This window comes from Lactuca serriola, chromosome 7 (assembly GCF_051521515.1).
Source record: "Lactuca serriola cultivar US96UC23 chromosome 7, Lser_US96UC23_V15, whole genome shotgun sequence".
In the NCBI taxonomy this organism is placed as follows: Eukaryota; Viridiplantae; Streptophyta; class Magnoliopsida; order Asterales; family Asteraceae; genus Lactuca; species Lactuca serriola.
The window spans coordinates 94,140,591-94,212,679 of NC_136414.1; the positions used below are offsets into that span (position 1 = coordinate 94,140,591).

Sequence of the window (72,089 nt, forward strand, 5' to 3'; positions counted from 1 at the left end):
GCACTTGTATATATATAAAAAAATTACACTACTACAAAAAAATTCAAGGCGTGCACATAGTACTTGCTCTAAGCCATTTCCACCACTGAGTGGGCATGAAGTTGATTTGGAAGATGATTTTGCAAGATTTAAGGAAAAACTGGGCAAGGGTTTAATAATCAGAGGTTGAGGTTTATTTGTTGGATGGAATAGGAAAAAAGGGTGGAAGATTTTTTTCAAATTTTAAGTTGGTGGAAACTTAATTCCATAAAGTTTATTGTACTTTCTTATGTGATGATGTATGTTTTAAGAATGTCAGTCTCTACCGTTGTATCAGATTCAACATTTAGTGTCGACAGAGGGTGATTGATGCTACTAGAAGCTCCCTTACAGATGCAACCGCGAAAGCTTTGATTTGTACCCATGATTTGATACATTCCACCTTGATTGATATTTAATTAAAAAGTCAGGCTGTATATGTGGAAGAATTGCAAGGAGCCCATGAATTTGCAGTTAAACGGTTGCGTACCATGTCCAAACAAGGAGCCCATGAATTTGAGGCCGAAGTTAAGGTCCTTTCCAAGCTGCGGCATGCCAATCTTGTATCCCTGGTTGGTTATTGTATTGAAGGGAAAGAGATGGCCCTTGTTTACGAGTTCATGCCCAATGGTACACTTAAAGATCATCTTTGCAAAGCTGATTGTGCCTTATCTTGGTCACAACGACTCAAGATATGCATAGGTGCAGCTCGGGGATTACACTACCTTCACACAGGTACATCAACTCAACATGGAGTTATCCACCGGGATGTAAAGACCTCGAATATTTTGTTGGATGCAAAATTTGCTGCTAAAATTTCTGACTTTGGATTGGCCAAGGTTGCCGCAACAGATCAGAGTATCAGACACGAACTTATGTGATCACCAATATCAAAGGGACATTTGGCTATTTTGACCCGTGCTACTACGAAACTGGAAAATTGAATAGAAAATCTGATGTTTACGCTTTTGGAGTTGTATTGTTTGAGGTGTTGTCCGGAAAGCAGGCAGTAGATTCAACGCTTGATGAAGAGCAATGGGGTTTAGCACCTTGTGCTCAAAGCCAAATCAAAGAGGGAAAACTCGATCAAATTATTGACCCAAAACTGATGGGACAAATCTCTAGAAAATGCTTGAAGAAGTTTGTAAAAATAGCATGCCATTGCTTACGTGACAAACAAAAAGAACGCCCCAACCATGGCTGAGGTTATCTTTAGGCTCGAGTGTATTCTGTCAAAAGAAAGGGAAAACAAAGATTCTATCGTTAATGAAGAAAGATTCCTTTACAAGTTAAGAGCTTGTTTTACAGGCAAAGTTGACATTATGTTGGATCGGGAGGTAGGAAACAAATCTGTGATTCCCGGTGTTGCAGTAGGAAGCAACTCTATAATGTCTGGTGTTGCACCAGGAAACGAATCTGTGATGTCTGGTGTTGTGGTAGGAAGAAATTCTGTGATGCTTGGTGGTGCAGTCAGAAGCAAATCTATGATGTCGGGTGTTGTAGTAGGAAGCAAATCTGTGATGCCCGGTGTTGCAGTAGGAAGCAACTCTGTAATGTCTGGAGTTTCAGTAGGAAGCGAATCTGTGATGTCTGGTGTTGCAGTAGGAAGAAAATGTAAGGCGCTTGGTATTGCAGTCAGAAGAAGCAAATCTGTGATGCCCGATGTTGCAGTAGGAAGCAACTCTGTAATGTCTGGTGTTGCAATAGGAAGCGAATCTGTGATGTCGGGTGTTGCAATAGGAAGCAAATCTGTGATGCCCAGTGTTGCAATAGGAAGCAACTCTGTAATGTCTAGTGTTGCAGAAGGAAGCAAATCTGTAATGTCTGGTGTTGCGGTAGGAAGAAAATCTACGATGCTTGGTGCTGCAATCAGAAGAAGCAAATTTGTGAAGCAGGATGGTAAAGTTGTTAGCAAATCTGAGTTTAGTGCTCACCATATTCAAAATTTTACAACTGGAACTATCAGAACATTTACATACAATGAGTTGGTAAGTGCAACAAATGATTTCAAAGACATGGAGCGTTCTCCAACTTCTTACAAATCCGTTTACAAAGGTTGGATTGATGAAAACTCATATGCACCAACAGAATGTGGTGTTGGCTTGGCGATATATGTTAGGAAGGAGGAGATTCTAACCTGGAAGGTACTTTCAATTTGTGATCGTTTCTAGCTTATATATTAAGGCACTGAACTACATTGACAATTTGGCTATGCAGTTGGACTTGAATCTATTAGAATTCAGTCATCCCAATATTACTAGACTTTTGGGATATTGCTTGTCTAATGTAACGATGTTTTGGGTATACGAGCTCTTTCCAGGGATATCTTTAGATGATCTTCTATTCAAAGGTAAGCATATCTGCTATTTTTACTTGTGTAGTACTCTTCATTTGTTAATCAATTCAACTTGTTAATATATCCAAACAACAAACATGTATGATCCTGCTTTTTAAGTGTCCAGGCATAAACTGGCTTTGAGTGATGGTGGTGTAAAATATATGTTATGGTATATGCAGAGCCAGATACAACTATACTTTCTTGGGCTGCACGATTGAAAATAGCACAAAGAGCAGCTCAAGGCATGTCTTTCTTCCATCAGAGGAATCGTCCCGCTTATAATAGTTTTGATGGCAAGCATATATTGGTGGACAGGGTAATGTACACTGCCTTTGACTTGCTTGCATTTTGCATGGCACAAGTAACATCAATTTTAGTTTATCTTTTCTTGCTTTTTTTCAGGATTTTAACGCTCGTCTTTCGGATTATGAAATAGACAATTTACTTGCCCCACCTGGCCGCTCTACTTTTGAAAGAAACAAATCGAATGGTATTTTTGGACCTGTGCCCGGAGATGGTATGTTCTTTTGTAAAAATGAAGTTTTCTGTACATTTTCAATATATATGTTTTCCTATTTTTAATACGATTGAGGTGGGCTATTATTCTGACAGTTATACATAGGATATTTAGTGTTATTGTTAAGGTAGTTATTTCCATTCACCAAATGAAAAGGTATAATGCTTAGGTGCAAGGGTTGCAATGGTTGAAGTTATGTGCTTGCTTGCTTACTTTCAACTTTTCATTTTAAATTAAATTTATAACATTTTTCTAAAACAAACATTCATTTAGTGTTCCATATAGTTTGTTAAGTCCTTTTATAGAACAATGATCTTAACTAATCCCCTTATAAGTGTTTTAGACTTATAACACCATTTTATATGCATATATACACATTCATTTTCTGATAACAAGGGGCAGCTTTTTTTTTTCTTCCAAAAACAGTACCTTTATAAGTAGTTCTGAAAACAAGGGCGTTACGATATACACATACACACATGCATTAAAACTTGAAGACATCGACATGTCTAAGAATTCATTTATGCCCAACAACTAAAATTCTGAGTTAAAGATTATCAACTGATCAATCAAACACCTCTTTGGCAGAAACCGGAGTGCACAGTGAGATCTATGATTTTGGAGTGGTACTGCTTAAAATGCTAACAGGGATGAAGAAGTATGATGAAAGGATACCTCTCGACCACAAAATTTTGATGGAATGGGCTACTCCATTGCTAACGAATAAGGTAAATTTGGGAATGATTATGGACCCACAACTTCAGCATAATAATCATCTTCCAGAGGGAGCATTTGAGTTGGCTCAACTTGTTACAAAGTGTCTTCAACCAACTCGATACAAAAATCTCTCAATTGAAGAAATCTCCCAAGTCTTGTATCAGTGTTATCAAAATGCAATCACATCGGGTGGACTCTGAAATATCAAATACAATTGTTCTTACGTAAATAAAAAACATACAATTATTCTTATGTAAATAAATATAAGAAAGTAAAGTGTACAATGCTGCAAATATTAAAAAGTGTGAAGACTTGACCTCTCACTCGTCTACTATCTGCTGTCATGGGCCAGAGTGCTGTCTTCTGTTCTATTTTATATTAACCTTCTAATGTGTGACACTATTTTGTAGGGATACAGTATTATTAATATCCGGACACTGTTTCTTACCAATTTAAAGCTGAAGCTTCATCTAATGAACGCATGCTCTAATGAGTTGCCCATTATCTTTATATTAACTTAATTCATGATTCACCAAAATAAACCATATGTATAAATTACTTATGCTTCCATCTCTTGAAGTTGATTTTAATCCACATTTGTTACAACCATTGGCATTGGGCAGAAAACGTAGGAGTCGAACACTAAAAATCATGCACATGCTTGTTAGATCTTCATTAGTCGTTTATCATTTCTAGATCGACCCTAATTTCATAAAGCTGGAGATATGAAGTAGATAAGAAATTTCTTAATTGTATTTGATCATCGTTTTCAAAATACAAACGTTGATGTGTGGGCTAATGTTCTAGGAGAGATTTTTGTCGTGTCGATTTCCAAGAGATAATGTTTGAGCCAAGATAAAGTATGTAAGCAATAGTTGAACGACCTCCATTCGAGACCCCTCCCCAATATGAGTCCAAAAATGATTTGAGATTAACAGAGTTCCTCTTTTTGAGAAATAATCCATGATGAATTGTACCCTTTAAGTAGCAAAGAACTCATTTCAATGCTTGCCAATGAATCTGAAGTGGGAGCATGCATAACCTGGGAAAAACGATTAATGGCAAACGATACGTTTGGCCGTGTGAAGGCCAAATACTATAATGAGCCCACCAGTTTCCGATCAAGTGTAGGATCAACACTAGGTGACCCGTCCATGGAGTTGAGAACGATATAAGAGTTTAGTGGAGTCGCCACATCTTTTGCACCATCCATATGAAAATTGGTTAAGAGATCTTGAATATGGCGATGTTGGGACAGAAATAGGCCATGAGATGTGGGAATAACTTCAATTCCAAAAAAGTGGTGGAGAGAACCGAAATCTTTAATAGAAAAGGGATTTGATGAGGCATGAATGAAGTTTGTAAGAAAGGCATTAGTGTTTTTTGTGAGTACAACATCATCCACATAGACCATAAAGAAGCAAATGATGTTGTTCTGATTATAAATGATTAGAGAGGCATATGCTTGGGATTTACGAAAACCACAAGTGTGGAGGAAGTACGTGAGTTCGATGTACCTGGCCCGTGGTGCCTACTTTAGACCATATAGAGACTTTATGAGCTTACAAACGTGATTTGGGAACTGAGCATGAAGAAAGCTTGGTGGTTAGGTCATGTAGAGCACCATGAAGGAAAGCATAATTAAAATCAAGTTGGCCTAGTGGCCAATTTTGTGAAAAGGAAATAGATAGAATGATAAGTATGGTTATCGGTTTGGTGAATGGACTGAAGGTATCAAAGTAATCTTGTCCATATTCTTGAAGGAATCCTTTAGCAACCAAACGAGCTTTGTATTTATAGATGGTTCCATTCGGATTTCGTTTGATCCAGAAGACCCATTTACAACCAATGGGGTTGTGGGAAGCTTTAGGAACTAGTTCCCATGTTCCGTTTTACATATGAGCATTAAATTCCTGGTTCATGGCTTGTCTCTAGTTTTGGTCTCTAAGAGCTTGGTTATAGGTATTGGATTTAAGGGTGGGGGAATAGGATGAACTATGGTGGAGTTTATGAATGAGGGATCGAAATATTTTTGACTTTGTTTTCTGATTCTTTATGGAAGTGGTGAGGGTGGATATAGAGGTGGTAGATACAGTAAGAGAGGTGGTAGGAGTGGGTGTAGTAAGAGTAGAAGGAGAGGTTGGTATGAGGTCCTCTAGTTGGATAGGAGGAGGTTGATATTTTTGAATGGTGACAGGTGGGTCAGTAGTGGACTCAGTAGTTTGAGTGGGGTGAGTGGGAGACGTTGGGGAAGGATGGGCAAGGGGAGTAGTGGATAAATGTTGATTAGATACATGAGAAGGTAAAGAAGTAGGATGCATATGAGGTGTTTATGACTATAAGGTGGATGAAGTAGGAATTGGGAAAGAAGTGGTGGGTGAATATGGGACAGGAATAAAGGTATCATCAGTTGGTAGGATAGGATATTTGTGGCATGATAGGGGAAATTAGCTTCTATAAACTCAACGTGAAGGGAGTAATAGAGATGTCTGGTGATTAGATCAAAGCATTTATAGGCAGACTTGGAAGTCGAATAGCCAAGAAAAATGTGTGGGATGGACCTTGGTTGAAAGGGCTTTGCTTATTGAAAATGGGTGTGAGAAGACGATTTATGAGATAGACTGTAGTTTGGCAAGCATGAGTCCAGTAGGTAGGAGGAAGGTTGGTGTAATGGAGTAGGGCAAGACCCGTTTCAACAATATGACGGTGACGGTGTTCAACTACATCATTCAGTTCATGGGTGTGAGGTAGGGTAGTGTAGCGAGATATATCATTAGCTTGTAGAAAATGGGGTAGCACAAGGTTTTTGAAGAAAGAGACTAGGTCAGAAGCTGTGAAGTGAGAGATTGGATCGGCAGCTCTTTGGAGCTTGTATGCTATGATACCATATAAAGGTAAAGGAGACAGAATGTGTATGTATATATTTTTTACACATAAACAATTTCAAGGATTGGCTTAATATAGCCGATCATTACAATAGGAAGGAATCAATCTAAGAGAGAAATTAGGGATACATATCAACTTGGATTCTATCCTACAACAACATTTAATCACATACCACTACCCCTGGCATGTGATCTTCCCACTACTTGCCACTTGCAAATCTTACCATTATTCACAACATTTCCACACTTTGAACATGTAACCGACTTAATCCTTCTACAAACTCTATAACTATCATCTTCTCTAGAAACTCTTATTCTTTTCTTTTTTGGCCTACCAATAGGCACATGATGTTTTGATGGTAGTAATGGATCAACAGTGTACTGTAGAAGAAGGTAATTTCTGAACTTATAAAAATCAGATTTTTAGAAATAAACAACAATAGGTCGTGCTCTCCTAGTTCTATGGCCCATTTTGTGAGGCGTCCAGATGTCTCTGGTTTTAAGAGTACCTTCTTGATCGGACAGTTGGTCAATACTTCTATTTGGTGGGCCTAAAAGTATCGGCGAAGTCGCCGAGCCACGTAGATTAAGGAGAGCACCTGCTTCTCGATAATTGGGTAGTTGATTTTGTTGGATTAATGTCTAAGTCAATAACTATAATTGGTAAGACTTGACCCGACCCGGCATGGTCCATTTGGGTTGCATGACATCATGCACTTGGATAGACTAAAATGAGAGAAATAAAACTTAAGGTTTATTAATATATTATAAGTTCTAATATATTAATAAAATTATTTAATCAGTATTGATCAATAATTAATTTAGAATTAATTATGTGGTCAAAAGAAGACTAATTAAATATATGGGTTGATTGTGTAAATCATCCATACTTATATAGTGGGCTAATGCTCCATGGATTATCAAGTTGGGCTCAAACCCATTGGATGCTCCATGGTGTATTTGAACCCATGGATCCATGGAAATGGATAGCCATGACAATTAGGGTTTACCCTAATTGTAACACACTATATAATGATCTCTTTCTTGGGAAAATTGGTGACTATGATATGCATAGAGGGCAAGCCGATTCTTGAAGTGTTCTAATTTATCTCTAGGTTATTCCAAGTGCTTATGGTGTTGTGTGAACCATTTGAGGTGTCACACTTGAGGCACTAGGCACTCAAGCTTCATGAAGACTAGCACCAACAAAAGGTATGTTATTCTAACTTGTGTTATTCAAAGTTTTGTATGCTAGAATAGAACAATACCTTGGAAAGTTGATATTTGCATGTATAATAGAGAAAACATAGATCCAAGGTATTTAGGGTTGCATGTACACTTAGGAGTGTTAGATTGCTCAAAACCCAACAGTGGTATCAGAGCCTAGGCTTGTTTTCTTGTTGTACTTGCTTAAACTGCTTAAAAATCTACTTTTGGTGCTGTCTGCCCAGCAGACTCGCTGAGTCCATGAAGGGACTCAACGAGTCCAAGGCAAAATGCATCCAACTCGCCGAGTTTGTTCATGCACTCGACGAGTTGGACCCCCAGACAGCATATTTTCGAGTTTTGGTGCTGGAATTGGTCTAGAATCATTGCCTTTGACTATTTTGGGGTTATAAAACTTGTTTTGAATGTGGTAATGATTATGTTAAACCAATTTCAATGCTATAATAAAAGTTTCAAGTTTATATGTGTTCATGTTATTCTTGAAAATTGTTGATTATGAATGATCATGCTTATGAGTTTTGCTAGATCATAGGAACTGTGTGCAAATTGTTTGTTGATATAATTCATGATCTTGTTGAAAATTGTATGGAGTTCATAACTTGTCCTCAAGTTATGAATTTTCAAGAATTTTATGTTTCCTTGATTTATGAGTTAGTTTAGATTGATAATGAAAAAATTATGTTTTAGTTGTTTTCAATCCATATTAGTCTAGAAGAAGTTCATAAAATATGTTTTTGTAACTTGTCTTCAAGTTATGTGAAAATTCATATTTATGAATCTTAAAAACTCATAAAAGTTTTGTAGGTTATATAAAATGTAAGAGTTTTTTCCATTAAATAGTTTAATGACTCCATAACTTGTCCTCAAGTTATGGATGTTGAAAAGACACTTCTTTAAAGTGTTTTTAAAGAATAAGGGGTTACATTAAAATGAAGAGTCTTCATTTTAATGAACCATTAAACTCATAAGTTATGATTTAAAGAGTCTTGAAATAGTTTCAAAACTTGCCCTCAAGTTTTGGAATTTGAAAAGTTATTCCTCATGTATACTTTAATTCCAAATTGAACATTGAAATTTTAAAAGGTTTAAAATTCAACCCTTATACTATTATTATAATTTTAATTATATAGATATGTATAAGAGGAAGTCAATCTTACCGTTAGTAGGCCTCATTGACGAAGTCGGTCTATAAGGGGGGTATAAGGTTAGTGCCTATAAGATGGCAGTTTAATGGTTCTCCACTCTCACCCACCGCTTCCTTGACTGGTGGAGGGTCGTTAGCCGAACGGGTAGGAATGGACTATAATTCTCCCTTCATTAAAAGTATAATGAAAAATACTACGTAACTAAACACTTATAAATTCCCAAGCTTAGTTACTTAGGAAAATGTGAAAAGGTGCTAGCCCATAAAATTACACTTTGTACCATACCAAGTCGTTAGTGGAGCGTGTGTGGTTAACCGGCACACTAACATGGACTAGTAAGAGTGGCAAAGGGTAACTTGACTTTATTATAGATCGGTGGAGCATGTGTGGTTAACCGGCACATCGATTAGGTAATATTGTTAAGGGTACCAAGTCAATTTGTATGGTTATTCACACCTTGTTTGTGATCCTCGGCATCCCAGTCACAAATTTGAGAGGGCACAATCGAGATTCAAACATGCCATTAAAAAGTTCAATGTATCTCAAAAAGATCTAGGAGTTTCAAAACCAATAAAACCTAATAATAAAATATTTCGTTTTCATGGTGGAAATTGGTAAATCGTCATTTACCTACCTTCAAGTATTTTATAATTTGGATTACGGCATCCCTCTTCCAATTATAAATAGGTTGTTGGGTCCTAGCCTTAATATTTCATATTGGGTGTTATATTAAGGACTTTAAATCAACTAACTTGAATTTCTCCCATTATAGATGTCTAGTTTAGACAGCTATGGTCTTCCCAAATCTATAGGAACAAGCTTCCTAATGAAGATGATATCCCAAATGGCAATGAAGGTGAAAGATCAATCCCTTTGTTGGGCATTTGTGGGACTAGAAATCATAAATCTCCCTATCCCACAAGTTTTAAGACTTGATAAGTTCTAAGTCACTCAATCCCTATTGGCAAGCAAAGTGTATATGTGCTTAGATCTTGGGGATTAAGCCACATATTGACAAGTCGGGAGACTCGGGTGTCGAAGTCTCGAGGTAGCTGGCTGCTGACTTGTTTCTTCAGTCACTCCCTGATGACAGGTCGCGACAAGAACCTTAATGATCTTACCTATTTGCTAGATGATACTAAATCAGCAGTGATTTGGAGCATTTGTAAAGTAAATTGGATTGGAAGATCTACTTTCCAAACCTATTTGGACATTGACATTGGAGGTCCAGGAAAAACTTTCTCTTCCCAATGGAAAGGGATCGGCCATAGTCAACTCGGTTGACCAAATGGTAAAGAGAAAGGTTAAGTCTGTGATAGTCCCATGTACTGTTTCCAAAGAGTCCATAAGATTTTGTTGCCAAAGGAAAGACATTGGTTGCGAAGCTGCTCAATTTACCTGAAACATCTTTAAGGATGGTAAAGTCAATAGGTTTGACTCTACTTCAGGTAAAGTCCATTGTCTAACTCTATTAAGTTTCTATTCTGAGATTCTTATTGCATAATGTGATGAGGTCACATGTTGATGTTTTAAGAATCAAAGAAAAAGTGAAGACACTTAAAGGAAGTATATGCTGATTCTGATCGTGAAGATGGATTTCGATCGCGTGGTTCGGTGATCAGAATTTTGAGTTGTTACTTAAGTGTTATGATATATTGCTTAGGAATAGATAACAACAAGTTTTCCATATGGATTGTAAGGTTAAATTTTTCCGCAAAGTTTTAAAATATAAGAAAAATGGTTTTGACTTTTTTAAAGTATCCTTACAATGGCATTTGTGAAAAATTGTTGATTATATGTTTCCATTGATAAACAATATGGGTAAATGGATTTGATTCTTTCATTAGTGGAAGTGACATAATTTACCAAATAAGGAAAGATTCTCATCACCCAAGTTTCAGATGGATAGAAACTTGGAATCATGCAACTTGTATTGTATGATCATGAGAATTTTTTATATATTTGGGAAATTAAGTCTAATTCCTTGTTCACATGTATATGTGAATCAAGTGAAGGACAAAGGGATCGGATACACTTGGGTGTGCGCTGATCAAGTCCACCACAAAGTTGATAAGATTATTCATTATGATTTACTAAAGTTAAGTAAATGTGGTTATACTTACAAGTTTAAGTATAGTTCTGGATCATTGGAGAAGTTTCAATGATATACATAATGAGTAAGAAGAATCAAATAAGGCAGAAAGATAAAAGTTTTTCTAATCTGAAGAGATGGGAAAGTACTTGAGTATCTTGTTTTATGATTATCATTGTGATTATGAAACCATGTCACAATTGATCCTCTGAGGACACCTTACTTCATTTTGTTTGACTAAGGAGAGGAATCGTGAATTGTTGAAATGGTTAGATCAAAAGATAAATTATACTTTGTTCCAAAATTAAATCTTAGAGTCATACTCCAAGTTAAGCCTTGAGTGACATAATCTTAATAAAGGTTTAAAACACTTGTTAAATGTAGAGTAAAATGTGTTCTTACTCTTGTACATTTGAAATTGGTAAGTTGTGATGTTTTGGATAAAACAAAGACCAACTAAGACCAATTATGAGAAGTGTTTAACTTGATAAGAATCTGCACTAACTCTTGAATATTCGTTTTTGTCGAGGAATGGTTCTTGACAAAGAGAATCTTATATGTCAAGAGGTCAGTGGGAGTCTTAAAAGGATCTTAAGATAGATTCAAGAACTAATCAAGAGTTTTGTTAATCACTAGACCATGACTTGAGGTTTGTAACCTATCGTGTTGACATATTATGTGCCCATTCCAGTTAAAGTTGGTTTTTCATTGGAGTTCTGAGAGTTCTCAACTGGTTGCATAACAACTTGGAAGCAATGGCAGGCCCTTATGCTACCAGGTGGCAAGAAATTAAGACTGCACAAGTTCTGTCCATATGAATTTGGATTTGTCACTAACCTTGTTGTGTGATTATGGTTATTTCAAATTTACATGGATAGGAACACATACACCATCAAAATCTAAGTGTCATAAGGTTTCTCTCAGATTCATGAAAATGATAGTGAGGAAACTCTTTCACTAAGTAGATTTAAGTGGATAGCAAGTGTGAAGTTTGCATTCTCATGTCGTTAGTGGAGCGTGTGTGGTTAACCGGCACACTAACTAATGAGAATGGAAAAGGTTTTGACTCACATGTGAGCTATCTAAGGAAAGGGTTAGACTCCAGGAGTATGATTTGATAAAGTCTTATCAAGGCAATCTAGTATCTGAAATCTGACTGATTTCTACGTACATGTCAAAGCTAGTGGGAGCATAAAGTGTTATGCTAGTTAGATAATAATCATTATGCTAGTGGGAGGATGATGATTATGTTGCAAGTTAGCAATGTTAATTATAGAAAACAAAAGTTTCAACTCGCTTTGAAAAGTTGTTTTACTATAATTAAGGGAGAGAAATTTATACTTCATTCCAATTCTACAAGCTTAGATTGAGATTTTAATCAAATTTAGTCAAGAATATATATGAATGTTATGTTGGAATGGTTCAACATAAGGAATTTCTATATATGTTGCTTTCTCAAATTCGATTATGATTACGGCATCCGTCTTCATAGTTCGAATTATGAGAACATGGCAAATAAAAAATTTATAGCATGAATCGTATCCCATATGCTTCGGATATAGGATCGATTGCATGTGTTATAATATTCATCCATTCTAATTTTTCCTAATGCTTAGGGCGTTAAGAAGGGAAAAGGGATTAGAACTGGATATGACTAAGATGATTAAGCAATTGTCGAGAACAATTTGGGGTTTTCCAAAGTTTGGTTACTCATGGACAATTGGAAGTATAGAGTAAGGATCGTATTGACATATTTTGGAAAGAGGCAACTCTTGTTCAAAAGTGATGGTAAAGATGGGAATATGGAATTGTTTCCATAGGTGGAAGTTATTCTTTGAATCTGTGTAAGATTAAAGAACTTAATGCAAATAAGGATGTTCAAAGGAATGTACTTTAAATTTGAGACTTCATCTCCATGGAATTGCTTTCCATTGGAATACTTTGTAATGTTTGTTGCCAAGTCTTTGTGACTTGTGTGAATATCATTACAAGAGGATCATTGCATAGATTACGGTAAATGATAAGAACTTTGTATTCTTACATTTACAATAAGGATTGGGATTGTGAAATGAGAATCATTAAAGTCATGTTCAATTGATATACATCTCACAAAGAGATTAATGTCTAAGTCAATAACTATAATTGGTAAGACTTGACCCGACCCGGCATGGTCCATTTGGGTTGCATGGCATCATGCACTTGGATAGACTAAAATGAGAGAAATAACACTTAAGGTTTATTAATATATTATAAGTTCTAATATATTAATAAGATTATTTAATCAGTATTGATCAGTAATTAATTTAGAATTAATTATGTGATCAAAAGAAGACTAATTAAATATATGGGTTGATTGTGTAAATCATTCATACTTATATAGTGGGCTAATGCTCCATGGATTATCAAGTTGGGCTCAAACCCATTGGATGCTCCATGGTGTATTTGAACCCATGGATCCATGGAAATGGATAGCCATGACAATTAGGGTTTACCCTAATTGTAACACACTATATAATGATCTCTTTCTTGGGAAAATTGGTGAATATGATATGCATGGAGGGCAAGCCGATTCTTGAAGTGTTCTAATTTATCTATAAGTTATTCCAAGTGCTTATGGTGTTGTGTGAACCATTTGAGGTGTCACACTTGGGGCACTAGGCACTCAAGCTTCATGAAGACAAGCACCAACAAAAGGTATGTTATTCTAACTTGTGTTATTCAAAGTTTTGTATGCTAGAATAGAACAATACCTTGGAAAGTTGATATTTGCATGTATAATAGAGAAAACATAGATCCAAGGTATTTAGGGTTGCATGTACACTTAGGAGTCTTAGATTGCTCAAAACCCAACAGATTTTTGGTCCCTACAGGGCTAGGCTCACAAAGTAGACCGGAAGTTGTGTTCCTTGCCTTTCGACTACCAATACTAATGAAATAGCGTCCCTTGACGTGGATAGATAGACCTGCAACGTCACATCTGGTACTGGGCTGGCTAGCATAGGGAGCGTGTGCAGTGCGAATTCAACCTCCGACGTCCATCGAAAGTTGTTCTTCTCAATGCATCCCTCGAGCGTGTGAAATAGAGGCATGGCTTTCTCGGATGACTTACAGATAAAAGGATTGAGCACTATTAGTTTACTGTTCAACCCTTGGGCGTCCCTTAGTGTGCTTGGCTAGAGTGTGTCTTTAAGCTCATCAATTTTGACTGGGCTCAACAGGATTCCTTCCTTTGTCACATAGTAACCCAAGAACTACCCCTCTTCTACCCCAAAGGTACACTTTTCAGGGTTCAGTTTCATCTTAGACTTTTCCAAGGTTCGCAATCTCTCCTCCATGTCGTGCAACAGTCTCTGTTCATTCGGGCTTTTGATGACCATGTCATCGGCATAAACTTCGATGTTTTCTACCGATTTGATTGGAAAACAGAGAGTCGACCAGCCGCTGGTAGGTTGCTCCGGTTTGTATAGCAGAAAGCACCATGATCTGTGTAGAAGGTTGTCTTCTCTTTTGTCAACCTTGCTCATTAAGATTTGATGATATCCCTTGTATGCATCCAAAAAACACTTCCACTAGAACCCTTGTAGAGACTCCACCTTTTGGTCTATTTCCGACAATGGGTAGCAGTCTTTGGGTCATTCCTTGTTAAGGTCTGAGTAGTCAATACACATGCACCAACTACCATCATGTTTCTTGACCATTACTGGGTTGACGATCCATGTTCGGAAAATCGCTTCCCTAAGGATCCCGACACTGGTTAACTTGGCCACTTCTGCATTAATTGCCTTGTTTCGATCTCCTCCCTAGACTCGCTTCTTTTTTTACCTCTTTGGCCCCTGGCTTTATCATTATCTTGTGTTCTATAATCCCCTAGTCGACCCCCACCATGTCTGTGGGTGTCCAAGCGAACATGTGTTTGTATTTTTGTAGCACTTGGATCAGCGCTTGCCTTACTGCCGCAGGGAGGGCAGTTCCCACGTTTACTTGCTGACTTGTGTACTCTCTGTTGATTATCTCCCCCACCACTCAATGAATCCGTCTTTGGCCTTTTGGCCTCAGTTGAAATGTCCTTTGGTTGCATAATCTCATAGCATTTGAGCTCCTTTGGAGGGGTGGCTAGGATTGTCCCTAGGCCATGGCTCGTGTTGAACTTTACTATTCCATGAATCGTTGATGATATTGCCCTAAAAGTTAGTCAGGCGGTTCGTCCCAATATGACATTGTGCTAAGATGGGTGTCGTATGACCACGAAATCAACAAGAGTGGTCCGCCGCTTGGTTGTATCTTGACTAGTAAGCGTGAATGGTAAGTGGATCGTACCTAAGGGCTACAGGCTGTGCTCTGTGAATCCTGTGAACTGGCCTACTGTCGGTCTCAATCCCCCCTTCCATGCATTCGGCAGTAGCCGGAAGCAACGCTCGTAGATGATGTATGTGGAACTCCCCGTGTCGACGTATACCCGGTGGATCATGGTATCTCGAATGGACCCCTGTATAACGAGGGGGTTGTCTCCTTTCCATCCAGCTGGGCTTGGGACGGTTGTAGAGAAAGTTAACACTTGCATGGTTTCTGTAATGCTTTGCACGTTGTTTGTGCACTCCGCTCTCCCCCGCTTATGGTAGATCATGAGTATCTCTTGTAGGTAATCTACCCCCTGTATTGTCTTTAGGGTTTTCTGCGTCGAACTTAACTCGCAGACTTTTGGCGATTTCTATCACGTTTCCCTTCAACTTCTTTTCCTCCATTTCCTGCTTTAAAACCGAGCAGTTCATGGTGTCGTGCGTCCTACTCTAGTGGTATTCGCAATATCGTGTCTTAGTACCCTTCGCTGGTGGTTTTTCGGTGACGGCATAAACTTTTGCTCACCTTCCTCGCCTTTCATCCCTTGTGAAAGGTCTGAATCGTCCATGTGGTCGCCTGTCTCGTCCTGAGAACCTACCCCCTAGGAATCGTGGTGGGAGGTTGACTGGTGGTGCCGTTTCCTGGTCGACGAAGACATGGCGTTGAGGTGTGCTTGCTTTGACGCTTCACCTTCTTCTTGGCGTAGGAAACGCTCCGCTCGGTCTTTTAGTTCTGCCCTCGTCTGAGGTTGTTTGCCCATAAGTTTCTGGGATAGTGAAACCGGAAGTATCCCCCAAGTAAACGCTCCTGCAATCAATCCTTCACCGTGCCCCATGACATCTAGTGTTGCCTTGGTGCACCTAGTGAAGTAGTCTTTGACTGTTTCCCCTTCCCTTTGCTTACACCCGATAATGGAGTGACAATCGCCTTTGTATTTTCATAGTTGCATGAAGTTGGTTAAAAAGAGGTATTTCAGTTGGCTGAAGTTGCAGATGCTACCAGGGAGTAACGTTTTGAACCATGTCCTTATGTTGCCATCTAGGGTGGTAGGGAAATACGTGCACCAGAAGCGTTCGTATATCTTAAGTAGCATACTTGAGCCTTCTTGTTCCCATATTCATCCAAATGGCAATCCTTAGTCAAGTGTGGCCCACTGCATTTCTCACATCCAACTCTTATTGCAAGAATTGATTAGTCCATTTGGGTCAATCTCCGGTGCATAGTATTGAGCATCGCCATCATAGTAGCCATCTCTTCAGAATGTGCACCCCCACTGCCTTTTGCTCCATCTTGCCTTGGGTTGTGGTATTCACGAGAGTGTTTTGCGAATTCTTCAACTAACTCCTTGACCTCCCTTGGATTTTTCTTTGTCAGTGGCCCTTGAGAATCAAGCAGTTGCCTTGTCATAACATTGACCCCATCATAGAAAATAGACTTCTCTTGTTGAACATTAAGATCATGTTGAGGAAAATTCCTTAACAGCCCTTTGTAGCACTCCCAAGCTTCGTATATTGACTCCCCCGGTTGTTGCTCAAAGTTGGCTATTGCCTTCTTGAGTTTAGCTATCTTGGAAGGTGGGCAAAACTGATCTAGAAATTTCTCACGAATTTGAGCCCAAGTAGTGATTTTACCAGGTAGAAGTGCTTTCAACCAGTCTTTTGCAGCTCCCTTGAGAGTGACTGGTAGCATCCTTAGTAATAGGGGTGTTCACGGGGCGGTTCGGCTCAGATAGTAATAAAATTGTAAACCGCTATCACGGGGCGGGTATCTTATATGCACTAACCGAAACCGAACCGAATTGTGCAAAAACCCGAACCGAACCGCACCGTTTAAAGGCGGGTAACCACGGTTCGGTTCACGGTTACCCGCTTAATGTAAAAAACAAAATTAATCAAAAAATACAAGCTATAATAAGTCAATTGTAAAATATTCATTCAAAACAAAATCATCCAAAACAAAATAATTCAACAAGAGATATTTTAAAAGTGTTTAACACTAGTTTGATAACATAAAAAACATTCTATTAACCCTTCGACAAATAAAAAACAACAACTCGTCTCAAAATAAGCACCAAACCTGCAAAAAAACATATATATTTAGTACAAATAGCAAAAAACAGCACATATAAAATAGTATAAAAACAACTTAAAAAGCATCACAAACATCACAAAAAAACTGCACAAAACAGCTCAAAAAAACACAAAACAGCACATAAAAAACTGCACAAAACAGTTAAAAAAAACTGCACAAAACATCACAAAAAACTGCACAAAACAGCTTAAAAACACACAAAAACAGCACAAAAATGTATAGGAAACAGCAATAAAATTATAATAAAAAACTGCATATAAACAACATTTTAAAGCACAAAAAAATATAAAATTTTACCATCATAAAACTTCAATCATCCACAGTAAGAGTGGATATAGCTTGAGGTAAGTCCTTCACTTCTGAAACAACAAAAAATTAAACATTAGATTGAATAAAACATGAAACTATAAGAACTATAAAAACAAAGTCATACCGGCTTCAAAATTTTCAAGAGCTTCAAAACTTTCCTCAATATCAATAGGAACATTTTTGGACCTAAGCCAATTTTGAGAACTTATCAATGCTTCAACTGTTTTGGGGGTCAATGAGCTACGAAATGCATCAAGAATGCGTCCCCTGGTACTAAATGAAGATTCTGAGGCTACAGTTGAAGCTGGAATTGCCAAAACATCCCTAGCAATTGCCGCAATAACCGGAAATCTTGCTTGATTTTTCTTCCACCAACTAAGTAAATTGAACTTGTTGTCAAAAGACTCACATTGCTCACTCAAATACCAATCCAACTCGCATTTTGCAGCTACAATTATCACCAAATATTAAAGTAAACAAAAAATTAATTATGTAAGTATAACTAACAAAACTAAAAGAAACACAACTTGTAAATTACCTGTACCACTTGAGTTCTCTTCCAACAATCTTTTGTATTGGTTGTTCAAGAAAGTTGTCGGATCATCATCAACATCAATAAGAATCTCTTCTTCAAAATGTCCGGAACTAGTAGTTGGATTTTCATTAGTAACTCCAACTTCATGTAAGTAATGAGCATACAAGTCTCGCAATACTTTCTCTACTTGATCACACAAATTTTTGGCTTTTTCTTCATCAAACTTTGGCTAATAATGAAGGAAACATAACCTAACTTGTATCATGGATCAAGAATTGGAGCAATAAATAAAAACACATTAATGTTTGATGAATTGCTCCAATACTTATCATATTTCTCCTTCATTTTAGCAGCCATCTTTTTAAAACCCTCATCACTTGCTATCATCTTTTTTTTATTATTGCTCCAATGCCAAAGACTTCATGAAAATAGTTGTTGCTAGTTACATACAAAGAGCCAGAAATACGCAAAGTAGATGTATAAAAACCTTTCAAGAAAGGTAACATACACCTAACATGCTCCCAATCCTCTTCCTTAGGCAACCTCTTCAATGATAAAAGCTTAGACCTGTACTTACTATCTTGCTCCTCCAATAAATCAAAAGCATCTTGAAACTTGATGGCACTTTCTAGCATCAAGTATGTTGAATTCCACCTTGTTTCAACATCAAGACAAACAAGGCTTTTGCTCTCGATTTTCATTTTCTCAACACATCCCTTAAAGCGTTGGAGCCTAGCCGGAGAAGACCTAACATATTTCACAGCTGATCGAATACGAGCAATACTTGTGTCTATATCTTTTAAACCTTCTTTGACAACAAGACTTAAAATGTGGGCACAACATCTCATATGCAAATGTTGACTATCTAACACACTATGCTTCCATGCATTCAGTCTTCTTTTTAAGTATCGAATACAAAGGTCATTTGAACTAGCATTATCAACTGTAACTGTGAAAACCTTGTCAATTCCCCAATCAAGTAAGTTCTTCTCCACATATTTTCCAATTATCTCACCGGAATGACCAAAAACCGGACAAAAGTTGATTATCCTTTTATGAATGGTCCAATCTTTATCGATAAAATGTGTTGTCAAACACATGTAACTAAGATTTTGCCTAGAAGTCCACAGATCTGTTGTTAAAGAAACTCGTTGTCTGTTCTTAGCAAAATACTTCTTCAACTTTTCTGCTTCTGACTTGTATATCTCCAAACAATCATTAGTAATAGTGGTTCTTGAGGGGATTTTGAAATTGTGGTTGCAACATGTTCACAAGGTCACGGAATCCTTCATGTTCGACAGTCTTGAAAGGTAATTCATCAATAATGATCATTCTAGCACACAAATATCTACACTTGGTTTGGTCAAATTTCCAAGGGACAAATGTAGAAACAGTTTCTCCACTTTCTTGTACAGAAGATTGGTTTTGAAACATTAATAACTTTTGTTTTTTATCGATGTTATGAGGGTTCTTAGTGCAACGTGCAGCATGATTCCGCATAGAACTAGTTCCATTCTTACTAGGACAATGCAATCGTCTACTACAATGCTTACAAACAGAGTAATCATGATCATCAGGATCTCTATTAAAATGAGCCCATGCTTCAGAAGTTTCTGATTTTTGCTTTCTCTTTTCATTCTTTTTTGCTTCATCCAGTTTCTTAGCAGAATCTATTGTAGGTGAAGGATTAACACTTGCATTTGAACTTCCAGATTGTTGTGTTGGTAAAGTATCACCATCAACCTCCATTTCAGCCATTTGTTTCTATTATAGACAGTAGACAAAAATCAGGTTACACAGATAATTAGAGATAGACAAAACTTAGATTACAGAAACTCAGAAAGTCAAAAACATACATAAACATATCATACACTAAGTTCAGTTCATCATTCGTATGAATAACATGGTATATAAAAATCACAAATCTTAATATCATATTACATTAACAACTAAGTCATTAACAGAAAAAAAAATCATTATCAACCAAATACTCGAGTATATGTCGAACCAGAAAAAATAAAAGCATTAATCACTTTATCAGATTAACAGCTAAGGCATATGTAGTAAGGCAAATGCAGAAAGAAGAAGAAACGAAAGAAGGAAAGGGGTGTCAAACCAGAGAAATCTGAGGATGTCGACTACCGAGTGCCGATTGGAAGAAGAGTGGTTTGAACTTTGAAGGCACTGGCGAATGGCGATTTCCGTCTTCCGACTCTTGCGTTCAATTCAACTCTTGATGAAGGGCTTCGTCGATTGTAGGAGTGAAAAACAGCCAAATTCCCTAATCGAGAGCGACTAAAGAAGATGCGAGAGCCGAGAGCAGCGAGAGTAGCGACTAGCGAGAGCGACTGAGCGAGTGTAGAACTGTAGATTCGTGATTTCGTGTATTCTTATAGGGCTCTAGGCATTAGCAATGTCTGATCAGAACGTAAGACCGGATTTTGGATTTCCTGATTTAGGAATTAGGATTGTTGATGATTTGGGTCATTGGTCATTATTGGGCTGTTGAGGGAATTTAATTTATATGGGCTAGTAGGCTACTATATATTACAATATTACATAATATATATATATATATATATATATATATATATATATATATATATATATATATATATTAAATGACGGATCAGTTCGGGTACCCGCGGGTATCTAAATACCCAAACCGAAACCGAACCGTATAAATGCGGTTTTTTCGGTTTCGGTTTTTTTCGGTTTCGGATCGGCCGGATCGGTTCAGTTTTGCGGTTTTGCGGTTTTTTTGCACACCCCTACTTAGTAAGATGATATCTCTATTGACATTCGGGACATTGAAGTAGTCAGCAATGTCGTTGACCTCATCTAGATGCTTAAAGGCATCCTCATGATCCTTCCCATAAAATGGGATATCCTTAAGTGCAGTAACGATGTGTCCCTTCAGCTTGAATGTGGCAGTGGCAGGTATCGTTGGTTGTACTAAACCTGGACAAACATCATCTTGAATTCGCTTCTTGTAAGTTCCCATTGACATTTCTTCAATATTTGCCATCTTGTTTCTTGGCTAGTTCTTGGGTTCACTCGTATATAGTCCAAACTCGGTCTTGGAGTCGTACTCGGATTCGGTTGGGATAGGTATTTGATCTAAGCTTTCAACCTTGCTCTTGTTCTTTGAAGATGACATCGACTCTTCCATTCTCTTCCCCGACTTCTTTGAGAACACTGACTTGAATTCTTGTAAGGGTGTCTTCTTTGGTGTTTAATCTTCTTTCACGTTCTTATCCTTCTTTTTGTGAAGGGTCGACTCTGGATCTTCAAGTGGTGGCACCAAAGGTGTGTTAGAGCCTCTGGTCATGAACTCCTGCAAAATAAACAAAATAAAAACATAAAACTAAACAAAAACTAAATAAAAACTTCCTACTGACTGGCCACCACAACGTCGTATAGGCTACCACCTCGTGTTGCCACAGAAAAACTAACAAAAAAGAAAAAAATGAAGAAAACGTAAAATCTACTGAACTCACGTCGTGAGCTAGGTACTGAAACAAAAACCTAAGCTGAAAAAGTAACTTTTTGTAGGTTTTATCCCACAAAAAGGATCGATTAATCTAAAACATATAAATAAACTATCAAATAAGTCGTTCCCTGGCAACGACGCCAAAAACTTGATGCATGCAAATAGCTACACCTAATTTTATACTTATAACCTAACTAACTTAACTAACTAAATTGCACCTAGGCAGTGTACCTAGACAAATTATAGAATAGTTGGGTAAGTCGGGTGTCGATCACATGGAACGGTTTTGACTAGTTAACGTATCTACTATTAAATTAACCTAATTTTCTAAAAACGTTTGGGGTTTTATCTGATTTTGCAAGATCAGAAAAACTTAACTCATAACTCGAATTCAATTATAAACAAACACTTCAGTTAGTTCAAATTCGCTTTCCCTCAATGGCTTATAAATTAGATATGATCATTACTGTTAGTTACCAATTAATAAAGTAATAGCAATTAAGTTCCAAATTTACTAATATTCAATTAATTAATGTAGATCAATGTATGTTCACAAATTAACACATAATTAATTAGTTAATGGATTGGAGCTATGTACGATTTATTTGCAAAACACAATTATATTCATAATTTGTATTCTCTAGCATAACCTAGTTTAATGATTCAACTGCTTAACTAAGATTGGTTTGATCCTAGCTCTAATAATTTAATGCTCACTAAATTATCAGGTATTCTAATTCATGCATATTAATAATCGCTAAGCTACATAGAACAAGAATTGAAAGCAATCAAGTACTAAATCATACATGCTAGGTAAAAATCAATCAACATAAGTCTTAACCAACTAGTAAATCAAATCTAAAATATCAAATCCATGAGTTCCAACTTCATCTAGCTAACAGAAGTAGCTACATTTAGCTGGACATCCTAGCAAACAAACTAACAAGATTCATATTCAGAAAAGTACCAAATCTAACACAAATTATGATCTACTCTACTCCTTTGGTGTTGAAAGCCAATTCCAGAACTTCTCCTTCTCTAAAAATCGTCTCCAAGAACTCATTCAATCAGCAAAAAGTCCCTCAAGTCGTAATGGACAAGGGTTTATATAATTTCCAATTTTTCCAATCTCATGTCGTGAGCTAATAAGCCTCATGCCGTGAGTGCGAAATGAACGTATTCGACAAGGACTCTTCTTTCATAGGGTGCATATCTTCTAGAATACTCTACTCATGTCGTAAGTCTTCAATTACTCACGTCGTGAGTACGTTTTTTTGCTGAGTTTTTATTCTTCTTTCGTTCAAGCCTCCAAAGTTCCATGTTTTGTAAACTTTAGTCCCACTCTTCGAAAATGCTTGTATTTGGCTTCAAAATATAATTTAAGCTTATAAGTATGAATATTCTATGCAAATAACCAAATTATTAGTAAAAATGTAAATAAATATTGCCTAAAAATATGTATAAATATGGCAATATCAATAACAAAGATCAATGTAATAGATTTTGCTATTTGGTTTTGCTTTTACATAGGATGTGAGATACAAGTTAACATCCCATGAGATTTTGAAATAACAATTGTTTTACAAAAAAAAATGATTTTTATTTTCTATTTTTGTAAACTAATAACTTCCTCTATTAAATAATGAATTTACTTTGAAAAAAAAGTACAAAATGTTTTTAAAAAAAAAGTGGATAAAATATGGGGATGGCATAGTCTACAAGGAAGTACTTCAGAGTTTTTAAATACCAGATTTCTCATCAAGATTTAGTTTATAATGTTTGAATATAAGTCACCATAAATGGTATATATAGACATTTGTGTTTTCTATATTTCGTACAACTATTTTGTGATCAATATCTTTGTGCCCTTGTTTACAGAGGCTATCACCTAGTCTCTCTCTCTCTCTCTCTCTCTCTCTCTCTCTCTATGTGTGTGTGTGTGTGTGCGTGGTTGAGAACTCAAAGTTTCCCGAGAACTAAAAGTGGAGCATTGGATCAAAAGTAATTTGTTAAGGACATGATCGTCATCTTACCAATCTCATTTAATGTTTAATTTTTTTTGTGTTATTTAATATATTAATATAAATGTCTAAAAATTTACATCATAAATCACATTTTCAGATTTTTTTTTTTAAATTGTATTATTCGTTTTTTTAAATGCATATTTTTTAATTTTTTTATAGAAAAAATGTATTTTTGAAAAAAATTGAAAAACACATATTTTTTTTTAAACTGCATTTTTTTTTCTTTAAAAAAACTGCATTTTATTTTAAAAAAAAAACTGCAATTTTTTTAAAGAAAACTACATTTTTAACAAAAAACTGCAAGTTTTTTAAAGAAAGTTACATTTTTTTCAAAAAAAAAACTGCATTTAAAAAAAATGCATTAAAAAAAACTATATTTAAAAAAAATAAAAATAAAAATTTTAGGTGCATATATGCATATTTTTTCAAATGCATATATTCATATTTTTATAGTATAATATTTGTAAGTAGATCATAAAAAAAACTTATTTTATTTACCAATTTATAAACACAATATAATAAGTATTTTATTCGATACAAAAAATATTAAAAACAAAAAAATATACAAAATTTCAAAGCGTTTTTATGTCTTCGTGTCAATATTTCCATTTTTTTTTCAATTTATCATCTTCACCTCTTCAATATTCACCACAATTTCTTTCAAATCCACAAAAAAATTTAAAAAAAAATATTTTATTGATGCAAAAACACTCACAAAAATACATATGTGATTAACATATGAATTACAGACGATTCACGTATGAATTACATATGTTGTATATGTGAATTACATGTGATTCACATATGAATTACAGACGATTCACGTATGAATTACATATGTTGTATATGTGAATTACATGTGATTCACATGTGAATCTCATGTAATTCATATGTGAATTACATGTGAATCACATGTAATTCATATGTGAATTACATGTGAATCACATGTAATTCATATATGATTCATATGTGAATTACATATGAATCACATGTAATTTATATGTAAATTACATGTGAATTATATGTGATTTACATGTGAATTACATGTGATTTACATGTGAATCACATGTAATTCATATGTGAATTACATATGATTTACATGTGATTTACATGTGAAGTACATGTAATTCATATGTGATTTACATGTAATTCATATGTGAATCACATGTGATTTACATGTGAATCAGATGTAATTAATATGTGAATTACATATAATTCATATGTGAATTACATGTGATTTATATGCGAATCACATGATTAAAACTCGATAATTTTGCGAATTTATATTGAAACTAAGGAAAAGCTTACTTTACAGGACTGATTTGGTGTATCCAGTTTACACAATGGAAATACATCACATATTCACATATATGCACTAACTTTTTATATGTTTTGTTTTTTATATGGAACAGATACCTTATCAGACCAGAAAATCCTCTCTTGTCATGAAAATTGCTGAGCTAATTCAGAACAAGGTACTCCTCTCATGTATACATATAAGTTCATTATATAAATAGGTTTGATACAAAACTGCACTTGATTCATAATTATGAAAATGATGCAAATGCAACAAATTCTTAGTTTTACACATTTGCTATAGCACCGGTTCTTGGTATGTATTTTATTTAGGTATTTTGCATTTTTGGACTGGGACTCGGAGAGTTAAAGGCCCAACTCATCGAGTAGGAGCGGGTTTGGACACGGGACTTAAGTGACGGACTCGTCGAGTCGGCGGCCAGACTCGACGAGTAGGCTCTGAATGGACAAAAACCCTAATATGAGGGTTTGCACCCTATTTAATCATCTCTTTCAGCCACCACTCGTCCCTATTGCTCCCAAAGACCCTCCATAGCAAACCCTAGCCGAGTGTGTGAAGATCTAAAGGCATTTGTGGTGATTTTGGTGGTTTTGTTCACAAGGAAGAAGGAAGAGCATAGAAGGATCAAGAGGAGACTAAAGGATTCGTGTTTGGGACATAATTTGTAGTCTTTGAAAGGTATAAAGTCTATACCTTGCTTGCTTATTTGTTAGATCCCTTTTTGGGGAAGATTTAGGGCTTTTAAGCCATATGAGGTGACCAACCATGATTTGCAAACATGGTTGGGGGTCAAGACTTCGGATCTAGCACTTGGGAAAAGTCACAAGGCAGATTGGAGTTGCTCTTGCACTCAAGGAAGGTCCCATGCATTATAAGAACCATTTTAGGGCCTTTTAGGCTCAAAAGTCCCATGCATGCATGTAAAGTCCGTAACTTTACATGCTAGATCGAGCTTAGGGGCTTGGATCTATCTTTTGGTCAAAGGTTGTACATCAGATATCGAGGATTTAGGGTGTGGACGTTATCGACTCGGCGAATCCGTTCTTGGGACTCGACGAGTCCAAGGCATAAAGTCCCATATCTGTTGAGGGTCAAAAGAACTCAATTGGGTGTTAGAAAGGTTGTAGCAGGTCAAAAGGAGTGACCCAACGCATTGGACTTAGCTTTAGACCTGGAGTTCATGGGACTCGACGAGTGCTAGAACAGACTTGGCAAGTCCAAGGCAATCTCCTTATGGTTGAAGATGAACTCAACGAGTTGTTCATACAACTCGGCGAGTCAAGGATAGGACTTGTTCTTCAGATGAAGGTGAACTCGACGAGTTGTTCATACAACTCGGCGAGTCGAATGAAGGTTCATTCGATGTTCATATACAAGAGGAACTCATCGAGTCGTTGCCAAACTCGACGAGTCGAGTCGTGGATAAGGACGGGTAAAGGGTTAGGGACTCGATGAGTTGACGGCCCAACTCGGCGAGTCGGGTCAACTTGAAGTTGACTTTGACTGGACTTGAACTAACCCTGTTTAGGGTTGCACGTTCTGTGTGATGACTTGAAGGTTGTCATGTAGGGATCGATGAGTCGACTTGTACGTCGAGGATAGTTCAAACACTGCACGACATTGAGGTGAGTTACCTTCCAGTAGGGGTGGGTCTAAGGCCACAATGTCGGCCCACCAAAAAGGGGTATTTAGAAGATGATTGTCTTTGTGATAATTATCTTGGTATGGTTATGTGCTTTGGTCATGAGATTTATCTGTATGATATGTTATGTGTATAGTAGGGATTAGTTTCCCTGAAAGCGGTCCTTAGGACCGAAGGGTAGCTCAGTACCCGGATATGCCTGATTGTATGTTTATATCTTGTTGTTGTATGCTAGTGGTAGGGGTGGAATAGTCCCCGATTACCGGTTGAAATATACCGATGGCAGTTACCGGTTGAAAGATACCGATGATGATTACCGGTTGAAAGATACCGAGGATGATTACCGGTTGAAAGATACCGATGAAAGTTATCGGTTAAAAGGTACCGACGATATTGTATGGTATGTGGTATGATGGGGGAACTCACTAAGCTTTGTGTTTACAGTTTCAGTTTTGGTTTCAGGTACCTCTTCGTCTAAGGGGAAGGAGCTAGTGGCGTAGCATCGCCTCACACACACACACACACACACACCTGATTCTGCATCGGACGTTCTGGGATCGTACTCTGATTTTTATTGTACCGAGGATATGGATTTTGAGACATGACTTTACAATTTTCTTTATTGGCAATGTTCTGGTGTTATGACTTATGTTATACCTAATTTTAAAAAATGAAATTTTTTGGGCTTGAATTTTGGGATGTTTCATTTGCACAAACGAATCCCTTAATTATTATTAAAAATTTATCAACAGTTTCGCTGCACATTTGAACTAATGCAATATGGAAGCTGATGGCATATATTTACACATGTATACATATAAGTTCATTAAATAAAAAGGAAACAACACCTTAACAACTTAGTGAATTAAAATTCTTGCTCAGTTGGAGGCTTTGAGAGAGACAATTTACTAACCTTTCTCTATCTGTGTTTCTTTCCATTTGTTCAATAGAATGTGAATGTGGCTTTAAATTCACTCTTGGTCTCTCAAGTCCCTGATTGCCATCTTCTGTCGAATTTGCATTTCCATAACTCTCATTTCCACTATCCACAAGATCCATTGGAATCAAAAATCAGAAGTAAGAAAGTAGCAACCAGAAATCAAAAATCAAAAATGAGAAGTTGCAACTAGAAATCAGATTATTACGTAGCAACAATAAATAACAAACGAGAAGTGTAGATTACCACAGGTGGAGCGTGGATACGAAATCAGGTCGTCGTTTGTGAAGATGAAATCAGGTTGTCGATTCAGTGAAGCAACATCGGTAGGAGGAGTTCGTTGACCTCATTTCAGTTCGAAGTGATCAACGGATTTGATCAGAGGATTGTTTTAGATCTAACGAATTGATAGAACAACGAAGGTATGATTTGATTAACTTAATGAGGCGCAGATGTTAATCGCTCGAAAGAGATGAAACGAAACACACAAACCTGTCGTCGGAGATGCTAATCGATCATCGGAGATGAGATGAAGATGTGAATCAGTCACGAGATCTGTTCTCTTCTCATGAGCTAAACAAATAGATCAGTGGCGATGGAGTTATTGAATGAATCATCACCGTCAATGATATAGAGATTAACGAGTTTCTTCCTTTATCGACGACAGAGGTAGCGGTGGTCAATGGAGGGAGGTGGGAAGCGGTAGATGGAGGGAGGTGGTCAATATGCAGAAGACGAAAGAGAGAGAAGACGAGAGAGATAGATAGAGAGAGAGAGAGAGAGTAATTTAGGAGTTTAGATTAATTGATAATTTATATTTTATGAAATTTTGAAACAATACCGAATTTACCCCTAAGATTCATTGATAAAAACCTAAAATGCCACTAAACTCATTTTTAATTACAATTATACCATTGTTAATCTAAGCCATTAAAATCTTTGATCTAACGCTCCACCTTTAGTTCTCGGGTTCTCGGGAAACTATGAGTTCTCAAATGATCATTCCTATATATATATATATATATATATATATATATATATATATATATATATATATTCCATATTTCTCATAAAAATTTTGTTGATAATGTTTGAATATAAGTCATAGTATATGGTTCATAGATAGATATTTGTGTTTGCTATGTTTCGTATTTATTTGTTAAAATATATTTGTTCCAAGCTTCGCAAAACTTCTTCACTTGAAGGCCTATCCCTACCTTTAGCTAAACATCTTAATGCGAGTGTCGCACATTCGAAAGCACCTTTTATGGGGTACTTTTTTTCTAGACGTGGATCCATTATTTTCTTTAGCTTGTTTCTGCTTGCTATGAACGGACTTGCCCATTCTACCAAATTGAATTTATGCTCTAATATTGGACGCCCCGATAAGGTTTCTAGTAACACCACTCCAAAACTATAGATGTCACTACTTACTCGCAAGCGACCTGTAACAAAATTAAAGGATATTTTCATAATCACAAAATAAAGAAATTAATTTTTTTAACAACTACATTGAGTATATTTGTCGAAAACAAAACACTGTATTTGTTAAATTGTGGAATTATGAAGGATTCATTCTTACGATAATGATTTGTTTTGTAAAAAAAAAACTAAACACAATTACACAATATGTGTACATGTTCACTCGTTGGAATATTAATTGAATCACATTATTAAATTGTAACATACCAGTTTTTACATACTCTGGGTCTAAGTAACCTAAGGTACCAGCAAGAGATGTAATAATATATGTTTCCCCGGTTTCAGGGCCAATTCTTGCCCATTCAAAAGCCCCTAGTTTTGCATTAAAATCCTGAAATAAGAAAGAGCCAAGATAAATTGTTAACTTTACCGGCATAAAACGAGAAGCAGTGACGTGGTTCGCTCATCACTCACCACCAAAAATATTAGGTAGCTAAAGGTTACCTCATCGAGCAATATATTAGAGGGTTTAAGATCACGGTGTATGACTTGATCTTTTAATGAATGCATATAGGCAAGTCCACGAGCTACTCCTATCATTATCATTAGTCGTGTTCCCCATGAAAGTGGTCCGGCAACATCTGATGCGTTTTCAAAATTAATCATGTCTATACCAACAGTTTATGAGAGATTCAAGTGTATTACCTCCGAATAAGAAGTGACCGAAATTTTGATTCTGCATGTGCTCATAAACAAGGAAGGATTGGGGTTTTTTATCATTGGAGTATCCCAATAGACGAATAACATTTGGATGAGCCAACCGTCCTAAGACAGTCACCACCGTCTAATCTCACAAAAAAATTACTTATATTTAGCTGATGTATTTAATTATAAGAAAACAATGATAAAGACTCCATACAAATTATATTCACAACAGAAATTAAAATAGTCCTAAACTCAATTCCAGATGATGATTGATGCATTGCATTAGAGATTATACACCACAAATTTCAAGCATGAAGAAATTTAAAATTTCATCCATCGTATTATATTAATAAGTACCTTCACAATGAATTAACATGAAAGAATAACAAGGATAGGTATACTTAATTTACTGATACTTACTTTCCACTCTGGACGAACTTCACTGTACCTTGTAACAGCAACAGCAATTCCAGACCCCTCGGTTGAAGGCGTGAATGTGTTCTTATCAACCCAACCTAAGAATACCTGTCCAAAACCTTCCCTACCCAAGAGCAGATCTTGTCTAAAGTTTCTTGTGGCAAATTTTAAATCATCAAATTTGAATACTTTTATACTTGGAATAGGAATTGTGAAATGTTTGTTGTCAGCCCCAATCGTATCACTGGCATTTGTAGTGTTTCCCTTGCTACTATTTGATAGCTTTGAATCAGCGTCGGCTGAAATAGGTGAATTCGAGAGTATTAGTATAATGGCTATTTAAACTTTTTCACACCATACACTAGTTTCGCTATAGTTCATGTGATAACCAATCAACTGTTTTTCCACTTGGCATTTATATCACTAATAAGAATTCTCAAGTTTATACAATTTTAGTAAGCATGATTAGCTAGGTAAAGAAAATCTCTGAAACCATAAGCTACAAGAAATACGCATCAAGAAGAACATGTATTGCTAATGAAAGTGCTCAATATGCAATATGAACCAAAACTCTGTTACTATACCCAATAACTTAATGAATGAGAAGAATGTGGTTTAGAACTTTAAAACAAATCATGATCTCTAAAACATTTTAAAAACAGCGTCTTGTACTTAATTTTAGAAAAATAGTTAGGGGTATATGATAATCAAGAACTTGGATATCCATAGTAAATTGTGGAAATCACCATGTAATCCCAATAGAACTGTCAACTTCAAGTTTTGTCAGAAAAACATTAAGTCATTTTCTTGATTTGCGTAATGGTGTGTATCAAATTAGAATGATAAGAAAGAGCAGAAATTGTTAAGTACTGGTGTTTACACCCAAAGTTAGATAAGTATCACAAATAAAAGCTAAAAAATGGTTTTGGGTGGTTTTTGGACAGTTACTTTCAGGAGGGTATCACAATGCATTAAACTTACTAGAATTTAATAGATTGACACATCATCATTTACGTTCTCTACAACTCTACATTAGTTTTTTTACAATTCAATAAACTCTATAAAGTTCAATGAAATATATTTTTAATAGTTAAAAGGTTTCCATTTTCCCATTAAAAAGTTCAATGGCCATTGAACTCCATATCCATTGAATGTCAATATAGCATCCAAAATGTCAGAGTTTAATCCATTGAATGCCAATTAGGCATGCCACCTCATTCAACTTTCTCATTTCCAATTAGGAATGCCATTTAGGCATGCCACCTCATTGAACTATACATTAGTAGCAAAAGCATCAGTCGCTGTTCACTCCGCTTGACTAGACCCCACAATGGACTCCACACCTCCTAACTGGTACTAATGTGCTACCACTAGTTTGTAATAGCATAGACTATGTAAAAGAAGTATCGAAGGACTATTATGGAGGTCATCTGAGATGGTACCTCATGTACAGATTAAATGAGAATTCCAACTTCCTGTCATTTGGGAAATTTGGAAATACAGGAACAACCTGATTTATAAAGGAACTAAAAGGAGAAGAGATAGTATATTATTTAATTGTATTATAATATCTTTTAGTTGGATTTCCAACAGATGTAGCAGCGACAAAATACTTTCTTCCCTGTTGGTGCTGCACCCCTGTGTAATTGTGGTTGGTTTGTTTGATTGCTTCTGGACAGCCTATTGTTATTGAATTCCATTTCCAAAAAGGGACATATAAAATCAGATGTTTCGGGTGAAACAAGGAGGTACAAAATTCTATCCAGGAACCGTAGGGATGCTGATAAGCCCCAACTTTACTGGTTTATGGCGAAGGGGTATTTTAGTACTTTTGACATTATTGCAGGTTTTTTATGTTAGTGGTTGACATGGTTAGTGGGATAACATCGTTTGTGTATGTTGAGCTGGAATTCTTCCTTGTCTTATCCTAGTCTTAGTAGTATTTATATCCTGTTAGAAGATAGAATGAGGAGCTAAGAATTAATTTATAAGATAACATTGTTCTTCTTTTGGAGAGACTCTCACCTCTAGAATTGTGAGAAACTATCTTTATGAATGTTATCAAGAATTTCTGTTAGCATGAGTTTTAGAATACCTGGAGTATACAATAGATTTAACAGGGGTCTATCAGATGCTACAAACTCTTAGACGTTCATTCTCCTTGAACAATAAACACTTTACCATACTTTAATTAGTGAAAGGGGTGAAGGTGAACCATACAGTCCCATGCCATGCTCTCCAACTACTAGGCTCCAATTGATATAAAAGGGCACTACGTACCAGTTAGTATGATATAAAAGACCTGTTCTATTGTATGATACATCTTATTAGAATGTGTATTCAGTTGTTTGACATGGGTTACATCTATTTCTGTTTACCTTTTAAATGGAAGAAAAACAATCATAAATTTGCTTATGATGATTAGCATAACTTAATAATTATGAAATATTAAAACAATGAGATAGCGCTGAGTATATGTATGGTTTGATTTGAATCATTAGTGAAAGCACTCTTAGTAATTTCATTCATTAGGACAATGACTAGAATGGTTTTTGTCTTAAAGTTTGAAAGTCCAGGAATTATATTTTTAGAACAAGAAGATGTTAAGCCCCAAACTAATCCTAAAGTGCTTTTAGTTGATTTAATTTATTAGAGTTTTTGTCATCTTTTAGGATTTAGGGGGTAGTTTGGTCTTTTTAGGAGTTATGGTTGTTATTGGTTCTTTTGTTTGTGGGAGCACTGATTGTCCCAGGTCTGTTTTGGGACCACTCCCCTTAGTCTTGTTTTATATTTATTTGCTTCTTGAGGTTTTTGTTGAGCAGCGAAGAATTAATTTGTAAAGAAATTTGTTCTCTTTAGGAGAATCCATTCCTCTCGAATGAATGAGAATTCTATCCTAATTTTCTAGTATTGTTGAGTGTTTTGTTGCCTTGAATCTGTTAGAATGCCTGTGGTATATGATAGATTCAACAAGGATATCAGAGCTGTTGATGCTGGGGAGGAAATAACAGCAATGAGGATAATCAAAACAGATCTGCTAGAGATTGTGAAGCTTGAGGATAATCAAAACAGATCTGCTTGACATTGTGAAGCTAATGGAGATGCATCGTCAGAACCAGATAAAGAGAGAAGAAGAGACAGAAGCTAAAATAGAAAAAATGAAAAAATATTACTACTCAGAGGAAGGAATGGAGGCTGAGAAGGCTAAAGGACACAGATTTATCACTCAAGCTTGAAGGAGAAGGAGAAGTAGACCATGAGGAGGAAGAAGCATCCTTCAAAGTTTATGAGTCAGAATCGGAATGCAAGACCACACCATCGTCATCACTGTCGGAATTTGAAGCAACTAGCGGAGGAATAACAGCCCACAAGGAGGAAGATGAAGTATCATCGGAATTTTCTGAGTTGGAATCGGAATCCAAGTCAAAACCGCAACTCCCACCACCCATGTTGCCGCCGTCACAACCAACACCGCCGCCGACTACACCACCATTATCGCCGCCGTCTCTACCACGGCTACCGTCCCCTCCACCTTTAGTGTTCCAGAACAGAAAAGAAGCTACAATTCTGATCCCTGCAAACCCAAATCAGAATGATGGAAAGATGGAGGTGCACATGTCCGATAGCTATAGACCGCCGCCACCACCACTGTCGGGAATTCTATCAACAGGGAAAAGAACGATGGATTCCATGCCGGACCAGGCGGGAACGAACAAGTTCTGCGATGGGTGTTTTCACAAGACAGAATGCGAACTGTGTTACTGGGAGATAACGGCTCCGTTAGTCAATGGACGGAAGGAAGAGATTGTAGGGTCTTGCAAAAATGAGCTTAAAAGAGATAAGCGGGCTGCGATCAACTTCCTCGGCTCACCAAATGCTGAACATACTATGGACTTAATGGGTAACGTTTTTAATTTAAGCCCAAATTTAATTGTATCAGCTATGACTTTGACTACGAAAGTCAAACAAAGATTAGACCCATGTTATTTTCACGTCACACTAACCAAATTAACCAGACAATTGTCGCTGATTCATCAATCCCGCACCTTTATTTCTCTTCTGCCAGATCGAACCTCAATCGGCCACCTCTTACTCAACCACGAAACCCACGACTTTGAGTTTGGAGGTGTTGGTTTATCCTGATCTCGTTTTTGAAACCCTAGGGTTCAATATCGAATCCCTGTCATCCACAACATCCTCTAAACCCATCAAGAACTTTAAGGGAGAACATGATAAAAACGAGTTTTTGAGCAATCTTGTCGATTCACCTGGGCACGTTGACTTTTCTACTGAGATCACTGTGGTCTTATGTATCATAAACAGTGTTTTAGCTAGTGTTGATTGCGGCAAAGATGTTGGTACCGTGGAAAAAGCTGTCAGTTGCCAAAATGTAACAACCCGAAAATACGACCCAAAAATTTCTTTAAAAACATTACCAAAATCATATTTATAAAAACTGTATCATAAGTCATAACATAATTTCTCGAGTATTGGTTCAAAACATAATATCATTATCAGAGTCAAACATTCCCAGGCTAACTGTCTATGGTGTGTGCACTGCAATCTTCCCGAGCTCCTCCTTTGAAAAACTGAGTACCTGAAACCAAAACTGAAAACCGTAAGCACGAAGCTTAGTGAGCTCCCCCAAACTACCACATACCATGCAATAACATATAATGCACATACTGGGGCCTTGCCCCCTCCATCAGACCGAAGTCCGAAGCTAATTGACTGGGACCTTGTCCCCTACATCGGACCGAAGTCCGAAGCTGACTGACTGGGACCTTGTCCCCTACATCAGACCAAAGTCCGAAGCTGACTGACTGGGACCTTGTCCCCTACATCTGACCGAAGTCCGAAGCTGACTGTCTGGGACCTTGTCCCCTCCATCGGACCGAAGTCCGAAGCTACTGACTGGGACCTTGTCCCCTCCATCGGACCGAAGTCCGAAGCTACTGACTGGGACCTTGTCCCCTACATCGGACCGAAGTCCGAAGCTAACTGACTGGGACCTTGTCCCCTACATCGGACTGAAGTCCGAAGCTAACTGAACACAGCATATCATAACATATCAACTGGCATAAACTCACATATACTGCATACTACATCGGGCCGTAGCCCGGGACACATAAATCCTGTCTGAGCCACGAAGGCATCAAACATACTAACTACTGCATCAGATCAAAATCCGAAAACTACTACTAGCTAAACGGGCCGGCATTGTGGCCTTAGACCCGTTCCTACTGGAAGGAAACTCACCTGAGTCTGCTGAACTGATGCTGCTAATCCTTCTGACTGCTACTTGACCTCTGACTCCGAACTGCTGCTCCACTAGCTCCTCGGGCTACCAATGGCCACATAACACTTAGTCCAACTGACCTCCAAAGGTCAACTAGGTCAACTCTAGTTAAGGTCAAAATCCTGGTCAAAGTCAACCTTCCAGGTCAACCCTACTCGCCGAGTCCACCTAATAACTCGCCGAGTTCAAATGCTCAAGGTCTTTCTATTCGCGACTCGACTCGCCGAGTCAGTCCATGACTCGCCGAGTCAACTATTCCCGAGTCCTGTCCTGTCCAACTCGCTGAGTCACCACCCGACTCACTGATTCGAGTCTCAACTCGAAGGGTTTGGTGATTCGCGACCTGACTCGCCGACTCCAATAATAGACTTGCCGAGTCCAAGGCAATCTTCAACCAACTCGTCGAGTTGTTCTTTCAACTCGTCGAGTCCATGCCTAACTTCATCCGACTCGTCGAGCTGTTCATCCCACTCGTCGAGTTCCTCCTCATCTTCAAGCTACTCGCCGAGTCCACTCGAAGGACTCGCCGAGTCTATTCAGCCCTTAATCCATGCAGTGACTTTTCGAGCCAAACAGGGCTTCCAACTTATAGATCCATACTTATAAGGCCTATCCCCTACGTAAAGTGGCAAACTTTACGTGTAGATTAAGAGATCTAGGCTTAAAACACATTAAACTAGGGTTTATGGCAAACATACTTCTTCAACATACCAAGGGCTGATACTTTAGGGGATTCTAGACCAACACAAGCATGGATCTGAGGTAGCAACCTCAGATCTGGACCTCTAACTCGAAATGGTTACATATCATACCAAAAATGTCCAAAACTCACACATAAGAATAGATCTAAGTGCAAGGGAGTCCAAGTAGCAGCTTATTACCTCCAATTGGTCTGAAACGTCTGCTCAATCCCGGATCTATAGTCCCTTCTTGCATCTCCAAGGTCTTCCTTCCTTATCCAAGCTTCAAAAGCTTCACTAAGGGTAGATCTTGCTCCAAAATGATTATGGCGGCTAGGGTTTAGTGATATGTGCTAGAGAGGCAGTAAAGGAACCCTAGGGGAGAGAATGAGACGTTTAAATAAGCTCCAGGTCCCGGATTTAGGGTTTTCCTTGCTCAGACCAGACTCGCCGAGTTGGTCGCTTACACCTCAACCCGGATCCCGCTCGGACTCGCCGAGTCCCTCCTTGGACTCGCCGAGTCTCCCCTTAAAATTGGGGTTTTCTTTCTTTTCTTGCCTTTCCAAACTTTGGGTGTTACAACTCTCCCCCACTTAAACTAAACTTCGTCCTCGAAGTTTGCTGCGATCCACCGACTGCGATTTGCCTCCAAAATCCCACCAATTAATCCAACACTAGCTGCCTACCTTCGCTGGCCTACCGCTCGGTCATTCTGACTATGCCAATCCTTACAGATAAAAATCTCGGGTCCATCCTGACCCTGAACATTCTGGAAACGCAACTCACTCAACCGACGATCTTTCTGATACTCTCTAATCACTATGCTGACCCTGTAGGGGTTCGCCCCTTCTTTCCTTGCATGATTTCCTTGTTCTTCCCAAGGCGGTGCTCCATAACTACCTACCTCTTCCTTCACTGTGAAGACCCTGTCTCCACCAAATCTATTACTCCTGCTACTCCCAGTACAGGTCATCGTCGCCAGTATCCACTGGGCATTCTTTCCACTACCATTTGGTGTCGAGCACCCCACGAACAACTGACTGAAAATCCTGCTATTCCAAATCTGGCTTCCGGATGAACTGAGACCACCCAGGTCCAACTAATAAGGCTGAACTTGCCGTCCGACGCAAAATTAATACTGCCTAAAATACTGGAACTAACTGAAACACTGAACCGCCTGGAACACTGAACTGCCTGAAACACTGAGTTCCAACTCAACTGTGGAGTCAAAGGACTCCTTACTTAGTCACTCTCACGACTTCTGAACGAATTCTTTCTTTGGAACTAGTTCCCTCTAGTTATCTTGTCACTGTGGCTCTAACAACCTCCCGATCCACCGATCAGGTCCTTACGTCACCTCCTGACATCAACAATTCCACGACTAACAACATGATGGCCCCCAGACTAACGGTAGCCCTTAACGTACCCGAACCCCAACGGTCCACTGCTACTCTGATCTCATAACTGTGGTGACGATCTACTGACAAATCGTCGACTTAACCATAATTGAACCATTTGGGAGATCCAGAATCTAACCCGTGGATTCCCATATCCTTTCTACTGCACCCGAACTGGTGGGTACTACTGCTTTCCCGCATCCAACGACGCGCTCACGCTGCCTACCAATCTGATAAAAGCCACGGCTACACCCGCAGACTCACAACTCTCAAATACTATCTGGCTGCTAAAGAATGCTACGGCTACCCCCGCAGACTTACAGCACCACTACTACTATCTGACTGCTAGTGAATGCTACGGCTACCCCCGCAGACTTACTGCACCACTACTACTATCTAACTGCTAGTGAGTGCTACGGCTACCCCCGCAGACTTACAACACTCTACTACTATCTGACTGCTAGTGAATGCTACGGCTACCCCCGCAGACTTACAACACTCTACTACTATCTGACTGCTAGTGCTACGGCTACCCCCGCAGACTTACATCACCCTACTACTATCTCGAAGACATCCTGACTATCCCTAGTCCCGCTAGTGATTCCTCATCCTGATTTCTCAAAACCAGCCCTCAGTCTTTGAATATTGCATCTTCCTCGACATATTATATCCTTGATATACTTAGCGTTTCGTCGAGGAACTCTTCGAATTGGTTCCCAAACCAACCGTCTACTAATCCGGATACAAGAAGCTATTGTTGGGAAGTTTCCAAACTCCAAACTCCTGAATCTACACAATCCTTCATGCTATCTCTGCCACTGGCTACTAATACCAAAACATCTCTTGCTAACCGTTCTCAGGATCCTCATTCCGACTCACTTGAGCCCTACGGTGGTTCTCCAATCCTGGATTCCCAACCAACTTCTAACCATCTCGATTTCATGAACTATCCGCTAGAAAGGTCCTCGAACTTCCAATTCTGAACTTCTAAATCTATCCATCACTGTGCTACTACCATTTCTTCTCAGAGACCGCGCACTCATTCTGGTTCTACGTGGCTCTTATCCTTGTGTACTCGGAGGGTTCTCCCCCACTCGGATTCGCTAACTCCTTACTGCTCACTGGTCGAAAGGATTTCCAACCTTCCTTCCATTAAAAGGGTGATATGCTGTCTGCCGACGTTTACCCTTGCCAGCGCTCCAACTAACTCTCACCAGATCCTCACCCTTCTTGCTACCTGACTGAGCACCCTTCGATCCTTAACTGTATTTGCTTTAGGGACTACATCCCGATAACCTGCGTTTGGGGTGCACATCCCCAACCCACTTTCTTTCTGACCGCTAGCTACTCCGCTAAAAACTCTGGATTATCACTACTGAGAATATAACTGATCATTATCCGACTAACGCCTTCCGCAGGTAGTAAGACACTACTGAATCTTACACACACATGCTACAGTCACCGCATCTGAAGTAACCTGATCTAGAGGGAACGACATCCAATTCACCATTCTAATTCCAAGGTATGCAGATGGCATAACACTCAGTCACAAGCAGGTAATATGATACCCCAATACATACACTTATAAATATCGCTGCAGCAACATAACAATAATATCTTGAATAATAATTGACAGGAAGGTAAAAGATACGTACCTCCAACACCCAGCGCTGCTCGAATCCCTGCTGAAATCTACCGGAAAACTCGGCTCCGAGCCATAGGCGCCCTTGCCCGGCCCTGACGACCGTTAGCGGCACTCGAAGTCCCAGGGGCAAGAGCTGGCACCTACCCTGCTGTATACAAACTCGGACAGTGGGCCTTCTTGTGGCCCCTCTGACTGCAATGGAAACATAATGGATCAAGTCCCTGGGCGATGGTAACAACACAGTCTCTGCTAAAATGACCAATATGGCCGCACTTGAAACATTCAGCATCGCCACCACTTCTACGCCTGCACACACCCATGTGCGTCCTTCCGCACTTCCCGCATCGACTGCGGTTCTGATAGTTCCTCGTCCTTAAATCCGAACCCTTGAGCCTCTTACCCGAACCTGTGGCTACCTGAGTCTCATCCATTTTCCTCTTCCTTTCCGACTCCCTGCCCGACTCTCGCTCCTGCGTTACCCCATCGGCAACGCCCGTCGACTGAACAACAGTTGTCTGATCCTGGAGCCTCGCGATCAATCTGTCAGTGATCCTCACAACCATGTCGGGCAGATCCTCGCGAATGACTCGCGTAACCTCCTCAACTACCCAATCATGCAAAGGTCTCTCTTGGAGACAGGGTGCCCCACTCACTCCTGTCCCCTGATGGCAAAAACTAGAAATGGGATCTCCTCTCCTGGTGGATCCTTGCTCTCCATAAGAATCGGGACCAAGACGAGCCCCAATCTGTCCTGAAACTATCTCGGCCTTAAAGGCCTCAAGATGACTGTCCATGAGCTCCACAATGGCCTCTCTAACCGAACCGAAAATCATTAGAGTCTGATCAATGATGTTGCGCATGATCTCTGCGGAAATGAAATCCCTCATCTGATCATCAAGCTGCCCGGCTCCAAAGCCCAAGCCAAATCCCTCCTCGACGCCTGAAATGCTAACTGGTAGCTCGTGCAATGTCACCATGCTGAAAATATAACAATTCTTGATCAATTTACACACTACTGCTGAGGGATCTCTCACAGACTCTACTAGTTCCCTGGTTTTGCCTTGGCCCCTCTTGAATCGAGTACGGATCCTCTGCTTTCAGTAGTACGGGTCCCATACTACCTTCCACATCTATCCGTACTTTCCTCAAGAGTTACCTCAACTCCACCAAGTCCCCTTTTCTCTACTACTGATCTCTGCTACTCTCATCCTAGGCTTGCCCTAGGTAAATCTCTGACTCGACTCGAACCAGTCCTCAGCTGCTGAAGGTCTCCTTGCGATGCCAACTAGCCATCACCTGGATACCATCACATGTGACGAGGCTCAGATAAGCCTTCGAGTAAAAGACTCGTCCCTACAACAGTTAGACTCAAACGAGAGTTGCACAGTAGGGTCAAATCCAGCACTCTGAGATTATTCAACCCTGATCACATGTAATGTGACGTATGCACCTAATGGCTAACTCCCATCACTCAGAATCCCACAAAGCACAAAGCAAGCAGCATTTGGATAAAGGAAACATACTCAGGAAAAACTATTCTCATAACAAGAAATTGTACTAGCATACAATGCTAAGCTCATACTATCAGGCATAACATACACAGGCTATCCTACTGCTGTCTACTCAATACTAGCATGTAATTCTCATTAAGCTAAAACACATATAGCAGGCACATAAGGCATCCTCCTAGATCCTTAGTCCTATACTAGCATGCTGTTCTACTGAAACTGAAACTGAAACTGAACTAATAAACTTGTATGGGTAATTTGGGAGTACTTACTTGAGCTCGGCTGATTGCATGCACCACACCTTTTTCTCTTTTAAAAATTCCTTTCTTTCTAAGTGCTTTCAGAATTCTTTAGAAAACATTTTTCCTTTTAAAAATCTTTTTATTTTCCCTTAGTTTGAGTTCAGATACACCCGGAGGTGTATCCGAATCCCTCAAACCAAGGCTCTGATACCAACTCGTAACAACCCGAAAATGCGACCCAAAAATTTCTTTAAAAACATTACCAAAATCATATTTATAAAAACTGTATCATAAGTCATAACATAATTTCTCGAGTATTGGTTCAAAACATAATATCATTATCAGAGTCAAACATTCCCAGGCTAACTGTCTATGGTGTGTGCACTGCAATCTTCCCGAGCTCCTCCTTTGAAAAACTGAGTACCTGAAACCAAAACTGAAAACCGTAAGCACGAAGCTTAGTGAGCTCCCCCAAACTACCACATACCATGCAATAACATATAAAGCACATACTGGGGCCTTGCCCCCTCCATCAGACCGAAGTCCGAAGCTGACTGACTGGGACCTTGTCCCCTACATCGGACCGAAGTCCGAAGCTGACTGACTGGGACCTTGTCCCCTACATCAGACCGAAGTCCGAAGCTGACTGACTGGGACCTTGTCCCCTCCATCGGACCGAAGTCCGAAGCTGACTGTCTGGGACCTTGTCCCCTCCATCGGACCGAAGTCCGTAGCTACTGTCTGGGACCTTGTCCCCTCCATCGGACCGAAGTCCGAAGCTACTGACTGGGACCTTGTCCCCTCCATCGAACTGAAGTCCGAAGCTAACTGGCTGGGACCTTGTCCCCTCCATCGGACCGAAGTCCAAAGCTAACTGACTGGGACCTTGTCCCCTACATCGGACCGAAGTTCAAAGCTAATTGAACACAGCATATCATAACATATCAACTGGCAAAAACTCACATATACTACATACTACATCGGGCCGTAGCCCGGAACACATAAATCCTGTCTGAGCCACGAAGGCATCAAACATACTAACTACTGCATCAGATCAAAATCCGAAAACTACTACTAGCTAAACGGGCCGGCATTGTGGCCTTAGACTCGTTCCTACTGGAAGGAAACTCACCTGAGTCTGCTGAACTGATGCTGCTAATCCTTCTGACTGCTACTTGACCTCTGACTCCGAACTGCTGCTCCACTAGCTCCTCGGGCTACCAATGGCCACATAACACTTAGTCCAACTGACCTCCAAAGGTCAACTAGGTCAACTCTAGTCAAGGTCAAAATCCTGGTCAAAGTCAACCTTCCAGGTCAACCCTACTCGCCGAGTCCACCTAATAACTCGCCGAGTTCAAATGCTCAAGGTCTTTCTATTCGCGACGCGACTCGTCGAGTCAGTCCATGACTCGCCGAGTCAACTATTCCCGAGTCCTGTCCTGTCCAACTCGCTGAGTCACCACCCGACTCACTGATTCGAGTCTCAACTCGAAGGCTTTGGTGCTTCGCGACCTGACTCGCCGAGTCCAATAATAGACTCGTCGAGTCCAAGGCAATCTTCAACCAACTCGTCGAGTTGTTCTTTCAACTCGCCGAGTCCATGCCTAGCTTCATCCGACTCGTCGAGTTGTTCATCCCACTCGTCGAGTTCCTCCTCATCTTCAAGCTACTCGCTGAGTTCACTCAAAGGACTCGTCGAGTCTATTCAGCCCTTAATCCATGCAGTGACTTTTCGAGCCAAACAGGGCTTCCAACTTATAGATCCATACTTCTAAGGCCTATCCCCTACGTAAAGTAGCAAACTTTACGTGTAGATTAAGAGATCTAGGCTTAAAACACATTAAACTAGGGTTTATGGCAAACATACTTCTTCAACATACCAAGGGCTGATACTTTAGGGGATTCTAGACCAACACAAGCATGGATCTGAGGTAGCAACCTCAGATCTGGACCTCTAACTCGAAATGGTTACATATCATACCAAAAATGTCCAAAACTCACACATAAGAATAGATCTAAGTGCAAGGGAGTCCAAGTAGCAGCTTATTACCTCCAATTGGTCTGAAACGTCTGCTCAATCCCGGATCTACAGTCCCTTCTTGCACCTCCAAGGTCTTCCTTCCTTCTCCAAGCTTCAAAAGCTTCACTAAGGGTAGATCTTGCTCCAAAATGATTATGGCGGCTAGGGTTTAGTGATATGTGCTAGAGAGGCAGTAAAGGAACCCTAGGGGAGAGAATGAGACGTTTAAATAAGCTCCAAGTCCCGGATTTAGGGTTTTCCTTGCTCAGACCAGACTCGCCGAGTCACCTTGGCCGAATCGCCGAGTTGGTCGCTTACACCTCAACCCGGATCCCGCTCGGACTCGTTGAGTCCCTCCTTGGACTCGCCGAGTCTCCCCTTAAAATTAGGGTTTTCTTTCTTTTCTTGGCTTTCCAAACTTTGGGTGTTACACAAAACTTTGGAGAAATAATTCAAATTTTCCTTGACTGTTAACAAAAGGGACAAGTATTTCTCTGAACATCAGGTGAAAGAAGAAGAATCATACCAAACATTTCAAAGGATTACTGAAGATTCTAATGTCACCTGGTCCAAACATCAGGACCCCCTCCTGGATGATATCATGGTTCCCCAAGAAAAAGGTAATGTTGCTTTATCTACTGAGCTTCACGGTTGGGTTTTTACTCTAACCGATTTTGCGAAAACCTACGACTCTAAATTTGGTATTTACAAATCAAAGAACATTCGTCAGGGTTGTCAACGAGGGCCTATATGACCAAACTTGGTGATGATTTGAAGTCTGACGAGAAAACCTTGTATGCGAAAGGTGTTGCTAGAACTGTCATTTGGTGGGGGGAAGAAACAAGAAATAGTTTGAGATGCAATTATCGTCTACAACAAACAAAAGAAATCCCTTATAATTCATGGGGTGAGGGTTGATGAGTATTCATCAACTGAAGGAGCATCAGCTGACCCCTCAGTTAGAAATTTAGATGCTCTTGATCTTGCGGTAACAGATGAATCATTTCTAGCATTTGAACCATGTTGTTGGTTTCTGATAGAGCAAGGGAATTGGTGTATGCTTGCTGAAATCAAAATACAGGAGGATTTGAAAAATATTGAGAAGAGCTTGCAGGAAGCATACAAAGAGCTGGTGGAGAACCACGATATCTCAAAGAGACACTACCAATATGATGTTGAACAATACATGTGGAATTCTTAAGCAGGTGGTTCCTTCACGAATACACATGGTATTGACGAAAACTGTGGAAGAAACACAAAGATCACCCTTTTCCTCAAGGGCTACCAACTAGAGTATTGGGAGGACCACAGTTTTAAGGAATTAATCAAGAAGCAGTCCGATTCCATGAGTTACACAATATCCATATAGGTTGAGAAGATGATCAAGCAAGAGATCTCTAACAATGAGAATAGAAATGGTTCAATATTTCCTACATGTTGTCCCCCTATTTTTTCTCTTCATACAAACTTGATCTGCATTCTACTGTTTATATTAGAGATTTTTATGACGACAAAAACAAGAATAATGGTATTAGAATTGGGGTATTAAAAGAAACGGCTGTAGCCATGCAAGCTTGTGGGTTATTTGTTCTGATTACAAAGAGTGTTAATGTCCCACATTTGGAAAAGCATCTGGGATTTCGGATTTGGTATGTGGGGTATTTCCATGAAGATACACTAAGGGTTGGTAATACGGCTGTTAAGATGATGATGTGGGCTGCAAAGCAAAGAAATGTGTGGGTTAATGATTATGGTGGTATGGAGAACACGATAAAAAGAACCGAAGATGGGCTAAAGTTGAGAGAGACAGATGATGAACAGCAGCAGCAGCAGGAGTCTCTCAGGAAGAACCTTGATGGAATTTCTTTCTCTTTTCTTGGGCCACTGGTGCTGTACTTACACAGTTGGTTGCTTTGGGTTTACGTCTCTTTTTTGCCGCTACACGTGATCAAGATGACAAGAATGACTCATTCTTTTCTTCACCTTGAGGACAAGGTGAAAGTGTGGGCCACCGGTATTGTTAAGCCCCAAACTAATCCTAAAATGGTTTTAGTTGATTTGATTTATTAGAGTTTTTGTCGTCTTTTGGATTTAGGGGTAGTTTGGTCTTTTTAGGAGTTATGGTTGTTATCGGTTGTTTTGTTTGTGGGAGCACTGATTGTCCCAGGTCTGTTTTGGGACCACTCCCCTGAGTCTTGTTTTCTATTTATTTGCTTCTTGAGGTTTTTGTTCACCAGGGAAGAATTAATTTGTAAAGAACTTTTCTCTCTTCAGGAGAGTCCATTCCTCTCGAATGAATGGGAATTCTATCCTAATTTTCTAGTATTGATGAGTGTTTTGTTGCCTTGAATCTGTTAGAATGCCTGGGGTATATGATAGATTCAACAAGGATCTATCAGAAGAACAGCTGAAACCCAAATTATAATTATAATGAAGCAATAAGATTGAGATCATAGTTAGTCCTAAATAACTTAAATTCACATGAGTAAAGGAAAAAAAAACGCTTTTGTTAATATCTTTGACCTATTCTAATTGATATCATTTGTCATAGGAAATGAACCAAAATTCTTATCTGATGTTTACTGATTTCGGTTTCATCTTGCTTCGATGAGGGTGAGTTGCTCAAGAGATCCTGGTAATCCTGGTTGCAAGGCTTGAAATCCCTTAATGAATATAATAGGTTCCAAAGTTTTTTCACATCAAATTTGGATATGGTCATCGGAATGAGCTTAAATAAGATGGGATTTTGGTCATGTCCATTTGTATAAAATTATCATAAATGTATAAGTTCAGCACATTGCAAGAGAAGTTCATTTTCAATAAAGAGCTTTGAATAAGTTAGGGTGCGCAGACAAAAAGAGCAAACAGTGTCATCTGAAATGATAAGAGATGCGTATCATCCAAGCATTTAAAAGTATTTGCATGAAGAGAAACTGAACAAAATTTTGTTCGATAAACAACTAAGGTTTTGGGCAAATGTTTACCTCGGAAGAAAGTAAAAGGAATGAATTTGTTGTCATGTCTTTTTAACAATCATTCAAGTAATCTTTAAACTTCAAACTATATATCACATCCGGTCGAATGGACCTAGGGTAGGCGGTTGCATCCGCTAAATTTTTTGGGCTTAATGTTCATTTGGTAAACATGTAGAGATAAAGAGATGATGCGATCATTTTGTCCCAATAAAAAAATTTTAAAATATAGAGCTAACTAATAATTGTAGCTATTGATAGTTTTCAACATGTCTCGGGTTCGACTTTTAATGGTCCAGATGGCACTAATGTTTAGCTTGTACGTATATGAGAAGACAGAGCCAAAAAAAATTTTGAATTTTGTATACAAAATTCAGAAGGAGCTTAAAATACCAGAGTTCTCTCCATTGGAGGGGAGTGGAAACAAATCAAGTACTCTTCCAAAAACTGTTTTGCCTGTAGCTGGCAAGGAACTACGTCCGTTCATTACAGAATCCAAACTGACCACAACCTCAAACATCGTAGGGCGCTGCTTCGGATTGCCAAGCAAACATCTGTCTGCAATTCGAGCAAACTCCTTCAAATGTTTTGTGGATATTTGACCCCTTATATCAGAATCAATTATATGCTTTAAATTTCCCTCTTTGATATAATCTTGAGCCCATGTTACTAAACCCCATTGCTCATCATCAAGACTTCTATCCACTGCACGCTTCCGACACAATACTTCCAACATTACCACCCCAAACGCATACACGTCAGACTTCCTGGTCAGCCTGCCAGTTGTGAAATAATTTGGATCGAAATACCCAAATGTTCCTTTAACAAGTGTGTTGACATAAGTAGATGGCTGATTTGTTGGGCTTATTCTCGACAATCCAAAGTCCGAAATCTTAGCCGCCCAGCTATCATCTAACAAAATATTTGAGGTCTTGATATCGCGGTGTATAACACCTATCTCAATCCCCGTGCCAGTATGGAGGTAGTCTAACCCACGAGCTGCACCTATGCAGATCTTGAGTCGTTGATGCCATGAAAGAGGGGTGCAAAGTTTGTGTAGGTGGTCTTCAAGTGTTCTATTAGGGATATACTCGTAGACGAGGATTTTCTCTTTTTCATAATTACAATAACCGAATAAAGATACAAGATGACAATGACGCAACTTGGAAAGCATCTCGACTTCTGCCCAAAATTCTTCTGCCCCTTGAGTGGACATGGAATCCAACCGTTTAATGGCAGCAGCAACAGGACTTGATCCAATGAGAACTTTACCTTTGTAAACTTTTCCAAACCCTCCTTGCCCAATTACTAATGATTGGTCAAAGTTGTCGGTTGCTAAGAGAATCTCCGGAAATTCAAACTGACGGCATGTGGAATAGGAGGTGGAGGGTTGAGATTCCATGCTATCACCGGTAGCTACCAACAAAATTATTGATGTAGAGGAAAAAAACAGAACTAAAATAAGAATTTGAAATGGTTGTCGACGACTGCATATAATTTCTGAAATTTATGGTCAACGTAGAACATGATAAAGATGAAGCCCAAGGTGACTGCAGTTTATAATCGGTTTATTTAATTCATTTAATGGGTCCTATTACGCGTTTTGTAGTAGTGAACGTAATATACATATTTGGGGTTTAATATTTTTTTTGATAATATTTAAAGAAAGATGATAGGGACTGAAACTTAAACAATGAAAATGTCAATACCGATCCATACTTATTTTATTTACTAATCTATAAAATACAATACAATAAGTATTTTATTCGATATAAAATAAAATATAAAAAACAAAAAGTGCTACAAATTTCATAGGGTTTTCATGTCTTCGTATCAATATTTTCATATTTTCTTCAATTTATAATTTTTCAACTCTTCATTATTCACTACAATTTTTTTCCAAATCTACAAGAAAATTAAAAAGAAATTGATTAATGCAAAACATTCACAAAAATACATATGTGATTTACATGTGAATCACATGTAATTCATATGTGAATTACATTTGATTTACATGTGAATCACATGCAATTCATATGTGAAATTACATGTGATTTACATGTGAATCACATACAATTCATATGTGATTCACTTGTGATTTACATGTGATTCATTTGTGAATCATATGTGAATTGCATATAATTTATAGGTGATTCATGTGCGATTCACATGTGAATCACATGTGATTTATATGTGAATCGCATGTGATTTACTTGTGAATCACATGTGATTTACTTGTGAATCAAGAATAAGAAATGAAATTAGTATCTAGTAAATGAACTTGGCATTTGCAAAGGGAGCACCCATGTAAACTATTAGTTGTACAATGAGCATAACATGTCAATGGATTTGATATTGCTTGTAGTTCTTTTAGTTCCAACTCCTCACCGTCTTCTAGCATAGCATATCGACTTGGTTCTTCACGTTTCCCTTCATTCATAGAAATTCATGTATTGGTTGCTATTTCTTGGTTCATCCTTTTTTTTATTATACTTCTACTTTGAGATTTCATGGTATTTAATATTTAAAAGCAATAAACAAAGAAGCTTACCTCTTGAGGTTTATTAAAACTTTGCAACTCTTCTTCAATAAAAGTCAGCCATCGACTTTATATAACCATATCGTTGATACCAAGACTGGATAATAGCAACATGATGCTTAGACAAAACTTTGTTTTCCCTGCATGTGATTGTGATGTGACTCAAATTAATGAGTTTCAAATCAAGAATCTGACAGAAAATGAAATCAAACATTTATGATTTACCAAAAGATGTTTTGAAGTGCACGTATACTTGACCCAGTTGTGGAAATAGAAAACTGAGGGTAAAGAGGCAACACCACAAGCATCGTGATCCCATCCTTCTTAATCTATCATGGATAAAAAAAGAAACATCATTATTAACAATCTCAATTGATGACCACTTTATGGTAATCTTTAATTTTATTATTATTATTATTATTATTATTATTATTATTATTATTATTATTATTATTATTATTATTATTATTTGATGGAATTGAAATACCTTGTTGATGGAAAACCACTTATTCTCCACTTATTCTCCAAAATGTGTCTTCAAATGAGTAATTACAACGAAAAAGGATGATTAAATGATAATAAGTTAACTACCTGTTGGGCAGCTTCTTCTGTGAAAGGATGCCAGTAACGCATTGCAATGTGGACATTAGCAGGTAATTTCTTAGCTTCAAGTTCTGAATTTAGAGCAACAGTCTACAACAAAAAACTATAATCATAAACAACAACATACTTTCAGCCAACATATTTAATACTGATCTTTTCTTTCATGACTTGCTTCAAGATGGAAAGAGCAATAGTCTCAGCTTCTTTTAGTGTCAAATCCTGTAAATACCGGAATCAGCAAATCCAGCATTTAGGTGAATGGAATTGGAAATATTAAAATAAAATGAAAACTATATAAAACCTTGTTGTATTGCTCCTGAAGAGAACTATCAGCACCTGCAGACCCTGACCCAATAGCTGGCCCATTACATTGCCAAAATGTGCCTGATGGATCTGTATAGTATATGCATATAATATAACAGTTTCATAAATGGTAAATTGCACTTTTATAAATAGCATCTATCACTTATAATGAAACCCTAAAAATTACGTTTGCATAGACAACAAAATTGAGGTTATTTACTTACTTTATTGACACCATCATTCCCTTCTAACATCAGGTAGTACTTCAATGCGTTTTCATGGTGCTTTACAGTCATTAATGAGTCTGCAGCTTCAATAATTGACAAAGGCATGACTAAATTTCAGAATAATTTCAATACTAACAACCTAAAATTGTAAGATATGAAGCATATACAGGTTATATGAGAATCAAACGCTATGCATTCGAAAAATTTTACAGAACCAGATTATAATATAGCTTCTAACACACGGATCTCCAATAGACTTAGGATTCAATTTCCTTACCAATTCAATTTCAGTTTTATTACCGATCAGGATTCAAAGGAAGTACAACATTTCATAATTGATCAAGCGAAACTATTAACATAAACTGCACAGCATACACATAATTGAATGGCATCCATGCTTGTACATAAGGATAATCACATATATACTTACACTTAAGAATTGTGGTTCAATTTGGAGATTGTCAACTCTGATATTTTCACGCTTGACAGAGCATGAGAAGTCGTTGTTGCGTCCATGGTCATTGTTAATACATGTTGGAAGGTTTGTGATATAGAAGCTTTGATCATTGGAGGATTTCAGATTTCATGTCAATTAATGATTACCATAGATAAAATTTGGATCGATTGTGGATCCATAGATGTCAATGAAGAGTCTGAGTGATGATGCGACACAATCAATAGACGATGCAACGACTGGAGGAAGGAAGGAACGGTGGCGGATATTTCATGAATCATGATCTCGACGGACGTTGTAGGCGGTGGTCATGAATCACGATCTCGAAGGCCGTTGTAGGCGGTGGTCATCGATAGAGATACATTGGTGGTTGGAGGCTAAACCATGAGAGAGAGAGAGAGAGGGAGAGGGAGAGAGAATGAGATATTTTTCTCCAGATCTGTGATTTGGATAATATTTAATTTTTTTCTCGTATAATACGCTTTCCCTTTTAAGTTAAGATACCCCCGCCCCAATAAGTTTCTATTTATTTATAAAAATGTCACAAATGATCTTAGTCATTTGTTTTTTTGATCTAACGTTCCACATTTAGTTTTCGGATTCTCGGGAAATTATGAGTTCTCAAATGATCATTATATATATATATATATATATATATATATATATATATATATATATATATATATATATATATATATATATAAGGTTAAAACCCGTGGAACCCACGGGTGTTAATTTTAAATTGAATTTAAAAATTAATTATATAATAAAATTATATTTCATTAATTTAGAAAACTTATGAATTGTAATATTGCATATTTTAATAACTTTGTGATTTGTACGTGTTTAATTACACAGTATATGGTAAGTATTTAATTACAAATGGAGATTTTTAAAACCTTGATTTTTGGTGTATGATTCTCGTTGAACATACAGAGATGATCTCTTACCCATATGTGTAATGAAATTAACATAAAAAAATACAATACGTAATTATAAATAAATAAAATAATATGATGGATTAAGTGTGATTTTCTAATAATGACTAAAAGATCCTACAAAAAAGTCTGTTATAAATTGTGAAAAACTTCCTTATAAACAACATTGGAAGTTTTATTTGTGAGTCTACCATCTTTATCTAAAATTAATAATTTTAATTTCCCTCTGCTTTGAACTCTAGATAAGGCAACATACAATTGCCCATGTGAAAAAACTGGATCTTTGAGAAACAAACCAACCTTTGATAATGATTGTCCTTGACTTTTATTAATAGTCATCACAAAACATACGGCCAAAGGAATCTGTCTTCTTGTGAATTTGAAGGGATTTTTTTTTCTGATGGAATTAAAGACATTCTTGGAATAAAATTTTGGTTTCCAATATTAGTTCTAGTTATTATATGTGTCTTGATAACACGTTTGCCCAATGATATCACCTGTAGTATTGTGTCATTACATAACCCGTTTTTCTTATCAATATGTCTTAGTAACATTACTGGAATACCAATTTTTAAAACTAACTTATGATTTGGTAGACCGGATACTTTGAGACAATTTAATACATCAGGAAAGTATAAATTTGCATCAAACTGATCATGGAGAAATTCAGACTCACATATGCTATCAGAACTTAAATATTCAACCTCATCTCTTGGAAACTTCTTAAGCAAAGGGTCATTTATTTCCTGAACAACTTCATTCTTTGGAGCAAGTATCGCTCTTTCATGGAAATAATTTGTACTGTTATACTTCTACAAAATTGAAGGATATAAAAACTCAATTAACGAACCTATAGGATCACTTGGATCATTAATGAGAATATCATACAGATTATCGATAATCATTTCACTTTCGTTCGGATCACCGAGTTTGCCTTCTCCTATATCCAGTAGCCAATTTGCAAAATCTCTTATTTTTTCTGTATCAGATTGATCCCTTCCAACAGTTAGCCTTATGTTTTTTTTGTTAATCTATGGACTTTGCAATGTTGCCATAAATATGAAGAACTCAAAGAAGCATTAACAATGTTCTGTCTACTGCCACCCAGTACAACAGGTAGAATCTATCTGAAATCTCCTCCAAAGACAATAACTTTACCTCCAAAAGGAATATTTGAGATGCTTGAATTTCCACACCTTAATACATCTTTAAAAGTTCGATCTAAAGCTTCAAATGCATGCTTATGGACCATAGGTGCTTCATCCCAAATTATTAAAGAGGTTTTTCTTATTAAGCTAGCCAACTTACCATCTGGATTTATTTTACAAAAAGAATCCTCTGTAAGTTCAAATGGAAGTATAAATCGAGAGTGTGTTGTTCTACCACCGGACAATAATAATGAAGCAATAGCGCTTGAAGCAACATTTAAAACAATATTACTATCAGATCTAATTGCTGCAGATATTGTCTTCCATAAAAAAAGTTTTACCCGTTCAACCATAACCATTAACGAAGAAGACACCTCCTTTATTTTCTTTAACAACACTCATGATGTTAATGAAAATGTTACTTTGCTCATTTGTTAATACAAGAAACATACGATCACAATCATTCTTTATAACGAGAATGTCGTAATCTAGCTCCTCGGTGATAAGTCGATTGTTTGAAGAAGAAATGGATTCAACATCTGGGTATGTCATCTTTGTGAACTTTTTGAGAGTAGCGTTTGTAACATCCCAAAAACACAGTCTGAAAAGTTTGTTTAATTTAATAATAAAAACTATAGTCAATAAGCCTCATATAAAAATCATAAGCAATGTATCTCAAAATATTATCACAACTATAAAGTATATCAGAGTATAAACATCCAAGGCTGAACAAATGGTGTGTGCATTGCAATCTTCCCGAGTTCCTATTTTGAAAACTGAGTACCTGAAACCAAAACTGAAAATTCTAAGCACAATGAGCTCCCCCAAACTACCACATACCATACAATAAAATATAAACACATATTGGTCCTTTCCCACTGCATCGGACCGAAGTCCGGAACTAACCAGGGCCTTGCCCTCTACATCGGACCGAAGTCCGGAAACTACATTGGACCGAAGTCCGGAAACTAACTAGGGCCTTGCCCTCTGCGTCGGACCGAAGTCCGGAAGCTGACTGAACATAGCTTATCATAATCATATCTGCTAACATAACACATAAACTGCATACTGCATCAGACCGAAGTCTGGAACACATAACACAAAGACATGCTTGAATCACAAAGACATCAAGCACATTGAACTACTGCATCGGACCAAAGTCTGGAACTACTGCTGACTAAACAGGCCGGCATTATGGCCGTAGACCCGTTCTAATAGGAAGGAAACTCACCTCACATGCTGGAGTCCCACTGATAAAACCATAGCTGCTGGATACCAGATTCCCGATCTGTCCATATCAAAATAACACCCAATTAATAATTGGGTTCTAACACATATTCATAAATCCATGCTTGGGGTAAAAGACTACTTTACCCCGCAACTTAGCTTGACTCAAGCCCAAGGCCCAATCCAAAAGCCCAAAAGTCTAATAATGGACCAAGGCCTAACTATGGCCCAATTTTCCAAATTGGGCCCAAACCTCTACATGGACTTCCCTTAAGACCTAATTGTTCAGTCCAATCTAACATGTCTCGTTCTAAGGGCCCAATATCATACAACCATCTAGGCCCAAACTATGGCCCAATTTACTTAATTGGGCCCAATCCTTTATATGGGCCTTACCTTAAAGCCAACCTGATTACTCTAGTCCATTTGATTATTCTTGGATGGCCCAACACAAAGCCCAAGTGAATATTAGGGTTTTCTTACTTAGCCCATTAAGGACTTAATCCATTAAGTCCTTTACTCTACTAGATAATTGATACGGAGAAATTTAGGCTTAATACACAATCCCATCTCAATGGCCCAAAAGTGGGTCCAATAAGTCCAAGGCCCAAATACTTATAATTAGGGTTTTTTCACTCAAACATGGCCCAATAGGCCTGAATAAGTCTTTAAGCCCATTTGGGTCTTGTTAGGTCCATTAGGGTTTGCTTGTGGGGCACCACCCACTACCGCCTCGGGTAGTGGTGGTCAATGGTGGCTCACAGCGGCGGCGACCACCTTACGGTGGTGTTTACTATTATTATTTTCATTATTCCATGCTAATTACAATTACAAGGCTTTTATCCAAAATATACACACTAACTAATACACACACACAGCCACACCATGGTGGTCGGGGGGTGGCTCGTGGTGGTAGTGGCTTCCTTGCTATTTCCGGCTAGACTAAACACAACACACAAAACCAACGGAAAATACACCCACCCACGCTATAATTTTGAAAGCAACTCCAGCCACCCCCTTGGTGGTCCATGGAGGTCTGGCAGCAGCATAGTTGACGGGGACAACCACCATGGCCAGCTGCCATGGTGGTTCTTCATGGATTGCACCCATCAGAAGAGACAAACCAACCTTCAGTCGATGCTGAAACAACAACCCGAACGCACCCAATCCCTTGCAATGGCAGGTGGTGATGGGTGACGACCGGAGCAGTTGGAAGATTGCTTGGTGGCGGCAGTGACCGCTAGCAGCAGCCTAAATGAAACAAAGACGGGAGAACGTTGTCTGCGGCAAGGAGATGATGTGCCCAACACAACAGCGACCACGACGCCAGTAGATGGTCCTAGTCTTCAACCACACCGGAGCAGCATGGCGGTCTTCAACATGGTAGCTCCTGGCTTCGTCGTTGACCGGCATGGCGATAGAGCGGCGGATGCAATGCAGCGACTTTCAGCAGCAATGTACATGGCGGTTACGGAGTGGCAACATCGGAGAATGGAGAAGGAGGGTGGTGGCGGTGCTGCAAGTTGAAGAAGGGGAAGGGAAATGGCGACCAGTGCTTAGAGGTTGGCGGCTGCAACCTTTTCTTTAGGGCTAGGGTTCCCGTAAGGATATATACCCGGTGCCTCTCTAACTTATTTCCATATTAACAGGATCAACCCCTCCTATCCTCTTTTCTCTCAAAAAGAGTCCGTAATTTACCCATTTAACCCTGGCTTTGGAAATCTATTTCAATTTAAATCCATAAATTACCAAACGCACTCTGACCTCCGAAATCCTTTTTAATTTAATCCCGAACATACACTTTTAACCCCTGACTTTTAAAATTCTTCACAAATTAGTCTGGGGCTTACATTTACTAATTTATTCAAATAAACGGGGCGTTACAACTCTCCCCCACTTAAAATAGATTTTGTCCTCGAAATCATTTCTTACCATTCCTTATACACCCAAACACTATAGTGATATGGTCACCATCCTGGGCACACCCTAGCCTTCTCAGGGTAGCCATGACCAATCTTTGCAAAGCCTTAAATTTCACTGGTGAACGGATTCCTCGCAACAATCCACATCTACTTTGTCTGATATCTGCTGTCTTGAGATGGTATGATTCCTGACAGACCACTCATACTGAATCATTATAGATGAACCCTACGATGGGTGACTAAGCATTAGTCAACAATTATCCTACATGATATCCTCAAATACCATTACTGCTGGAGAACTAAAACTGAATGAAACACTGATATGCTCGGAAAATACAAAACTGCTTGAAAAACTGACTGTCTAAAACACTGAATTGCCTGAACACTGAATTGCCTTAAACATTGAACTGCCTGAAACACTGAACTACCTGAAATACTGAACTGCCTGAAACACCGAACTGCCTAAAACACTGAACTGCCTGAGTCACTAAACTGCCTGAAACTGTATGTTGCCACATGGCTGCTTTCCAACATCTATTGAGACCTACCAGGTCTCAATTTATTCGTCATTCATCTGAAATATCAGGTTCCAGCCTGACTACGGAGCCAAAGGACTCCCTATTTAGTCGCCTCACACGACTTCTGAACAAAATCCTTCTCTGGAACTATTTTCCACTAGTTATCATGTCACTGAGGCTCTAACAACCTCCTGATCCAACCGATCGGGTCCATGCGTCGAATCCTGATGTTACCAACCACGGCTAAACGCGATTGCTACATGACCAATTGTAGCCTTATGTCATAAATGACCTTAATCAGTCCACTGCTTCCTTGCTCTCATATCTGTAGTGGTGCTTCTACAATCTTATCTCTAGCTTAACCAGATCTAACCCGTTTGGGTAATTCTGAAATCCAATCCATGGATTTCCATCTCCACTGCTACACCCGAACTGGTGGGTACTAGTGTCCTTCCCGCGTCTTAACAATGCACTCATGCTATCTACCAACCTTGTGAATACTACAGCTACACCTGCAGACTTACAACACTCTATCACTACCTGGCTGCTAGTGAATGCTAAGGCTACTCCCGCAGACTTACAACACTCTAATACTATCTGACTGCTAGTGAATGCTACAGCTACACTCGCAGACTTACATCACTCTAACATTATCTAGCTGCTAGTGAATGCTACGACTACACCCGCAGACTTACAACACTCTAACACTATCTGGCTGCTAGTGAATGCTACAACTACTCCCACAGACTTACAACACTCTAACACTATCTGGCTGCTAGTGAATGCTACGGCTACTCCCGCAGACTTACAATACTCTAGCACTATCTGGCTGCTAGTGAATGCTAAGGCTACTCCCGCAGACTTACAACACTCTAATACTATTTGGCTGCTAGTGAATGCTACAGCTACACCCGTAGACTTACAACACTCTCCATACTGGATCGAACATGCGCTTGAACCGCAATCAGCTGAACTCATGTCCTGACAGGAATCCCTAACCTGATTCCCTAAGGCTTGCTAGCAAACATTACGGGAAAACGATCTCCTTATTGGCATGTTTTTCCGAACTTCCATCTCACATTATCCTCAAACCATACAACAGCTTAGGCTGTCTTCCTTCCAAACAAGGATGTGAAACTTATCCCAGTTTCAAAACTACTCCTACTTCTGAATCCTTGGATGATTCTCCCCCACTTTGCTTCAACTAACGTCTTATGGCACACAATACTGGAAGGACTCTCAATCCTTCTTACCATTCTATGCCCAATCTACTGAAAACCATGTTTACCATTGCTAGTGTTTCAATACTAGTCCGTCCAAAAGGTCACACCACCTCTAAGAACCCGAATAAATCTCCGGTAATAACCCGCTAGACCCAGGAAGCTCCGAATCTTAATTGAAGACCTCGGAATCTGCCACTGCATCACGACCTCTATCTTGGCCGGATCGACTAGAATATCCTTCTGATTGACAAGGTGCCCAAGAAATTGCACCTCGCGCAACCAGAACTCACAATTGAAGAACCTTGCAAAAATTCTCTCCCTCCTCCAAGTCTCTAGCACCTCCCATAGGTGCTTCTCGTGCTGCTCCTCAGTCTTGGAATAAACCAAGATGACGCTGTACTTTCCGAATCCCGTAATCTGGGGAATTGCTCTATCACTATTCGCTAATGCTTCTCGGCATGCAATTGGCATATGACATCTCTTGAAAATATATTTCAAACACAGGTAGAGGATAACCCAGAGTCACACTTACTCAACCCCTGGAACGAAAGGCTACCTTGTGCAATTTCTCACAAGTGCTGTACTGAATCTAAACCTGCTGGTCTCTCAAAAGCTGATCCAAAATCTAGGGTCTCCTCTAGAGACCCCTCAATATAAGCAACTGATCTAATTCCCTCTCACCAATGTGCTCCAAGTCCATATCTCGTTCTCAAGCTCTAGAAGTCATATGATGTTGGGTCTTGCACCCCGTGATACTCATAATCTCTCTGTTATCACTCTGCAATATGTTTTGATAACTTACCTTCTTTATTTCCTCTTCTGCTGCATATTGTGGTACCATATAAGCTCTTTCCCGAGACTTGGCAGTGAGCTCTGCCACAGTCTCCGTCGTTTGGTGGAGATCTAACAACTCTTGCGCCAATTGTTGCGCCTCAATCGCCTGAGCACACTCTGCCCAGAATCTAGTCTAAAAGTCATCCCATGACATAGCATCAACCGCGTCATCACTTAACTCACTACCAACCTCTTCCTATACATCTCGTGCTCTATCCCTCAAGAGATAGGAAGTAAGTCGGATCTTTTCTCCTTTCGAGACAACGTCTGGTATGAAAAATGTTGGCGACATCTGCTGCTAGCAATGGGGTCCCTAATCCCCATGATAATCTAAAGCCTCATAAACTCTAAATGCACGAAACATCAACGTACGGGTCTCTGTCATGACTGCTATCTCAGTGCATAATGCACTCAGCCTCTCATCACAAATCTCTATAATGCCTTCCTTGATCACACTGATGATTACAGGAGTCTGGTCAATGATATTGCATGTAATTATCAGATGGAATGAACTCCCTCATCTGATAATCAATCTGCCCGGCTCCAGAGTCTGAGCCTGATCCCTCATCGACACCGGAGCTACCATCTGGTCTACCTCTAAGCATCACTATACATGGAAATATACAATCACGATCATCATAATACTCATCAAAACTTGAGGGATCTCACACACTACAAGTTCTTTGGTCTTATCTCAGCCTTCCTTGATTCGAGTACGAATCCTATGCTTTCAGTAGTATGGCCCCCTACTACCTTCCACATCTATCCGTACTTTCCTCAAGTACTGCCTCGACTCCACCAAGTCCCTTCTACTACTACTGATCTCTGCTACTCTCATCCTAGGCTTGCCTCAGTGGAATCTCTGACTCCACCCAAACCAGTCCTCAGCTGCTAAAGGCCTCCTTGTAATGCCAATTAGCCATCACCTGAAAACCATCACATGTGACGAGGCTCAGATAATCCTTCGAGTAAAAGACTCGTCCCTACAACAGTTAGACTGAGACGAGAGCTGTGTAATAGGGCCAAATCCAGCACTCCGATATTATTCAACCCTGATCACATGTGACATGACGTATTCACCTAATGGCTAACTCCCATCACTCAGAGACCCACAAAGCATAAAGCAAGCAACATTCAGACACATGAAACTACTTAAGCAAATTTATCCTCATAACAAGAAACTGTACTAGCATACAATGTTAGGCTCATACTATCAGACATAACCTAAACAGGCTATCCTACTACTATCTACTTAATACTAGCATGCAATTCTCATAAAACTGGACGATATATAGCAGGCACATAAGGCATCCTCCTAGATCCTTAGTCCTATTCTAGCATGTTGTTCTACTGAAACTGAAACTGATACTCATAACAAAAACTTGCATGGGTAATTTGAGAGTACTTACTTGAGCTCGGTTGATTGCATGTACAACACCCTTTTCTCTTTTCAAAGTTCTTTTCTTTCTAAAAATTCTTTTTGCTTTTTCTAAAACTCTTTTCTTTTCTCAAAACCCCCTTTTTACAAAAACTGATTTTCATTTTGAAAATTTCTATACCAATTCCTTAGTTTGAGTTCAGACACACACTAAAGTGTGCCCGAATCCCTCAAACCAAGACTCTGATACCAACTTGTAACATCCCAAAAACACAGTCTGAAAATTTCGTTTAGTTTAATAATAAAATCTATAGTGAATAAGCCTCATAAAAAAATCATAAGCAATGTATCTCGAAAATATTATAACAACTGTCAAGTATATCAGAGTATAAACATCCCAGGCTGAACAGATGGTGTGTGCACTACAATCTTCCCGAGCTCCTATTTTGAAAACTGAGTACCTGAAACCAAAACTGAAAACTATAAGCACAAAGCTTAGTGAGCTCCCCCAAACTACCACATACCATACAATAACATATAAACACATATTGGGCCTTTCCCACTGCATCAGACCGAAGTCCGAAAACTGCATCGGACCGAAGTCCGGAACTAACCAGGGCCTTGCCCTCTACATCAGACAGAAGTCTAGAAACTGCATCAGACCGAAGTCCGGAAACTGCATCGGACCGAAGTCCGGAAACTGACTGAACATAGCATATCATAATCATATCTACTAACATAACACATAAATTGCATACTGCATCAGACCGAAGTCCGGAACACATAACACAAAGACATGCTTGATTCACAAAGACAACAAGCACATTGAACTACTGCATCGGACCCATTCCTAATGGAAGGAAACTCACCTCACATGCTGAAGTCCCGCTGATAAAACCATAGCTGCTGGATGACAGATTCCCGATCTGTCCATATCAAAATAACACCCAATTAATAATTGGGTTCTAACACATATTCGTAAATCCATGCTTGGGTTAAAAGACTACTTTACCCCGCAACTTATCTTGACTCAACCCTAAGGCCTAATCCAAAGGCCCAAAAGTCTAATAATGGACCAAGGCCTAACTATGGCCTAAGTTTCCAAATTGGGCCCAAACCTCTAAAAGGACTTCCGTTAATGCCCAATTGTTCAGTCCAGTCCAACATGTCTCATTCTAAGGGCCCAATATCATACAACCATCTAGGCCCAAACTATGGCCCATCTATGGCTCAATTTTCCAAATTAGGCCCAATCCTTCATATGGGCCTTACCTTAATGCCCAACTAATTACTCTAGTCCATTTGATTATTCATGGATAGCCCAACACAAAGCCCAAGTGAATATTAGGGTTTTCTTACTTAGCCTATTAAGGACTTAATCCATTAAGTCCTTTACTCTACTAGATAATTGATATGGAGAAATTTGGGCTTAGTACACAATCCCATCTCAATGGCCCAAAAGTGGGTCCAATAAGTCCAAGGCCCAAATACTTACAATTAGGGTTTTTCACTCAAACATGGCCCAATATTCCCGAATAAGTCTTTAAGCCTGTTTGGGTCTTGCTAGGTCCATTAGGGTTTGCTTGTGGGGCACCACCCACTACCGCCTCGGGTAGTGGTGGTGAATGGCGGCTCGCTGCGACGGTCACCACCTTACCGTGGTGGTTACTATTATTATTTTCATTATTCCATGCTAATTACAATTACAAGGATTTTATCCAAAATACACACACTAACTAATACACACACAGCCACACCATGGTGGTCGGCGGTGGCTTGTGGCGGCAGTCACCACCTCACGGTGGTGGTAGTGGCTTTCTTGCTATTTCCGGCTTGACTAAACACACCACACAAACCCAATGGAAAATACACCCACCCATGCTATAATTTGTCAAGCAACTCCAGCCACCCCCTTGGTGACCCACGGAGGGCCTGCAGCAGCATAGTTGACGGTGACAACCACCATGGCCGGCTGCCATAGTGGTTCTTCACGGCTTGAACCCATCAGAAGAGATCTACCAACCTTCATTCGATCCTGAAACAGCAAACCGAACGCATGCAATCCCTTGCAACGGAAGGCGGTGATGGGTGACGACCAGAGCAGTTGGAAGGTTGCTCGGTGGCGGCAGCGACCGCTAGCAACGACCTGAATGAAACGAAGACGGGAGAACGTTGTCTGCGGCAAGGAGACGATGCGCCCAACATAACAACGAACACGACGCCCATCGATGGTCATAGTCCTTAACCACACCGGAGCAGCATGGCGGTCTTCAACATGGAAGCTCCTGGCTTCATCGTTGACTGACATGACGATAGAGTTGCGGCTGGAATGCAGCGACTCTCAGTAGCAATGCACATGGCGGTGACGGAGTGGCAGCATCGGAGAATGGAGAAGGAGGGTGGTGTCTGCGCTGCAAGTTGAAGAAAAGGAAGGGAAATGGCGATCGATGCTTAGAGGTTGGTGGCTGCAACCTTTTCTTTAGAGCTAGGTTCCCGTAAGGATATATACGCGGTGGCTCTCTAACTTATTTCCATATTAACAGGATCAGCCCCTCCTATCCTCCTTTCTCTCAAAATGAGTCCATAATTTACCCATTTAACCCTGGCTTTGGAAATCTCTTTCAATTTAAATCGATAAATTACCAAACGCACCCTGACCTCCGAAATCCTTTTTAATTTAATCCCGAACTTACACTTTTAACCCCTGACTTTTAAAATTGTTCACAAATTATTTTGGGGCTTACATTTACTAATTTATTTAAATAAATGGGGCGTTACAGAGTTGTTTCAAAGTAAATTTTGTTCTATTTTGAACAAAGTTAAGTTCTTAAGTTCATCTCCACCGAGTGATAATTCTACACGAAAGTATTAAATTATTTATAAAATATGTGGTCGATATTTAATAATTTTATTACTAATTATTTAATGGGTGTTGAATAATAAAAAGAATTTATTTTAAATAAAAAATAAGAAAAAAAATTAATACCTGGAGACTTGAATCTTTGTCGTTGGTTATATAGAATTCCATCTGCCAAATATTCCCATGTATTTTCCCAAATGACCTCTGGTTTAGACATACTATTACACATTAACAATGTAGCAAATAAGAAGCGTAGATAAAAACCATATCCAGAATGAGTTGCTTCTTTAATTACATCGATATATTCCTTGTCACCGTCTAATAGCCCAAGTGCATAACAAGCATCTCTAAAAGAAGAATGTGTTTCACCATTTACTGCGCGAATTTCATCAAATGATGTCGGACCTTTAACTTTATTTAAAAGAATCATTTAGAAATATGCTTCACCTAGATTAGGTGAAACCGAATGAATTCTACCAATGGCTTTTCCTACTTTCCTTCGCTTCCAAAACCGATCATTTAATATCCAAACAAACTTTGTATGAAATTCAACATATGTAAGTTCTCGTGCTTCACTATCAATTGCATTACACTCCATCCAAGATGTGAACTTTGAAGCAACAACAGAAGGTTTGTCCAGAACATAGTCAATATCATCGTCTTCACCATATACAATCTGTTGTTGATTAGGAAGATGAAAAGTTAGTCTAACCATAGAAGGATACCTGCAATGAACATCATATTTAAAAATCCGCCATGATGCTTCACATGCTAATAAATATTAACAATCATAATATTCAACTATTTCATCGACCACATCGTTATTTTGACATTCATTGTTGGCTGGTACAACATAAACTTTAGCTCTATCAGGACCCTTGTTTTTGTATTTAAACAAATACTTTATAGAAGATCCCTGATTGCACTATTCAACATTAATATGTGCTTGATATCGTTTCAATAGATATTTGTTGTATGGAACAACATTTCTATTATCCAACCTGACACCTGACTTTTCTACAAAATGACCTTCGTTTCTTCGCCTAGATAACGGAAAATCATTTTGATCAACAGATGAATGATTACAGAATTGTTTTGGAAAGCTTTTAGAGCACTTTTTATCCACCATGCATGGACAATTCATATTTTCAGCTCCACATGGACCATGAATCATAAACTCATTCACAAATGAATATAATTCTGGATCTTCAATTATGTCTTGTATCTCGACGGAAATTACCGGATCGATAAATTTAACAGTTGGTAGCTTGTTGTCTGAATGCATAAATAGACATATATGACTATGCAACAAACCTCTCTTTTGAAATTCAATGGTATAAACATCTGTAAAATAATTTGTCTATATATATATATATAGATATATATATATATATATATATATGATTAGATTTTAAAAACATATAAAAAATACAATAATAAGAGTAATTTTTTATAAATAATGAAAAAATATAGTTTTAATTACACGCTTGAACTTTGCCGAAAATGTGATTCTCCCTTAAGTGTTTAATGAATGCATCAAGCTTGATCTTAAACAACCTACATAATATATCAGGCCTGTCTTCTGGTTGAAGTGAAGTATCCTTAAGAAACCTTTTAATCTTTGGCCATATTTGATTATACATAAAGGTTATGAAGAAATCCGAATATCCAAACCATTTACATAGTGACATAGCATCCAAATAGTTTTGCAGCATATAGCGTGCGTCACCAGTAAAGGACGCAGGTAATATGACACGTTGGCCGACATTGGAGATATCAGTGGTTTCTTGAGCTTTTCGGTTATGTAAATTCTCATAAGACTCACATCTAAGAACATGTTGTGCCTACGTATGTAGTACAATCTCTCCGTTTCCATCATAGTATAGGCATCTACCAGAAACTGTTGAAACAACCTTTTTAAATTACAAATGAGAGAGAACGAATGATCTCTGTCTTGAATTCTATAGGCGAAATATTCTCTCATTGTACATTTCGCCCGCTTGATTTTGGTCGTAAATGACACACCTCTACGAAGAATGTCAACACCGTAATCATCATCCTCATATGGAAATAACAGTGATATTGGAGAGGAAGGTATGAAGGATGAAATTCACTGATACGTTATAGAGAACCAGTTTTTGTTTGAATGACAATATCCCTCTTGTCAATTGAATCGGAAATGCCACTGACAATTAAAGCGGCAACCTCAGAAGCAGTTGGTAGGTTATATGTTCTTCCATCTTACTCCCTTCTCCCGATAAGTCATAATTTCATATCAACTTCTGGATTTTTCATAAAAGTATCTCTTACCATTTTATAAGATCTAACCAAGACATTATTTGAATCCGACGTCAGCTTAATATCTTCAATAATATCACTATCAATTGATATTGATTGATCCTTTTCCCTGTTAAAGAAATTGAATTTATACATAATATTATTAAAAAAAATAAAAATATTGTAATTAATCATGAATAGAAAATTTGAGAAAATACCCAAAGCATTTTTGTCTATATGAAATTTCGTTCTCAGTATCATAAATGTATAACTGAGAGAACTTTGGTTCCGTTCCTTTTGTTGGTAAAAGGCTTCCAATACTATGATAATTTTGAACACCCTGTCTGAAAATGTATGGAACGATTCCTCTATTGATTGGAGAATCAATTTTACCACCCGTTGACATAAAAGAAAACATTGAATTGTAACTTTGAATGTTTTTCATGAAGTGTTTACTTTTTGAACCTATTGCTCGAAACATTCTTTCATAACTTGGGGGTGCTTTTTGTTGATACGTGAAGTGAACCTCTTAATTTTGTCTACTGCAGTCTACATGCATCCGCAATCAAACTCCTTCAATGTCATCCGAAGTCATTTAAAGCTACCGTAGTCATCTTTCTGTACTTACTTTACTTTTTATCTATCTTTCTATAATACTCTCTATTGTCCAATATGCCTTGCATGGCTACTCTTAGAGAGTGAATCACTTGTACTTCTCGAGTCTCTATAAATAGAGCTCACTTCTTATGAATTAATACAAATCTCTCTTTACTCATCTCTAATTCTTCATTATCTTCAAGTTATTCTTACACATCTCATATCTTTCTTACTCTCAAAAATCCTCTCAAACACAACTGAGCAATATACCTCGGAGCAAGTCATTCATGAATTTATCACTAAGATTGATCTCACTCACTAACTTGGTTTGAATGCATTCCATGTTATGAATCAACTGATGTGTTTACTTGATATATCACGTGCTGTCATTTATGTTTCTTTACTTTTCCACAACTAACTATCTAACCATCTAATATATTAACTTATTATTGTTGAGCTTTTTAGATCCTTTGAGATTAACTAATTCTGCAACTATACTTGTTCTAACATTTGGTCAAGTGTGTCTCAAGTTTTTTTTCTCAACAATTGGTATTAGAGCCATAGTGGTTGCTCTTTGAAAAACGGAACTCTGATCTTTTCAAAAAGCCTTCTATACCACTGAAGCTCATTTTTTTAACCAAAAAACAAAAATGCCACAAGCACTTTCTCTGAATGTTTCCAACAGTGTTGGTGGCTCAAACCGAGCTCTAATATTGGTTGCAAATGAATATCATCACTGGTCTCAAAGAATGGAAAGATACTTAAGGAGACTTGGTAAAGATGTATGGCGATCTGTTGAAGAAGGACCAGATGTCCCTTTTCTTACACCTGTTCAAACTGATGGCGCCACAGCCAGACTAGGAGGAGGACAACTAGTCTTGAACCGTCCCACCAAGGATGATCTCGATAAAATGGAAAATGATGTTGTTGCTTTTTATGAAATCTCTTGTGGAGTTGCTTCTAACAACTTCGAAATCATCATCAACTGTAAATCAGCAAAAGAGATCTGTGACGTTCTTAAGAACTTGTATGAAGGCTCAGAACAAGCTCAAGATAAGAAGCTCACAACTGCACTCAATGATTTCAACAACTTCAAGGCTCAAGCTGGTGAAAGTTTAATGGACTCCTTCAAAAGATTCAACCTGATAGTTACTAAGTTATCAAATGCTGGCACCATCCGCAGTAACCATGAAATAAACCTTTAATTTCTCAACAGTTTAGGAAGACGTTGGACTACTGCCAAAATGATAGTTCAAGGAGACATAAAGATACATTCCCTATCTCTCTATAAGTTGTATGGAGAATTGCAAGCACAAGAATCCACCGTGCTCAAAGATTGTGCTGACTTCGGAGGGCCACTTGTTCTTGTAGCACAAACTCCTCACAACCAGTGTTACTCTTCCTCATATGACACTACACCACAGTCATATGAAGCAGATTCAGAGTATGATGATGAAGAAGAATTTCAGAAGGCTATTGCTCTAGTTAGTAAACAGTTCAACCGACTTCCACCTCACTCTTTTCACAAAACTCAACAATTCAACAAATCACCTTTCAATCATAGCTTCAATCCACAAAATAGTCACCCTCATTATCCTAAAAACTCACATCCACAACCTCAATCTCAAAACAATCAACCAAAGGAAACACCGCAGTCCATTCAAACACCTACTCCGGTACCCCTTCAGAAGACAAAAGAGATGTTGTTATATGTCACAAGTGCAACAAAGAGAATCATTTTGCAAAGGATTGCAAAGCCGCATAGTGAAAGATAGAGCATTCTACCTTAGAATGGCTCAAGAACTGGAGGAAAAGGAAAAGGCTAGGGCATATGTGGCTCATGTTAAAAGAGACCATCAAGTTTGGTCGTCCGGAGATGAAGAAGAAAACAATAACAACATCAAAGGCAAAGGCAAGATCTGCATGCTAGCAATTGCTAATGCTAATGGCTCTACAAAGCTGGAAAGGAACTACTGCTACATGGCAAAGGATGGAACTCTAAGCGTCGTCGATCAGGTAAAACTCATGATCCGACCTCTAAATTATAGCATGCATGACTTTCAACCTTACATAGACAATCTTAATGACACATGTGTTGCTGTCCTTTCAGACTACAACAAAGCCTTAGATGAAAAGAACATAGCGTCCCAGGAGATGTTTCATGTGAGAGGACGACTGGACAACAAAAGACTCAAAATGGAAATGTTAGAAAGAGATGTAGAGTTAGAAAAAAATGCAAGAATGTTGAGTGAAATCCTACTAGAAATAGCTTTGAACCAAAGAGATTTAGCTCAGAGTGAGATTGTACGTTTAAATATTTTAATAGAAAAATTGTTCAATGAAAGTGAAGCTATTGAAAATCTAGTTAATAATGGAACTGTGGACAATAAATACAATTGGGGTTGGTCCAATGGATATCCTATCGCAGAGGATTCCTCACCCCGGTTTAACAAAGATCGACTTTATGTCCCTCCGGACCGAGAATTTCATTTTCCTGTCAAGGACAAGACTTTTCCTGAAGATATCATAACACACTTCGGTAGACTTCATAATCTTAGTAATAATTGTATCATTGAGGAAATTGTGCCTAAGGCTTCGGATCACACATGTGATCAACCTCTTATCTGTGGCACAATCAGTCCAAATTCTCAGACCTCATCTGCTGTTGATGAAGAAATTATCATAAAAGTCCCGAAGTCTTACAGGACTTTCCACCCCTGTCCTCAGACCGTAGTGCTTCTCACTGCTGTCATGATTCTCAGAAAAATTCCATTCCAATCACAACACAGACTTATGCTACGGTAGCTAAGTCTTCATTACCAAAATCCACAATCAAAGGTTCTGTGACACTTCAACCAATTCATCATGAACTACCCATAGAAAATTCTGAAGTAGGTCAATGTTCTCAAAATCCTTAAATTTCAAGTTCTTATGAGTCAAGTTCTCGGTGTCAAAAATTTTCAAAGGCTTCCAGAAAACCGTAGTTAAACACTTATGATTGGGATCTCCAAAAACTTTAGACAAAAAGGCTTTCGAAGAGGATATTCGTTCTCAAGGCACAAATAGACAAAAAAATTTCTAAAAACAAAAAACATACCAGATTTCCAAAATCTAAGAGTCCAGAAAAGTTTGTTTTTGCTCACTTTTTTTTCAAAAAACTCTCCCATCAAGAAACCACAAAAAAAGGAATGTACAGTTTCAGCATCCATTCCTAACTCATCTGACAAAACCCAAAAGAAAGAAAGGTCTTTTCAAAATAATGGTTTTCAAATCTATTCCTTTGATGATCCAAAATGGAAGGGTATCTTACCCACTCCAACACGTTTAAACTCACATCAAAGTTTCAACAAATGTAAATGCATTTTACCAAATCCCAAGAAAAGGTCCAAGGTATCTACACGTGCAACATCTTCTTCGAGACAAACCTTTTCTAAACCCAACAGTTCACGTGTCAAATCTAACCAACCTCGGACGAGTCACAAATCAACTACACCCTTCCGACCGCTGACCAAACAAAGTGCCAAAGCAAAAGACAAAGTTTCAGCATGTCAATGTCAATGTAATTGTTAGAAAAAGTTTTCTAATGTCAAAACTGATACTTTTCAGAAACCTCGTAACTTTTCAACAAGGCACTACACTCCAAAAACTCACAAACACCCAGGACTAGGATTAAAAGTTGTCACGAAACCAGTCCCTTCAACCTCTTTTCATGCATCAATCAGAAGCTTATCTATTGTCCTAGGCTCCAAACTAGTTTGGATGCCTAAACTAACCATGTAATTTTCAGGCCTTGTGCAAGGAAGAACAAGAAGAAGAATTGTTAATTAATAGTGTCTGCTCCTTGCACATGACGGGAAGGTTAGAATACCTTCGAGACTTCAGGCCAATTTGCAACGGTGGAAATGTCACTTTTGGGAACAATCCTCATGGAATAATCTGAGGTTACGGTGTTCTCACTATGGGAAACTTCTCTATTCAAAAAGTTGCTTATGTAGAAGACCTTAAACACAATCTCACCAATGTTGGTCAACTATGTAAAGCAGGCCATCCTGTTGAATTCGATGATCAATTTTGCTATGTAATGACAAGCGATAGAAGCACTTGTCTGATCAAGTCCAGATCCGAAGGTACTATGTACCCTCTGGATGTATTCTTGATCATAGGCAAACCACTGTTATGTTTTCTATCCAAAGCCGTATCCGAAGTCAGCTGGCTATGGCACCGCAAGCTCGCACATCTTAACTTCAGATACATAAACAACTTGGTCACTGGAGAACTAGTCAGAGGTCTTCCAATCCTCAAGTTCAGCAATGATACCCTCTGTCCTGCATGTGAATGTGGAAAGTAGTTCAAGGCAAGTCATCCCACGGTGATTGATTCCTCAATCTCCGAACCATTGGAACTTTCACACATTGCTCTCTGCGGTCCATCTACCGTAGCCAGTCTTCATCACAAAAAATATATATTGGTTATTGTGGACAACTTCACACGTTTCACATGGGTCTTCTTTCTTTGACTCAAGTCAGAAACACCGCAGGTGTTGATCAACTTCATCAAGGAAATTGAACTTCAAATCAAATTACCAGTCAGACGTATCCGAAGTGACAATGGAACTGAGTTTACTAATCATCTTCTAAATAGTTTCTTTGTTTCCAAAGGGATTACACACAACTTCTCATCTCCTTACACACCACAACAAAATGGCGTACTAGAACGAAGAAACCACACTCTAGTAGAAGCTGCCAAATCCATGCTAAATTTTACAAACCGTCCTCTTTACTTCTGGGCCGAAGTAGTGGCCACAGCCTGTTTTGTTTAAAATCAAAGCATTGTGTGCAAACGTCTCAACAAAACAACCTATGTAGATCTTAACAACCGCAAGCCAAATGTTCGATTCTTTCATATTTTTGGGTGTAGATGCTTCGTAATCAACAACAAAGATCACCTGATCAAATTCGCACCGAAGTCTGATGAAGGTATCTTCCTTGGCTACTCCACTAACAAAGTCGCTTATGGAGTTCTCATTAGATGCACAAGGTTAATAATTGAAAGCTTCGATGTGAAGTTTGATGACCATCACATCCGCAACTCAGCCCCATCATCTGAAACCACATCAATATTATAAAGTGATATTCCTGCCACTTCAGGTCCATTAAATCTAGTTGAAGTGAACTATGACGATCTCTTTGATCCGGTAGATACAACCAAGCTATCCGAAGTTCTCGTGTCTCTAGAAGCTCAACAACAAGATGCAAAAGTATCTGGTCCCATTGCGTCCGAATAAGTATCGCTAAATACTTCCACCTTGCCGGTTGAGGGGGAAAATTCAACTCCAGACCAAACAACTACTATCGAGGTTCCAGTACTATAAGATTCAGCTCCAGTCCGCAAAGAGGTTCAACCATCAAACGTTTCTTCGGATTCGGATGACGAAAACATAGAAAACATTGATACAAGAAAAGATTCAAGAATCTTTACCCATCCATCCGCAATACAGGGGGAACACTCGTAGGTCCTTGGCGATCTCCCTTCTACACTCCAGGGGGAACCTTCGCCATCTGCCCAAAATAATTTTGATCCGGCCTTCCGAGTTCAAGACAATTCAGCAAGATGTTCTCAAATCCAAGGGGAACTGCTATCTCCAACCGCAAAGTCTTCTGACATTGAAGACATTCCCTCCACCGCAGCTGTTGATCATCTTCAACCCCGTCTACATGTATAGACAAAAGACCACCCACCAGGTCAAATTATTGGCAACCCATCCACAGGAATCCAGACTCGATCATCCAAGGACTTATCCGATCACTGCCACTACACAGCGTTCTTGTCCTCAGTCGAACCTCGATCGATCAAATAAGCACTACTTGAACCAGACTAGATATTCGCAATGCAAGAAGAGCTAGAAGAATTTAAAAGAAACAAAGTATGGTAGCTAGTTCCAAAACCGAAGGGCCACACCATCGTTGGCACAAGATGGGTGTACAAAAATAAGTTAGATGAATCTGGTGCGGTTGTCAGGAACAAGGCAAGACAAGTTGCCAAAGGCTATAGTCAACTTGAAGGCATTGACTATGATGAAACGTATGCTCCGGTAGCACAAATGGAAGCCATCCAGATCTTCTTGGCATTCGCAGCACACAAAAACATCAAAGTTCATCAAATGGATGTAAAAAGTGCTTTTCTCAATGGGGAATTAAAAGAAGAGGTTTATCTTCATCAACCTCCGGGTTTTGAAAGCATTGAAGTCCCAGACCACTGCTACAAGCTTGAAAAAGCAGTCTATGGTCTAAAACAAGCCCCTAGAGCATGGTATGAGACTCTATCTGAATTTCTTGTTTCTTCAGGTTACAAACGAGGAGTGATTGATCCCACATTATTTCGAAAAGCAAATGGTGATCATCTAATTCTTGTACAAATATATGTGGACGATATCATTTTTGGCTCAATTGATCAAAAGATGGTGGATGAATTTGCAAAACTCATGACCAACAAGTTCCAAATGAGCATGAATAGAGAGATTAATTTCTTTCAAGGACTTCAAGTGAAACAAGTCCCTCAAGGGATATTCATTCATCAAGAAAAATACACCTCAGAACTATTGAAGAAATATTCAATGGATAATTGTTCTTCGGCTAAGGTCCCCATGGCCTTCGGTTATAAGATATTTGTTGATCCCTCAGGTGAATCTGTTGATCTCAAGTCTTATAGAGGTATTATTGGCTCTCTAATGTACCTCACTGCTAGCCGACCAGATATAGTCTTTGCAACGGGTGTATGTGCAAGGTACCAGGCGGATCTTAAAGTGTCTCATATGAACACAGCCAAACAAATCCTACGGTAATTAAAGGGAAGCAAATCTCTAGGATTATGGTACCCCGTAGGGAATGATTTCAGTATTCAAGCATTCACAGATGCGGATCATGCTAGATGCAAACTTGATCGTAAGAGCACCTAAGGTGGATGTCATTTTCTAGGAGGAAGATTAGTCCGCTGGTCCTCAAGGAAGCAAAATTGTGTGTCATTGTCTACCGCAAAAGCTGAATACATGGCCGCAGCCGGCTCCTGTTCTCAAGTCTTATGAATGAAAACACAACTATTGGACTAC

At 38.6% G+C, this 72,089-nt stretch overlaps 2 protein-coding genes and 1 non-coding gene across 3 annotated transcripts; 2 read left to right on the forward strand and 1 right to left on the reverse strand.

The window, feature by feature from the left end:
- The first annotated feature begins 907 nt into the window (after positions 1–907).
- Positions 908–3,910, forward strand: LOC145063610 (putative serine/threonine-protein kinase PBL1). The gene is made up of 5 exons (XM_079011208.1): positions 908–2,162; positions 2,236–2,368; positions 2,536–2,672; positions 2,759–2,873; positions 3,462–3,910. Exons 1-5 carry the CDS (start codon positions 1,215–1,217, stop codon positions 3,788–3,790), a joined length of 1,662 nt encoding a protein of 553 aa, XP_078867334.1. The 5' UTR covers positions 908–1,214; the 3' UTR covers positions 3,791–3,910.
- Positions 3,911–16,730: 12,820 nt separating this feature from the next.
- On the forward strand, positions 16,731–16,837 carry LOC145065178 (small nucleolar RNA R71). The gene has a single exon (XR_013688325.1). It is a non-coding gene; the product is annotated as a small nucleolar RNA R71 (small nucleolar RNA).
- An 11,880-nt stretch (positions 16,838–28,717) lies between these two features.
- LOC145061423 (receptor-like protein kinase FERONIA) lies at positions 28,718–47,495 on the reverse strand. Its single transcript, XM_079008885.1, has 6 exons — positions 46,330–47,495; positions 30,174–30,469; positions 29,754–29,892; positions 29,553–29,689; positions 29,316–29,439; positions 28,718–29,071 (listed from the first exon to the last, which is right to left on the reverse strand). Exons 1-6 carry the CDS (start codon positions 47,336–47,338, stop codon positions 28,779–28,781), a joined length of 1,998 nt encoding a protein of 665 aa, XP_078865011.1. The 5' UTR covers positions 47,339–47,495; the 3' UTR covers positions 28,718–28,778.
- Positions 47,496–72,089: the final 24,594 nt, after the last annotated feature.

Coding starts and splice junctions, on each gene's coding strand:
- LOC145063610 (XM_079011208.1), top strand. CDS start 1,215: ATGGCTGAGGTTATCTTTAGGCTCGAGTGTATTCTGTCAAAAGAAAGG. Junction 2,369..2,535: donor AGATGATCTTCTATTCAAAG/GTAAGCATATCT, acceptor TGGTATATGCAG/AGCCAGATACAACTATACTT. Junction 2,673..2,758: donor AGCATATATTGGTGGACAGG/GTAATGTACACT, acceptor GCTTTTTTTCAG/GATTTTAACGCTCGTCTTTC.
- LOC145061423 (XM_079008885.1), bottom strand. CDS start 47,338: ATGGAATCTCAACCCTCCACCTCCTATTCCACATGCCGTCAGTTTGAA. Junction 29,893..30,173: donor AAGTTCGTCCAGAGTGGAAA/GTAAGTATCAGT, acceptor TTGTGAGATTAG/ACGGTGGTGACTGTCTTAGG. Junction 29,690..29,753: donor CGGTCACTTCTTATTCGGAG/GTAATACACTTG, acceptor AAAACGCATCAG/ATGTTGCCGGACCACTTTCA.